The sequence below is a fragment of the Brienomyrus brachyistius genome, chromosome 5 (assembly GCF_023856365.1).
Source record: "Brienomyrus brachyistius isolate T26 chromosome 5, BBRACH_0.4, whole genome shotgun sequence".
Taxonomy (NCBI): Eukaryota; Metazoa; Chordata; class Actinopteri; order Osteoglossiformes; family Mormyridae; genus Brienomyrus; species Brienomyrus brachyistius.
In genome coordinates this window covers 6808101-6879383 of record NC_064537.1, presented here as the reverse complement: position 1 = coordinate 6879383, position 71283 = coordinate 6808101, and the positions used below count along the sequence as shown (strand labels likewise).

The 71283-nt window shown below is 44.2% G+C and overlaps 4 protein-coding genes across 4 annotated transcripts; 3 read left to right on the top strand and 1 right to left on the bottom strand.

Moving 5' to 3' along the window:
* Positions 1–5768: 5768 nt before the first annotated feature.
* Positions 5769–16573, top strand: grap2a (GRB2 related adaptor protein 2a). Its single transcript, XM_049013590.1, has 7 exons — positions 5769–5983; positions 13314–13463; positions 13712–13803; positions 14011–14130; positions 14698–14860; positions 15642–15722; positions 16036–16573. Exons 2-7 carry the CDS (start codon positions 13386–13388, stop codon positions 16210–16212), a joined length of 711 nt encoding a protein of 236 aa, XP_048869547.1. The 5' UTR covers positions 5769–5983; positions 13314–13385; the 3' UTR covers positions 16213–16573.
* Positions 16574–17896: 1323 nt separating this feature from the next.
* Positions 17897–27756, top strand: LOC125742003 (protein FAM83F-like). The gene is made up of 5 exons (XM_049013581.1): positions 17897–18709; positions 25186–25353; positions 25593–25714; positions 25850–26586; positions 26735–27756. Exons 1-5 carry the CDS (start codon positions 18263–18265, stop codon positions 26782–26784), a joined length of 1524 nt encoding a protein of 507 aa, XP_048869538.1. The 5' UTR covers positions 17897–18262; the 3' UTR covers positions 26785–27756.
* Positions 27757–32273: 4517 nt separating this feature from the next.
* LOC125742005 (cytohesin-3-like) lies at positions 32274–50131 on the bottom strand. Its single transcript, XM_049013584.1, has 13 exons — positions 49432–50131; positions 45068–45150; positions 44801–44865; positions 44223–44289; positions 41392–41510; positions 41218–41298; positions 41023–41135; positions 39877–40025; positions 39009–39120; positions 35175–35251; positions 34507–34578; positions 34250–34404; positions 32274–33868 (listed from the first exon to the last, which is right to left on the bottom strand). The coding sequence occupies exons 1-13, from the start codon at positions 49451–49453 to the stop codon at positions 33787–33789; spliced, it is 1197 nt and encodes a 398-aa protein (XP_048869541.1). The 5' UTR covers positions 49454–50131; the 3' UTR covers positions 32274–33786.
* A 203-nt stretch (positions 50132–50334) lies between these two features.
* LOC125742013 (ras-related C3 botulinum toxin substrate 2-like) lies at positions 50335–70560 on the top strand. Its single transcript, XM_049013593.1, has 7 exons — positions 50335–50517; positions 59814–59885; positions 60864–60981; positions 61285–61347; positions 66631–66790; positions 68567–68699; positions 69622–70560. The coding sequence occupies exons 1-6, from the start codon at positions 50483–50485 to the stop codon at positions 68695–68697; spliced, it is 579 nt and encodes a 192-aa protein (XP_048869550.1). The 5' UTR covers positions 50335–50482; the 3' UTR covers positions 68698–68699; positions 69622–70560.
* The last annotated feature ends 723 nt before the right edge of the window (positions 70561–71283 follow it).

The window sequence follows — 71283 nt, the reverse complement described above, 5'->3', positions numbered from 1 at the left end:
AGAGTGTGCTGAAACATCCTTCCTAGTCATTTCAGCAATCAGCATGCAGCTTTGCACTCAAACGCTGCACTGGGAGATCAGATAGAGGGAGAGTTAATCGTATATTAATGTTGTCGGAGTGGAAAGGAAATATCAAAATTTGCCATTATAACCATTTTACTATCAGTCACGAGTCTCCTGCTGGTGTGGCGACACAGACCATAGCACTGTGACCTCCCATTAAGGAGGGGGGTGTTCAAATGCCTACACACTCCAAAAAGTGCTTCAAATTGCTCCCAAACTTCCCAGTAGCTGGACCATGGTGAGTCTAGAGCCAATCCCAGGAATGACGTGGCTCTTGGCACCCTGGGCTGAATCGCCGGTGCATTACAGACCCAGGACATGAAGAAAATTATAAGAGGGAAGTTTTATAGTCTAAAGGAAATGTATTAATTTATAATTAGGTAAGGGATTTAAAAACGCAGAACTCGGCAACTGCTACGATGCTGCTGGTGAAGGATGACATCAGCGAGGGAGCAGGAGCCTCGAATCCTTCATGCCTTCTGTCACCTTCCTTGTCTCTACTGCAACGAAACAAAAAAAGCAGGAAGTACGTAGTTGCAGCACGTGACCACTAGATGTCAGCTGTGTCTCTCAGGCGCGGTGCTGGTATTTCAGATCCCACCTTCGCAAGGCCAAACTGTGTCCTTAGCGATGTACATAAGTCACGGGCCAGCTCTGCAACCTCAGACTGGTGCCATTAGTCACCAAGAGGTTCTGTTATAATGATTATATCACTGTTGGCACCCTAACCCTGAAAATGGTTACAGGCTGCTGGCTGATACATTCTGTGGAGCCCTAAATACCATCCATCCATCCATTTTCCAAACCGCTTATCCTACTGGGTCGCAGGGGGTCCAGAGCCTATGGCTAAACAATGGGCACGAGGCAGGGAACAACCCAGGATGGGGGGCCAGCCCATCGCAGGGCACACTCACACACCATTCACACACACATGCACTCCTAAGGGCAATTTAGCAACTCCAATTAGCCTCAGCATGTTTTTGGACTGTGGGGGGAAACCAGAGTACCCGGGGGAAACTCCACGACGACATGGGGAGAACATGCAAACTCCACACACATGTCACCAAGGCAGAGACTCGAACCCGGGTCCCAGAGGTGTGAGGCAACAGTGCTAACCACTGCACCACCATGCCGCCCCAGCGCTAAATATATTCACATTCAATTTAGCGTGACCTACAATTTCAGCCTTTTACACATATTTGCACAAATGTTCTTGCCGGGGAGAATCAGCTTTCTCGAGGTTACCGAAATCCTTAAGCACTAAGTCTTCGTGAGATTAAATGCTATTATCATGGAGATAATTAACACGACAGCAATTAAGTGATTAGCAGAATTTTAAAAATCCTACTCAACAAAGCAAGCGTCATTACACCTGTGTCTCCTGGGACAGCTGAAAGGTCCAGGCTTGACATACACCTCCATCCTCTCCATCCCGTGCCATGCTTGTGATTTCTCTTGTTTTCTGTTTCTCGGATTTTGTCTTTGCGTGCCACGTACTCTTTGTGGCTTCGCTCCAGTTTCATTGGCCAGTGACACCCCGGTCCCCTTCCGGCTCGACTCGCTCCGGAGCCTCCTGTCCAGTCAGCGGGTCCGGGTCCTGGCAGACTCCTGCTTCCTGCAGCATGCTGTCTAAAGGACTCCGGACTCCAGCACCTTTGGACGGAAACCCTGGTGCTGTTGTTGGGTTAGGGTTCCTTTGTGGATAGTCATATGCCTGCTTTTTTTTCCAATCTTACAACAAAAACAATCCATTTTAACTCCTTGAAGCCAGTTTGGACAATTATGTAGTGCTTATTTATTGATAATTCTACACAATACATAGTTTGCAATGAATAAAACATCTGAGTAAAAGTAACTAGTGGCAGGAATGACAGCGCTAGTGAGTCACACCAAGGCCAATGTTCTCTCCAAGCATGATATCAGCATCTGATTAAGTCCTTTGAATTAGAGGGTTTGTGTCTTTAACTCAAAGAGCAAATGTTAGCATTGGGAGTTCTTAGTAAAGTACTGCACAAGTACTGCCTCGGGAATGAATGTTCACAGGTCAATCCAAACCCCATGTGTTTGTACGGTGACCCCTGCTGCTGTTGTAATTCATGCTTGAGGCCAAACTTATAAAACAAATCATTGTGGGGTCTCCATCAATACTGAATTCAGTGTGATTAATTTTTATAAAGCATCCCTCCCAGCAACAGGACATAATGTGCAAACAGAAAAAACAGATCTATTAGGTATTACATTGTTTTTGGAACTATTTTATAATACCAGTTAACAGCCTGTGAAAATTTGGCAATGTAATGTAAATAGGGAGTTTGCAGGCTGTTAACTGCTGTTTAAATAGTGTGATAAATTACATTAGACACAAATCAATGAAATAATGGAGCTGTTTTCTGCTTATACTGTTAACATGACACATCTATCATCCTAACCCTGACCAGGATAAGCAGTTACAAGATGGGTGGCTGAATCTATGCTTTAACCATTATCTTTGAGTTTCTGATAAAACTAGTCACAATACAACCTTCTTCCAGTCAACCCTGGTGAGAAGAGTTAAGAGTGACTTACACCATGTACCATGAAAACCATTCATAACAGAATTATTGTAGTTTCACGTCTTCAGGGAGAAAACAAATGTAAATGTTTTCATAGCACTCCATTAGTGCTGCAGTCTAACCCTATCAAACCTTCCTCGGGTCAGTGTTGGGTGGAGGATGACGGAAAGCATTGGCCGTCAGCCAGCTTAGCTTTCCAGCTATCAGAAGGCAGTGGCTGGCTTTGTAAATTTAATCCTAGTACTCAACCTCCCTAGTACACACCCTCAGCGATGCTGAAGAATAACTGGCATCAGAAAGACATCGGCACCATCAGGACTGCTCGGCCACTCAAAGTAAATGAATGATGAACTTAAGTGCCGCACTTTCCGTAATAACCACAGGTGACACACAGAGGGCGGTAGAGTGCCGTGTAGGTAATGCACTGTGCTGGGCGCAGTTGCTCTGCCCTGCAGTTCCTGGTACTGTGTGATGTGCGGTTTCCTCGTTGCTGTGTACACGCGGGCTCGATAAACAAAAAAAATATATACAGGTCACTTGAGCTAAGAGGATATGTCTCATCATTTATATCCGGCTGTGCAAATGGGTGAAAAGTAGTACCGCTCTCCACCCCCTCCTTCCACTTGTAGGAAGTGATTTGAAGTAAAAAAAAAATAAAAACTGCCACCCCCCTCCGCTGCACCAGCGCAGGCAGAGCGGTTGCAACCGGACGGAAGCCGGCAGGGTTGCGTCTGCGCCTGCAGCTCCTGCGCTGAGGTTAGGCTGAGAGCCGCTTGTCGGGACGGAGCAGACTGGGGTACAAGGCGGAAAAAAGAGTCTCTTGAGCGGTTTGCCTCGCAAACAAAGGGACAGGTGTTTTGTCTCGCAAGTGCGGTTTTAACCGAAATGTCACCGGATCGCTTGCAACTCCAATGCATGTAACATATATGTATACAAAACACCAAATAATGTGCCATGCCCATGATATATACAGCAACCTTTTGAGCTCGGCAAGATTTGCGGTACTCTATTTTTTTTAAACAAGCTCGTATCTCCATCGAAGCCACGACAATACAGCCTCACATAGTTTCAGTCCCAACCAGGAGAATTTTAAAGATCTATTGAAAAATCAGGGGCTCCGTCGGGTTTTCCTGGGACTTGAGGTTTTTTTTCTTTCATTTATTTTATTAGTATTTTTTTTTGCATCAGGGCTAAAATATTTGTGGCTATAGCTCAGAGTAATCGGACCTACCGACTCCCATGATCCGAACCCATCTACACTACTGGCTCCACCGTGCCCTTTTATTTAAGCTCATACCAACACATACTTTTTAATTGAATAATTGTTGTTTTCAGTGTTTGCTAATGTTACCGTAATCCCTGCTCGTTCATCGTAATTACAGGATGACATTTCAAATATTCGCATTCAGTATTAAAATGCAAACGCCTGCACGAGGGAGTCGAATTTCTTGATTCCTCTCAAAATTTTATTTCTCTCAAACGAAATGTTTGGTGCAAAGAGACGTGGAGCTCTGGAAATAATAATAAGAATAATAAGAAGTGCACATTTTTGTTGACTTAAATAAAGCGGTCTGAAAATTAACCAAATGTCCATCCAAAACGTATCCTGCAACTTAATTCTACCCCATTTCAGCGTCTTGAGCCAATGGTCTGCACACGGGAAGTTTTCGTGAATTAAAGGGGCATAAAAGTTATCGAGAAAAGCAAAACGTTTTGCCGTTTTTTTTTATTATAATATAGTAGCATCAGACTAATATGGTGCAAGCCAATAATTATAAATGACATACAAATATATGAATATTTTTAACAGCTTTGGGGCAACACGGAACTTCTCATGGGTACATTTTTTTACTGTTAAAATTAAGTGGTAAACCGCAGGCTTAAAAAGAAAGGCACTGTAGAATAGAATAGAATGATAGCGTCCAACATGATGTTATGCAGTTTGCTTTACGTCACCGTTCGTGCTACAGAATGCCGTCGCCTGCTTTCAATTTAGAATTTAAATAAATTCGCAACATACTGTTTGCATATATTGGGAAATGTGCAGGTCTCCAATGTGGTTGGTGTAATAGCAGAAGAAACTGAAAGTGTTACCTGCCTTTGCACCTTGAACAGAACGTTGGTAAACTGCACTGCTGTTTAAGGGGATATGTAGGTTTCCTGGCGGCTTAGTTGCTAAGTAACTGAATAAAAATGGGTCGTTGAAGTCAGATGTCCCTGCTGTTGTGTAGCTGTTCCCCTGGGGGCCTGGCACAGCCCTGCAGGAGCTGCTGTTTGTGGTTGTGGTCCCCCCAGGACGTGGTGCAGTGATGGGGGGAGGGTTTCCAGAGCTGCGGCCAAAGTGTAGTACCTGTGGACCAATGTGGCCACAGCCGTGACCTTTCCTAAGCGAATCCAGGGATCTCCTTTGCTAACCGGAGTTTTACTCATCTGAGGCATCTGATCCGGTGTGAATTCAGATGCAGCTTAATCCAGACTGAGATTCAGATTGACTTTAGCAAAGTAAATATTAAACTGAGATGTCCACCATCCTGGGGGCTATCTTGGCTTCTTGTATTGCATAAATCATTAGCGACACAAAATGGGAGTCGGTAAATTCCTATATATATTTTTTTTTTTAAAAATGGAAAATGGATCCTTCTATACATAAATCAAAGTACTCTTCATAAGTACGTAACTTACTTCAGTAAGTAGTCATATGCATTTTAGTGATTTTCTAAAAAAAAAACAAATGGGCCTTTTAACTGCATGCTGAAGTTTATACCCCGATTTGCTCACCGATTATTCGGTAAATTTATTGCAAATGGCAATAAAAGCGTTACAAAATCGGTTGCATAATAATTATATATAGCAAGTCAGAAAATTCGCTGGAAACTTAAGTTTAATGCGCCAAATTATGCAGGCTTAGAACAATGGCACTCATGAAACAAATATATATTGCAGTTAGTAACTATACAATTTTAACAAAGACAAAACTAAAAGAAAGCTGTTAATATTGTTGACACAAAGCACCCTGTATTTTTTACTTAACGGTGGCGTGAAGCAAGCTTGTGTTTAGATATTGCGGCGGTACCCGAGGGGCGGGGGGCGGCGGGGTGACGGGAGGCAGCCGGGGGAGGAGGAGGGTAACTCAGATACTCATTCTGCTTTTTCCCCTTTCTGCCTAGAGCAGGGCGATGATGTCGCGACGGAGGCAGCTGCTTCTGCGCGTTTAGATTACATTTTATTCGTGAGAGTTTCTGTTTGACTCAAACATTGTTTTCAACCTGCGACTTATTTCCGAATGAGGATATATTTTTTTTTATAATTTTACAGGAACGGGTGTAATACGCTTCGGACGTAATACGCCCTTTATGTGGTTCTTTTAAGTAAGTATGCATTTTACTTCGTGATTTATGTGTATATGTGTATCGGTTTATATGTTCGAATGGTTTTCCCTTTATATTTTTATGTGATATTCTCGTTTGTCTCACTATACTTTTTATTAATATCTTAAGTTAGATATTAGTAAGTCTTTATTAACATTTTCAGTTTATATAGCAATACACTTATTGTTACTGATGATGGCTGAAAACGGATAAACATAAAATACGACACAAAGTTACGTGTTATCACCTGCTGCTGAATATTATATACTCTATACAAAACTGACCGATGCCGATATACTTAAATATAGGCTACCTACTAATGATGCGCGAGATTGAAATTCATGTGATGGTTGTCTGACAGATTTAATACCCCATCAATTGTTCTACTGACATTTATAGACAATAAGAGTAACTTTGGAAACCGTGAAAGAATGACAGCGAATCGATGGCAATAACCGAGATGAGCACATGTCCGTTTTCCATATGCTACTTTTGCGTTTTAAATTCTATTTATTTTATGGTATATTTGATGACATGCAGAAAGCATTATTAGTTAGCCAAACCACGTGGTGATCGTAAACAAGATACAGTATCTGAAAACTTTTTTTTCCTTCGTGCGGATGTATTAGCGCATTTGTGTTTTGTCATCCATTAATTGAGAGATTATTTTTGCCTGAAAGGGACAAAGGTCAGTACTTAACAGAGTGTTTAAACAGAGAGAGGAATTCAGTCACATATTTGGATCTAAAATGCGAACAGTAGGATCTGGGTAGAGTTGTAGATACGCTTGTTTTAAACTCTGGTTTAAACACCATTTCCCCAACACCTTCTAGATTCTGTATGCTTTCAGTTAAGCCTGAGGTGCTGAAGGCCTTATCAGACTGCAATTAGCCATTTATGGATATGCTGACGTGTTTTCACGTGTTCTGTCCACTTCTGGCAAAGCGTGAAATGATAAAAAAAATTGTGTGAAAAACTTTCTGCACCAGAATTTTGTGACCCTGAAATGCATGCTTGATCAAACCTTGCATGTTTTGCAGGAAAACAATTCAGTTACTAGATTATGTTAGTTATCTTTAATAGAAGGGTTTTTTAAAAAAAGAACTGCGTGCCTAATGAAGTAATATTATTGAATTATTTGACCTTTATGTTTTATTACATGAACCTGAATTTACTTTAAGCAAATGATGTTTCAAACAAGGGACGGCTGTTCACTCGGTAGGAGTGCCGAGCTTTTGGCGGACCACGTTAGTGACGGTCCCCCTCATCATGTGGAGTTCCGGACGGTTCCCAGGAAGGGCATCCGGTCCGGTCGGCCTCAGGTGAATCCTGGGTCACTAGAGGGAACCTGTCCTGCCTTAGCATTGATGTAAGTCCGAAAATGACACAACAAGATGACATTACAAATGGGGAATCATTGTGTTCATATAAAAACTCAGAAGAATTTCGAGTGTATCAGTCCTGGGACAGAAAGTAGCCTTGGTGATAAATTGCTTTAAAACTTCTGACATGATTTCACTTATCAGTAATAGCATAACATGATCACTTATTTCAACTGCCCGCTCTTAAACCGTCACTCTGAAAAGTTAGAATTACTCTGCAGGAATAAAATAATATCTGTGGTTATTTCAGGACGATGCAGTTTATGATGCTCTGTCCTGAAGAACAATCACTCATCAAGACAACGATCTGGGTTTAAATGCCAAATAAGTACATATGTTTGGCATTTTAAAACATATGGGAACGCGACTGATGATAAATGGGTCAGAGTTGTGTTTTTGAATATTCTCACCGTGAATTCAATAAAAAAATGCGGGTCACATTCTTATTGTATATTTATATCACATAAATGTGATCAGAGGAATGTTTTCATCTTTTCTCTGAATCAGTTTAGCAAACGTTTTCCAGATTTGTTTTACATTGTGTCTGGATCTTCATACCTGGACGGCGCGAATGTGCCCTTACTAGTTTGCTACAGGATCAGATATTTTAAGGAATATTTTGATTGTTATCGTGAATGTTAATGATTAATCAATTAGTAGTATTAGTAGCAGTGGCGTCAAATTAGTTGCGAGTGAAGCCTAATCGATAATACAAGTTAGCCATTCTCTCCATTGTCCAATATGCGACATCATATGCATATTTCAAGCAAATTATTTGGCCAGCTATTTATACCAGCAGACAGTTGGCTGACAGTAAGCAAAACTTTCCAGGTAACAATCAACCTCCTGTCAAACGGAAATGTGCCCTGTCCTCACTGATATACCCATGTGTCTCAGCTAGGGTGGGGGGCACGGCTGTGTGCAGCACGTGGCGCCGATTCCTGATGTGGCACTCTCTGGGCACTGCCGCGTCTTATATTTAGGGTTTATCTCAGAATTCAGGACTGCCAATTAGTGCATTTTTTTAAAATATTTGACTTTATGTAGGCGCTGAGTACCCTGTAGTCATGGGTTGGCCAAAAAAGGAAGTTGACATAATTCAGATGCAGATTTCATTACTCATTTATAAAATATAAAATACAGTAACAGTTCAACAAAACAGCGATGGGCTGGCCCCCCATCCTGGGTTGTTCCCTGCCTCGTGCCCATTGCTTCTGGGATAGGCTCCGGACCCCCCACGACCCAGTAGGATAAACGGTTTGGAAAATGGATGGATGGATGGATATATATATATGTATGTATAATTTTATTTTTTTGCACTGCGTATGTTAGCAAGGTCGCTACGATTGTTTATTATTTTTGGACTGAACGAGCACCTCTCATTGAAACGCTCAGCTCCTCAGATGTCCTCCCTGGTACCTGGACCATCATGCCACAGCGCTTTCCGGAAGCACCGTGACAGTGTTGTAGCTTCTCCTGATGCTCAGGGTGACCTCCGCCTGTTTAATCTGTCTTGTCTGGGTCAGTTAAGAAGCGTCTTATTTACCGCAGCTTGACAAGCCCCCAGCACCTTTGGTCATTGCCCTGAGGCCGAAAACCAAACGTTAATGACATCTGTTTTCCAAAATTGTGCTACATAAGTATTTTTTTTTTTACAAGGTTACTTCCTTGTTTGGCTAAACAAAGATCCTCTTCATGACAACTGATTCAGAGACAAAAAGCCACTGTGACGATCCACAGAAAAGGGGAAATTGTACGGAGGAATAAAAAAGGAAAAAAAATAGCTCATAGCCGTAACATTTTGTTGCAGTGTCATCAGAGAGGAGCAGGGGTGACGAGGCGAGAGAGATTCAGGATTGTGACATGACTCTCCTTTCTTACCAAGGGAATAAAATAGAAAATTAAACCTCGGCAAGAAAATGCAGTTTTAAGGTTTCTAACAGCCTCAGCCTCCAAAGCTGGCAGAATGTTCCAAATTTATCGCGTGAGATGGTGCAGAGAAGCCTTGAAACTGAGTGAAGAGCAGATCCCTGAATCCATGCGATTTATTCCCGGATGGAGCACTTGCTGTTGTACTTAATCTGAAACTTGTCGTGAGAACATCATGCTGTTAATGTAGATAAGGAGGGTATGGGCCAAGCAACTGTGGTGGTATAATTCTCGTTGGAATATCAGTAACTATTCAGGAAAGTACAGTGTTGGAAATGATATGGATGGCACGGCTATGTTTCCACCGATCGAGGGTGATTTTTTTTCACGAAACGGACTCTGAGCGAGTGTGACACCGGCAATGTGAAATGGAACATCCAGTCAGCACTGCGTCGAATCCTCACTGCCACCGTCGAAGCTCTCGTCCAGCACGGCCACCTGGCACAGGGAGTCGGAGGATTTCTTCCTTCTGCTCTTTGCACTGCAGTCGCCACGCCAGTGAGGTCTTGCCTTACAGGGTGAGACGTGTGAATGATAGACGTGCAGATGTACGGGGCCGCAGTGGAGGTGTTTGCGTGGATGCTGATGCACGTGGGGCCGAGATATGCTCCCCAAGAACAGGTGTATGAGTTCACACCATTTTGTACAGAACCAACAGCACCCAAGGTTTAAGTTATATGCGGGTCGCGATTATGGTTTAAAAGTGAGCCAAAAATTCATTGAATGACATTTAATATGCATACTTCTATTGTCTGAGGAACAAAACTGCATATACGCGTAGGTGTATCAATAATGATCAGATAAACGGTTCATCCAGTGAGGTCAAATGGACAATCCGTGGCCTTAGTTTACTTTGACAGCTCCTCATGTGCGAGTGTGAACCTGTGACCGTTTCTAATGAAGCACAAAAGTGCGTCAGAGGTTTGGTTTTCACACAGGGGGAGGAGGAGCTTCAGTCAGCATCCAATGGTTCAGCAAACGAAAATGAACAACAAAAAGCACAGAATATGAGAAGCAGGGAAAAAACCTGCTGTTTTTTTAAAAGAGCTCGGTAGCTTGGAAAATAGTTTTTTTCTTTTTTTTTTAATAGCAATTGTCATAATTGTCACTTTTTTATTGATCTTAAGAATTCAGGAAAATATGAATCAGTTTTCTGAAGTTGAGTTAAATGCATTTTGTAAGAATACACTTTCAGTCTTTTTTCTCAGAACCAACAGGAAATGGGAGGAAATGACATAAAAGGGGCAGTGAGAAGAGATGCTTTTGTTTTGGGGCCCTACATTGTGGCCCTGCATTGGGGCCCTACATTGTGGCCCTGCATTGGGGCCCTGCATTGGGTTCCAGCACTGGGGCCCTGCATTGGGATCCTGCATTGTGGCCCTACATTGTGGCCCTGCATTGGGTTCCAGGACTGGGGCCCTGCATTGGGGTCGTGCATTGGGATCCTGCATTGTGGCCCTGCATTGGGGTCCTGCACTGGGGCCCTGCATTGGGTTCCAGCACTGGGGTCCTGCATTGTGGCCCTGCATTGGAGCCCTGCATCACTGACTTATGCATATACACCAAATGATACTGATTGACAGGCATGACAGCCTGCTTGAGAAGGCATGACAGCCAAGTTTGTATTTTTGCTGCTGTTGTCATTTGCTTAACTGTCATCACTGCATTTAAAGAAACACTGCTCTCTCATAGTTGCTCAAATCATATATGGAGAATAATTTCCTCAAGAGTCTGACCAGGATTACCAGTTAGACAATGAAATGATGCTTTGTTAGGCGTGATTCTTGTACATGCTGTGTTTGATGTATCCATTAGTTAGAGATCAACATAGAATTAAAGGTTCAGGGACAAAAGCAGCTGTTGGATTCTGATCTGCCTGAATAATTTTTGGAAATGGTCCCAGAATACCTCTAATTGTGATTGTCTGATCAGGATGATTATTGATCGTTACCGACAAGACTGAATGCAAATTCCAGTGTGTCCCCCTTTTTAAGAAACACACATTCAACACTTAGGATACCTAAGTCTTAGATGGTTTGTCAGTGAACAATACAGTGGCTTGTTTAGGAACAAAACAGTGAAGATTATTTTTTTTTATATTTTTTTTGAAATATAGGTATATGCTTTTAATTGTGTTAAATTTATGCGAATAAGAATTAATGCTTTTGTCATCCCGAAAGAAACTGCTCGTGATTACAGACTGCGAGGACACAACTGCCAAAATGCAATACAAAAATAGGCCCAACAGATAAAACAATTTCTGTATAAAATAATTAGAACACAGAGTTGTTAATAAATAAGTTAGTGACTATTACGATAAGTAGCCTGCAGTAAATACTGCAAGGAAGATGAATAGATGCTGATAGAATACAGGTAATGAGTGATTCACCTGATGTGCAGCCTAGTTACCATCAAAGGGAATGATTATCTGAGAAGTTTAGGAAGGGCATATAATGTTGAAAAATCATATTCCCTCAGAGCTGAATGAGATTGATTGTGTGATACAAATTTTATAAGGATTGTCAGACAAGGCGTGAGCTAATGTGTCATATTCTTAAATCTCTTAATGTTTTTAATATAGAAAATGAGTCTTAATGAAACAAGGTAGGCTGGATCTGTGGCGGAAGACCGTAAGGGATTTAACTTCTCACGATTTCCGAAGGGGACACTTCCTTGTCCAGCAACATTCAAAAATAAACACCAGTATAATGACATGCCACCACCCCCCCTCCCCCCAAAGAAAATAAAGGAGTAAATAATGTGAAAATGCATGATAGGTGGTATAAGGTGGAACAGGTAGCATAAACATGCCTAGGCCATCTCCGCTTTTCTGTAGAAAACAGGGCTACGCAGATTCTCTCTGGGTTGATCTACGAGCCGAAATCTTACAGTAAACAACACATCTTTGCACTGGAAGAAGATGCTGTTTTTTACATGCAAGTTAGTCCTTTATCAGCTGTGTTCCTGTGTGGAAGGTCTAGAAGACAAAGAGCAGGCAATACTACAGGCCACAATGTAAATGATGTTTACAAAGTACTGTAACATTTGACGAATATTCCTTCCATCAAGTCAAAGCAGTAGAAATGAAAAGACTAAATATTCTACAAAAAAGTGTTAGAGGTTTATGTGATGGATGGCAATCAGTGCATAATGAATAGTTATATTACTGTGGTATTTTGAAGTGAAACCTTAAAACGAGGATAATTTAAAAACATTTGCATTGGAAATGATGAAGACATCTGGTTACGTGGTTTAGCATGGACAGCGTTTAGCATAAACAGTTTTTAGCATGAACAGCGTTTAGCATGGACAGTGTTTAGCATAGACAGTGTTTAGCATAAACAGCGTTTACCATGAACAGCGTTTAGCATAAACAGCATTTAGCATGAACAGCGTTTAGCATGGACAGCGTTTAGCATGGACAGCGTTTAGCATGGACAGCGTTTAGCATAGACAGTGTTTAGCATGAACAGTGTTTAGCATGAACAGCGTTTAGCATGGACAGCGTTTAGCATAGACAGCGTTTAGCATAGACAGCGTTTAGCATAAACAGTGTTTAGCATGAACAGCGTTTACCATGAACAGCGTTTAGCATAAACAGCATTTAGCATGGACAGCGTTTAGCATGGACAGCGTTTAGCATGGACAGTGTTTAGCATAGACAGTGTTTAGCATAAACAGTGTTTAGCATGAACAGCGTTTAGCATGAACAGCATTTAGCATGAACAGCGTTTAGCATGAACAGCGTTTAGCATGGACAACAACCACACACCATTTGGCACTCTGTTGCTAAATACAGCTTGGAATCGCATGCACCCTCTTCAGCTATGTGAACCCCACCCTTCCACCATTGCTCTTCTTGTCCCAGCCCATAACATGCTGAGTTCGGGGCACACACACACACACACACACACACACACACAGACTGGCACTGAGTATCACACTCTCGTTTCAAAGAGGTCCATTTCCTACACCGGCCTCTCGCGGCCGCTCACTTACTCTGCTTTTCCTCCTCAAAGGTGCCCTCTCTCCACGACACCCCCCACCCCCTCACCCATCCCGAGACTCCCCTCCCTTCCCCCAGCTTCGCCATGGAAGCCACCGGAAAGTTTGACTTCAGCGCCACCGCCGAGGACGAGCTCAGCTTCCGCAAAGGAGAGGTTCTCAAGGTAAGTGGGGTGTGAGAGAACGCAAGGCGTGTTCATTTGCCAGGAGAGTAACGGCTCACACCGAGCAGGGAACCGGGGAGTAACAGGAGAAGGTCAGTGCATCCATGCACGAGAAACCAGTATGACTGAAAACACTGCATGCCGATATGTGACCCTTTCAGCTGGGCTACACACTTTTTCTTCCCCGTACACTTGGATCCCTCTGCATTCGGCCGGCCGGTATCAGTGAGACCTGTCCTTTCCCTCAGATCTTAGGCACCAATGATGACTGGTACAAAGCAGAGATGAATGGCAGAGAAGGGTTTGTGCCAAGAAATTACATCGAGCTCCGGATCCCCAGGTAGAAACTGTAGTGCTGTCATTTCCCTGGCTGGGGGGGGGAGGGGGGGGGTGCATAATTTCACATGTAGTGACAGGAGGAGACTTTTTCAAAATGCGTAGCAGTGAAATAAAAAGTCCGGATCACGCTAGAGCTGACGAGGGATGGGAGTGTTTGTGGATGACGCGTCTCCTACGCTGATTTTGCATTCCGGATCTGGCCGTCCAGCTGGTACCAGGAGAATGCCACGCGACACTCGGCGGAGGAGACGCTCATATCTCGGGAGGTGGGGGCCTTTCTGATCCGCGGCAGCCAGAGTTCCCCGGGGGATTTTTCCATCTCTGTCAGGTGCGTACCAGAATGTCCCAGGACCTAAAACATCAGCTTCCAATCTGCGTGCTACATACATATTACACAAAATGTGTAGTATGACCTGTCCTCAACAATGGAAACATTATCACCATCCAGCTCCTGTACTTGTACCTCTGTCCTTTCTTCTAGCGTAAGTTGCTCTGGATAAAGCTCTCAGTTAAAAATAGACGTTATTCACGTCGAATATGTGGGGTGACTGCAGCTGCGTCTTGCATCTATCGCACAGGCTAGTATGAGCAGATAGTTTGAGAGAAACCTCAAGCAGATGGACGCATGCGACTGCACAGCTGCAGCTTTCGGGGAGGTTTCACCTGCTGCAGCTTGCGTAAGGCATGGTCCCAGGATGCATCCATCTGCGCGAGCCGTTCGATAATGTCAGCCATAAACAGGGGGGGGGGGTTTCTCCTATTGTTCAATGCACTTCCAAGTGTCTGAGCAGAACACTGCAGGAACGCAGCTCAGATCGCGTGACCGTCAAACTGAAGCTTGGCCGGTCTGTGCAGGTGACTGGCGGCTCAACCTCTGCGATCTGATCTCCCGCAGGCATGAGACCGACGTCCAACATTTCAAAGTGATGAAGGACAACAAGGGGAACTACTTCCTGTGGGCAGAGAAGTTCACCTCCCTCAACAAGCTGATGGAGTTCTACAAGACGACCTCCATCACAAAGCATGGGTGTATCTACCTGAGCGAAGGTGGCCAGCAGGTGTGTCTGACGTTGGAAGAGGGTCCACAGAGCCTGTTGTATCTGCAGGGTTATGTGGTATTATCTTAGCCTTTGAAATCCTGCTAAGAATTCACACACCGAGGGCAACTTTTATCTTTTCTGCAGCTATTAAAGGCCTTGAAAGTTGCTCTCCGAGATGAATGATGAATTGGCCTGATGAAAATGTTTAAGCATAAGAAACAGCCAGTCAATCACTCCTCCTTTATAACTTAGGCAACCACTCTTAATTGCAACCTAATCATAATAGATACTTTTTAACAGGATTGAGATAAAAGAAGGGAAACTATTCTTTTAGGTTGTATTTCTCTATTAATGGGCACAGTTTTAGAGCTTTGGCCTTATAAGCCATTTTGCTAAAATATTCTTATTACCAGCTGAGTAGAAAATGTACATCGCTTACGTTTATCTCTTACAGGACACCCCTTGTTTTCTATTTAGGTCTGTATCTTCTCAAATCTCTTGTATTGTCGATTTTCTTTGAATTCTCAAACTGCTTTCTAATGCCCTCTGTTGTGGTGTGTGTGTAGCACGGACTCCCAAACGGAGAAGTAAAACCAAACATCACAAAACAAACAGCTTTCATTTTCTTGTTTTTTCGTTAGTTCTCACATTTGCCTTTTTCTCTGGATAACATCGACAGCCAGGCTTCTTGTTTGTAACATTGGGATCACGATGTCACCATGCTGTGCTTGGTGGGGTTTTTTTTTTGTGTTTTTCTGTTCCAACTTGAATTTCCTTATCTGTTGTTTGGGGGGTGCAGCCAAGAAACCAAAGCAGAAGTGCAGAATCGCTGAGAGAGCCAGCTCCCCGTCACCAGTCAGACGCCATCGCACACACACCGGTAAAGCGAAACAAAAACATACCACCTACTCTGATCACTCTATTAAATAGTTTCAACAGACATAACCAAAGTAGGTTAACTGCAAAAACAAGAATAGGTACTAAGTAAATAAACTCTCAAAGTCTTTTTGGAAACTTGAGCAAGACCCTCGCTTGCTCCAGGGACTGACCCTGTTTTCTCAGTCGTATGTCGATTTTGATAACAGCGCCTACTTTATGAATGTACGTACGCTAATTCAGTGTGAATTCAGCCTACACTCATACCTCACGTGCCATTTCCGCTGCTCTGTGTGTGTGTGTGTGTGTCCGCTCAGAACCAGACTTTACAGGTGCGAGCTCTGTATGACTTCAAAGCAGAGGAAGAAGACGAGCTTGGTTTCCATGCTGGGGACCTCATCGAAGTTCTGAACCGCTCTGACGCCTCCTGGTGGAAGGGGAAACTGCGCGGGAAAGTTGGCCTCTTTCCCACCAACTATGTCGAACCCCTCTGAGACCGGTACAGCATCACCCCTAGCGGTGCCACGACCTCCTGCATCTTCAGCGGCTCTCACGGTGACCTTTCTCCAGTCCTCCACAGCACTCTTTGATGTGGTTTTTGTTTCTAAAGTTTTATTTTACGAGAAGCTGACAGGTATTATGACATTGTGGTTTATTTTATGTCGTTATTGTTTGCAATGTCATTATATGGAAACTTGAAATATTTGTCAATAGTTGTAGTACCTTGTTCTGTCTTGTTTCTGAACATTTATCACACAGCAATTATTTCAGTTTAAATAATGGAAGCAAGACTTAATGCAACTTTGCTGAGAAACATGAAAAATAAAGAACAGTGTGAAAAGCAAATTTTCAGTACTGGAGGAGTAAAGAAGTGTGGATTCATTTTGTTTGCTGGTGTTGATACTGGAGTAATAGCCTGAGATTCTCAGGACCACAGCTCCCACAACAGGCCTCCCATCCCAGGCTTAGCCCAGCCTTGTGCACTGTGCTCCCTGGGTGAGGCTCCAGGTCCCCCTTTGCTCTGACCTGCGGCCTGTATCATGATGCTGGATTTTTTTTTTTGTTTGGGGTAACTTGTCAGAATTAAGGTAGTCTGGGCTAAATGTCAATGAACAAGGAAAAAGTCCATTTAGACTGGGTGCTACCTTAAATCCGACAAATTAGCCAGCAAAGCAGGAAATCCGGCTTTGTGATGCAGGCCCCAGGATAAACACTTAGACGGATGCGTAAGTGACTCAAAAAGAAGTTTTTTGTCAACGTGCGACCAATCTAATGGTGTCCAAACATAAGCTATCGCTCCTTCTTCACGGTCGTTTCCATGGTTACCATCAGAGCCTCACGCCTTTAGAGATGGGGGTTCCGATCCCACCCGTGTGCCCAAATACATGCTGACAGGATCATTTGCGTTGATTACCTGGAAGTATGTGGAAAGATGAGTGCAATTTATTGCCTAAAAGTAGACGGTAAACTGTCGAAGAACTGAATGAGAATCTAATATTACAGTTCTAACTTAAAACAACATTTGCCCAGAGTTTGTAAATTTCGCAAAATTATCTTTTTTATTATTATTACTTTCAGACACAATTAAAATATAAAGTAAATGATCTGGATAGTTATTTTTGTCAGAGATTTTAATGGTTACAGCACTGTACAATCTAAATAATAATACATACATACATACATACATACAAACAATGTAAAATTCATATTTAATGATACGTTAAACTGATTCTTCTTAGATGGAGTACATGTATTTCTTTTAAATTGGAAAAGCCAGTGACAAAAGAAGGCTAGGGAAACTGACTTGGTTTAGATTCAATCCACCGTGTGCTAGAAATCTATATTCTTAATTAAACAAAATCGAATCGAACCAGGAATCGAAGCAAGAATCTAGCCGACTCTGCTGTGTCTTCCCCTTATGATTAATTCGATTGTATTTGTTTTAACTATGAAAGTCAATAAAGAGAGATATCTTTTCTGTCAGGATTGTGTCTAATTACGTCAAATTACAGAAATACATATCAAAATTAAAAGCAAAACACTACATATAAATAACTAGATATTTCCGTTAATATTCTATTACCACTAAAATAATGCTGATCATACAGACCTACCACATAATCGGCTTTTTAAAAAGAGTACGGAGGAAGTAATGATTTGTCACGTGTTATTGAAAGCGATCCTGCCGCACCTGTGGCTGCCGGCCTGTAATCCGAAGTCAGGTTCGGTAAAACGACACTTAAGATTCGAAATCCAAAAATGTTGTATAATTGTTATAAATCAGCCTGTAACACTGGTTACTGAAGGATCGGGGTGTATTAACCTCTGCTGAAATAGCCCGGTTCTGTCCCGGGATGTTGGAGACGTGCGCACCAGCCGCGTTGCTGTGTGTCATTTCTTGCTGACGTTTTTCCAACCCCACCTTTAAAAAAAAGCGAAAGAAAAAGGAGGCTCCGTTTCTCATTTACACTTGTAGATACTTTTTTTCCCAGCAAGACAGGACAGCGGCAGCGTGAACTTGCCGGGACATAAGGGGCAGCCGCGATGGCCGAATCCCAGCTACTTTGCATGGACGATAATACAGTGAATGAAAATATAACAGAGAACAAGCCGCAGTTTTATTATAGCGAGGGTCAGCGGGCGGCACTAGAGAAACTCCTGCAGGACGGGGACGGCGCCTTCAAGGACCGGCTCCAGGATGACGGCGTGAAGGACTTTCTGTGCGCCCGGGAGATCAAACTGATCCGGGAAACTTTCCGGGAGTATGAAGAGGATCGGACGGAGAAGCGGGAGCGGGCTGGGTCTAAAGCAGAGCGGTCCACCTACTGGCCCGAGCTTTCGGACACCGCGGTGCCGCCCCTAGACATCGGGTGGTCGGACGGCGGCAAGTATAAAGGCATGACTCGAGTCAATGTCTACACTCATCCCCCGAAGGAGAGGGAGCCTTTTATCAAGGAGGTGGTCCGCAAACTGATCCAGGAGTCCCGAAAGGTAATAATACATTTATATTTAGAATCCGAATTCCATTCGCCGTCTAAGGAGAAGTACAAGGAATTTACTTTTGGTGCAGGTGGTGTCATGACATGAGCACATAAATGTAAAAATCTAAATAATAATAATAATAATCTAAGAGCCTTTTTTATTTAAAGGAAGGTAATTCATCATCATTCCTCAAAATATCTCTTGTCTGTCATATATACAGGTTGTCAGAAGTGTTAAACTGGACGAACTTTTGACATGTGGCGTTTTGGGAACTATGCTATATGACTGCATCTGTTATCACGGTGTGTGATCGTTGTCACAGGCCTATGTACTGTTGTCCGAATAGGGCAGGATTAATAAAAACCGACTGCGGGGCATCGTACATACTTCATGAAGTGACCGAAAACCGTCACACTCATGAGACCTAAAACACGATTTTAAAATAGATTGCTGTCAAGGAAGCGGCAGGTACTCAAGCCTCCGGTTTGTTTGTATAGAAGAATGTGTTTGCTGTAATGCCTAATGACACATTTGATTTATTACGAACAGGAAATGAGTCTCCACCTTGGACAGTAACGATTCACGTTAATTTCACAGGCGAGCATGAGCTCTGAAACTCGGATGTATGATTACGTTTCACAAAAATAACAATATGGTTAGTTTTCTAAGGGGAAAAACAAAATGGTAAATGCTGACTATATTTACATTTTATCTGTTTAGCAGAAACCTTTATCCAAAGTGACACATTTTTGAGAGGGAGCAGTTAAGGGCCTTGCTCAGGGGGCCAGCAGTGACATCACTTTGCTGATGCTGGGATATGAACCGACAACCTCCTGATTACAGCCACACACTGCCTTTTTACTAAAATCACCAATTGAATGATTTGCCGCAGGCACAATCACTACAAGACTAGACAGAAATCGCAAACGAAATTTGTTAATGTATACTGTCATTTTGTTTTGTTATATAATAAAGACATGTAATATAACTGAGCGAAAAACTCCATCATGATATTAGGGTACATCTTTAACTGCGCACACCCAGAATGTGTTCGCTGCCGCTTTTGTAGTCCCTCTTTGAGTACTTTTCTTGACTTCAACAGGTTTGTGCCGGTCGGCGTAACAAGGAAACTTGCCTTTAGCTACCTAGAATTCTGACTCACGTTCATCCTGATCACCGGCCCTCTGTCGCACTTCCAGTGACGGACGCACGCACGCACACATCCACCAGAGTGCCTCTGGCTATGAAACGCAATGAGTAATCAGCCTAAACTATGGGGTGTAAACTGAGAAGTTTGACCACCTAGAACTTCCCCCCTGGGAAAGTTTATATAATGTAGTCTGATCTGTGACCTGGACCACTGGGTGAACGACCAGTGACACGTCTGCCTCTCTTGGTATTGCTGGAATGATTTGGTTAGATAACAGAGGTCTGGGTCTCCTTTGTTAGTGTGACTGCTTGGAATGAAGGTATCCTACTACAGTAACAAGCTCATTGTATAGTTATCGGGGGGGGTTCACTTGTAACGACGCAACACGTATGTACACATTTCCCAAGAAGGAAATTCTGGTTTAGCCGAAACCGGTTGTTGTTGTTTTTGTATGAAATGTTTTGTCACCTCTTTCGTTTGATTGGACTCATATACGTAATTACTTCATTTATTTTTGGCCTGTGGGCCAAGCTCCAGGCCAGATTTGCTTTCATAAAGCTTTCTGCTGCAGAGGCAGTGAGTCAGCGAGGCAGACCCACAGCATGATGGGATTCGCAGTGCAGCCTGAGCATTAGTCATTGTTTCTGTCTGCCGGAAGATGCTGGGGGCCACCGACGGCCTCTGGGGCTCCTCTCTTGCGTAGGCGGCTGGAGTTTCCTCCCTAGAAATGATGATACTGTGTTTTCTTTTCTTTTTTCTTCATTGGTAGTCAACGAGGCGTAATTGGGAGTATAACAATTAAGGACTGTTAACCTTATGCTGAATAAAGTCTCAGGTGGGGCCTGGGAGCCGTAATGCCAAAAAGATATTAAATATGACGTGCGCTGGGAAAATCCAGCTTTATATACCAGGAAGGAACTGCAAGCAGCTTTTTTAATGTAATGCAGTGACACTTCCTGGATCCATGCATGCATTTTCAGGTGCTGCCCTGGTACAGTAGGTGTGTCAAGCTCTGAACTTTGAACATTCGTGAGATGTTTCAGAGATTAGCTCTGCTGGCAGCGTAAGTGGTTTTCATAGATCTGTGTGTAAGTTTCCCCTGTATGTTCTGTGATTCAAGTGGAGGTTCACACTTATCGTACTTGTCGATTATTACAAAATTCTGCACGCAAATAATTTTAAAATAATCTGGCTCAAGGATGAAGCTATCTAGGACTCTCTGTGTGCCCAGGAGGTCATGGCAGCTCTGTGAAATTTAAAAAAATATATTATTTTAATAATTTTACGTAGGAACGATTCTTCATCAGTAAGACCATAGTGTTCAGGATTTGACCCCACAATCTTCTGATTACAATCCAGTTAGATCTTTTGACACTTTTCAGTTATAACAAGCAGTGGTCATTGCTCCAGAAGGACTGGAACTGATCTCCCTTACTGACTTGCGCTTAATTCACGATGTCATGGGCATTGCTGAGTTGTCCTTGACGTCTAGTCTGCTGAAAATGCTGGATTCTTAGGCTGGTATTAAACCCTCGTCCCAGGAAACCAGAAGCTGTCATGACCTGCTCTCGGCTCCTCCTGTGTGCCACGCTCCCTGCTTACCCACGTGTGTTTCCCGGATTGTACCCAGCTGTGTCTGATTATTTTCAATCAGTCCTGTGTATTTCAGTCCGTGTCTTACCTGAGTCCTTTGTCCGTCATTGATGTCAGTCAGCGTGAGATGTTCCCCAGTCCGCGTTCTTCAAATAAATCCCCGTTTTCCCATCTCCTGCCTGCCTGCCTGTTTCCTGTTCGCTCGCCTGCCCAACGATCGCCCGCTCCCTCACCCAGTGATCAAGGCGATCGTGACAGAAGCGCCCTACGGCATCCATTGATGTTCACGCCAAGGTCTGATTCATCAGACAAGCTCCTGGGTGAGGGTTAGTCCTAAATACCATGGTAGATCACTTTCATTTACCACACTGAGTTTGTTACAGACATAGGCACACGACTGGTAGGCAGCGTGTGGCTCAGTGGGTTAAGCCTCTGTGTCTGTGATCAGATGGCGGCCGGTTGTAGCCCGTCCTCGGCACGTCTGTGGGCCCTTGAGCAAGGCCCTCAACCCCCAACTGCCTGGGTGCCGCGGCTGGCTGCCCTTCGCCGCCAAGCACGCTTTCATCTCCAGGGACGAAGATGGCAAAATGGGAAGCAATAAGAGAATTTCCCCATAGGGCTCAATAAAACGTACAATCATTTTTATCATTACTCTATAATGTACAGCATATCTACTGATCTTATCAAGAGAAACGCCATTTCTTTTTTGAAATTAATTAATCATCAAAATCCAAGCCTCTCCTTTCATGATGCTTCCAGACTTGTCGGGATACCCAGCTGACTCTTTCCTGTTTCCTATTGTCACATGAACAGCACATTTCACTTCCTCCCCTCCACAGGAAACACCTGGGTGGTGGGCGGAGTCTGAGCACAGTGGCCAGCAGTAGGGTACAATGTTGCGTTCTGACCCGGATGTTTGGCCTGGGCCATTGCAACACGTCAGCGGCGTCATTTTTTTGTTCTTTTGAAGGTGAAACAAGTGGCAACATGTTTCTATTTTCCATTGCTATCGCGAGGAGCTCATATGCCACGCCCACCAAACAAGTCTGCACAAGACATTGGAAACCACCTTGACCCACTTGATCGTAGTTCCTCCCTGTGCCTCCTGACTCGAGGTGGACGCCACTTTGTCAGCCATGTCCAGAGCTCTGAGAATTACAGTAACTTCTCCTTGACGTCCGAGTCTTATAGCAGATGGACGGGACGTATTCAATTGCAGCAAAGAAGTTCCTCTAGAAAACCTCTCCAAAGACGAGCTGGATAGCTTGCCCTGAATACTCTTGTTCTTTCCTTTGGAAGTTGTTGTACCCTTTTCCTGTGAAGACAAACCACGTGACAAGACCTCCCTGACAGGCTTTGCAGCTGCATTCCTGGTTGTCAGTCGACTCTGTCTTGGCGCTAAAAAATAGCACAGCAGGTATTTCACTTTCACTTATCAGTCCTAGTGTGCTACTGTCACACGCACCAACCAGTTTTTCAGGGATCCTTGTGAACTCACTCTTGCCAGCACAGATTTAAATTCGACGGAAAAATCTGTTTAGTTTCCTGCTTCGTTCTGACTAATTCGCACGTTTTGGTCACTGCCTGTTGGCCACTCTACCCCTGTTGTTTACTCCACCTTCTAGTCCAGTTACTATTTCAGTCGTTATTTACTGTAAACTGTAGCACAAGGATCAACATTTAGCATAGCAACCCAATAATACAATGCATTGTAATACAATGTAATTTTATGAGCATTTAAACGTAGCATGGTCCCCTTATGTGGTATATTGGTGGTTACTTGTGGCTACTGTGCATCCGAGTGTACAGAGAGATAAGTTTGTCTTGCGTCAGTCAAGCGTCTAACTATTGGTGAACCATCCATCAGCACGCAGTTGGCCAAGAAAGCAGCTCTTCTAAGTAAACAGGGTTTCCGTAAACTGTATTTATACTGTGAATGTGGCGGTTAAGGTTAGGTCAATGTATTTGTGGCTTAAAAAAAATGCATCAATCATATTTCCAAACAGATTATATGTATTTAGTTTCTAAATATTTATTGTGGATGGGTGTTCAAGCCCTCCAGAGAAAACAAAAAGGATGATGCAGGAATTTAGGAGGAGGATGACACTTAATACAGGAATGTGCCCGTTACCCCTCAGGTGTAGAAGTCAGAGAGCAACCTGAGCTGTTCGATGTCTTACTCTGCTAATCTGCTAATGCCTCTTATTCATGCTGACTACTGGAACATTTACAGTTTACTTATCAACTATATATATAAATTCTACCCAGATACACTCAAATTCATGCTGCTGCAATTGAGTATTAAACGACTTGTCTGGATTCCAGTTGTGTGTGTTTCTGCAAACAACCTATAAGCTTAACCAACACTATTTTAACTGAGGAACTATTCAGTTTCCTGTACGCCAAATTTGAAGGAATTAGTAACCAGGTTAGGGAAGCATTTTGACTTATTTGACCGACACGAACATTCTTTGTTTTGAGTTGACAGTCTTCAGTCTGATGCAGGGCTCTTCAAATCTGGCTCTTAATTCTGAATCCGGACCGTGTTTTCAGTTCTCCCAGGTAGTTAGTTTAATAATTACCAATTCTGATTGGCCAGAGGCTTCACACCTGGCTTACAGGTAAAGGAAAGCTGGAAAATCAGCAGGGCTCGGACCTCGAGGACCGTCGTCTGTGGGTGAAGATGGTGGCGCAGGAGGTAGTGCTATTGTTCGGCAACCGGAGGGTTGCAGGTTCGAGCCCTGGTTCCTCCTGACCCCATCAAAGTGTCCTTGAGCAAGACACTGAACCCCAAATTGAATGTGAGGCATGAAATGTGAAGCGCTTTGAGTACTCGTAGGAGTAGAAAAGCACTATATAAATGCAGTCCATTTACCAAGAGTCTATTATAATAGGCTAATGCATGTTTTGAAAAGGTTATCTCAGGCCTGCATCCCAAGCCGAGTTATGAGGCTCACCTGCCTATATCTGCCTGTAAATGTCTCTCCGACTCGTCGCCAGTGTCGTACACAGGCTTTCCGAGGCGACGGCTTCCTTGCCCGGCATTGTTCTCTCTTACTCCTCCAAACCTATTGTGTTATTGTTCTACACAGCTCGTGTTCCTTTGGTCTTTGAACTCCGGGCTCTGATCTGCCAAACTGAACGCTGCCGTTTGTGTTGGATGACACTGTGACCGTTTCATTGTTTTAAGGGCTGCCGTTAGGCTGCTGGAGCCGCCTACCTTGTGGTCTTTGAGGTGACCACGAGCCGAGCCGCTTAACGTCAGAGGGTTTGTACCTGCATGGCTTCACTGTGGCTGTGGTGGCTTAATGGTTATGGAAGCAGACTTGTGATTGAAAGATTGCAGGTTCGAATCCCCGACCTGCACGGCACTGCTGAGGCACCCTGAGCGAGGTACCGCCCCCCCAAGCACTGCCCCCTGGGCTCTGAATTAGCTGCCCCCTGCTATGTCACGATGTCACATATGGGTTAAATGCAGAGGACACATTTCACTGTTGCGCACTGTGTGGTCTGGTCAACAATGACCACTGATCACCAAGTTCTAAATAAAATCGGGGACCTCCATCCCAGCATACCCCCCACCCCCGGGAAAATTCTATCGCCACCACCCTTGGCAAATTTTGTTATCGACCCGCTGCCCCTCGGCAAAATGAATCCGCCTTACTGCCCCCGAAAGAGTCGGGCTGGCCCCGTGTACCTGTAACGCTTTGAACCCTCTTCCGTTTGCCTTGCTGCCTTTCAGCTGTTGGCAGTGGTCATGGACCTTCTCACGGACCTGCACATCCTGCAGGACCTGCTGGACGCAGCATCCAAGCGCAGGGTCTCGGTTTACATCGTGCTGGATGCCAGGGGGGTGCCACACTTCCTGGATATGTGCACCCGGCTGCAGATCAGCGCTATGCACCTACAGGTAAAGAACTATGACTGAATGTATCTAGACATTATCTCTGCCCTTAGCAATGGAGCTAAAATGTAAGCAAGCTTGTTGACTCATGTTTAGGAAAATTTCATCTGTTAGGGGTCTTAGAATGCAGCAACTGTACCTGAGGACCGTTGAATATCTTGCTGAGTTATTGCACCATGAGATGCAGAGCATGATTGGGTTTGGCTCCAGTCACCCCCTGGCTGATGTGCATGTGGCTGTTTCAGAACCTCCGTGTGCGGACGTTGGAAGGCTTTGGGATGGCCTTGACCCAGGGGAAGCTCCCCGGCTCTCTGTGCAATAAGTACATGCTGGTGGACGGGGACAAGGTCATGTTCGGATCCTACAGGTCTGCATTGTTTTTCTCCGTGTGTTGTCAGCTACTGGCATGCAGCTTGCTTAAGAATCAAGTTCATGATTTCACATTCAGGACCCGTCCGGTCGCATGTCGTGCTGCCTTCCTGAAATCATCTCCCTGTTTCAGCTTCACTTGGAGCTCGTCGCGGCTGAACCGGACCATGATCACGCTGATGACGGGACAGGTGGTGGACTTCTATGACCAGGATTTCCGGGAGCTGTACGCCGTCTCTGAGGAATTGGACCTTTACCGGGAGTTCCATATCTCCAAGCCCTCCATGTCCATGTCCAACCGCTCCACTCTGAATCGCAGGCCCCCATCTGTGATGTCCACTACCCGCTTCCAGGTGAGCCTCGGGGATCCCCGGCAGATCAATCCCCGGGTTCCTGCTCACAAGTACCACAATCCCAAGTACTTGCTTGCGGTGGGGGGTTCTCTGAGCCATTTGGGGCACACCAACGACGCCATTAAAGGAGAGGAGCAGCCTGAAATCAAAGGCTCCGAGTTGGTCCTTCAGAAATTCCTACAGTCCAACGAAGAGCCAGAAGATCTCACCCCACCCCCCGATGAAACCCCCACACCTCTGCCAGAGCTTAAAAAGGCTTCCAGGAAGACCGAGGAGTCCTTTACCAAAAAGCACCGCACCTCCTTAAAGTTCAGCCTCAAAAAAGGTCGTCAAAACTCTGTAGCCAACAACGTGAACTCACCCTCGGGGTCCTCCTCAGCCGTAGAGGGCGCCATAACAATGGAGAAGAGACCTGGTCCACAGGGGCCCGAGCAGAAACTGCCGTCCAAGGGCAAAGCCCGGAAACTGAGCCAAAACAGCACATCTCTGCAGGCAGCTACCTCTACCGAAGATGACGGTGAGGGTTGGCATGATCTCCTCAAATCTCCTGGTGCTGTGCGTGTCTGTAAACATAATCACCTTGTATGCCTTTGGTCACCCTGTTTTGAATCCGTGTACCTAGCTAGGTATCCGTGGTCAGTTACGTATCCATCGTTTCTTTTTAGGGTCGAAGGAACAGAAGCAGTCCTCAAAGAGGCAGTGTGCAGTGTCCTGAAATGACGGATGTGTGGGCAGATACTCGCTGGCATCTTCTTTGCAGAAACAAGAATTTGAAATGAGAAACTTGAACGGGTATCAGAGCTACTTATGGTACAATAATGCAATATATTTTACTTTAATTTGTGGACAGCCAGGCTGGTTGGTAAGTTTACATCGTCATGTGCTGGTACATGATCCTCAACGCTTCAGTCGTGAAAACGGCATGGAGTCACAGAAATGTTATGGTTCAAAACCTGATTGGTTTTGTGCCAAAGACCTTAAAAAAGGAGAATCGTGGTGCGTAAAATAGTATTTCTCTGTTTACTCGGTGGACATACATCGGTGAATAAAGGTAGCTATTTTTGGCCAGTCTTACCATAACCTGCCTGCAGAGGGCAGCCTCCATCGCCAAGGGGACAAAGCCCCTTCGCAAGGCGATAGTGTTAAAAATAATTGGATTGGGTATAAGGTTTGGTTTGACTTTTCCACACTGAACAGTGAAACAGGCATTCCCTTGGGTTAACCTAGTCAACAGTCAACTTCAACTGTTTGAAAAAGTGTCTGTCAAACAGGAAAAAAACGATCTTGGAAACGATTGTTCAGGTCAAATGCTGAAAAAGCTTTGAAATGAAGTTAAGCCATATGTGTAAAATGTTTTAACCGCTAAGACGTTAAGTCGGAGGTAGCTGCCATCTCGGTGATCGGTTAATGATATTCTTGGTGAGATGTTTCTTTTTCATTTTTCACTGAACGGCTGGATTGTGAGGATGTAAAGCAGCTCAGGGTGTGAAGTGCCCCAACAGGAAGGGGCCCTGTCAGGGGAAGTTTGCATCACAACTTCATGCTGTATAATTTAACAACATGCCATCTTCTCTGTACTCATAATGCATTCGTATTATGTTTCAGCTTTTACTAGAGAGAATGTTGACAATTTCATCCTGAATCCTAAGGGTTTTATTTAATAAATTAGACCAATGTTTTGATACTACCATCGGGAAACTGTGTAATTCGTTTCTACTGCACTTTTGGCGCTTCCTTGTCAATTCGCCTGTAATCCTAAAGGTGGCCACCAGAGGGCGCATGACACTCAGACGGGTATGACACTGCTAGGGCGGCGTTCGCTTCCTCATGTAATTCGACTCATGAATGCAAGAAGTGAGATTTAAAATTAAAACGCTGCATTCTTCACTGGTTTACTGAATGATCATTAACGCATATGCCTACAATGCATGACGAGACATCTCAATATTAATGCTTATCGGACTCTTCCATCTGTCTGCTACAGACAAACGAGGCATTTGATAGGGTAGTTTGCTAATAAAGGGGGTGAATTGAGAAAAGATAAGCCGGAGCATTTCCTCTTCTAACGGAAATGCAAAACTCCGACTATAAACAAGACTTACGCTCTATCAAGAAGCCCATCTTAGATAGAGAAGTCATGTTTCTTAGTTGTGTTTGAGATAATGACTTAAACAAGGAGTTTTTTGTTACGCTCAACATCTGATTTACATGGTATTTCATTTCCCAGTAGCCGTAACTTCACCCAGAGTACCGCAACGACAGATTAATCCTCAAACATATGGGTACAAAAACTAATCAGTTCACCTTATTTGCTGAGGAGTTTGACAGCAAATATGTTTTTGTGAACCACTGTTAAATCTTTGCACCATCATATGCCAGTAAATCTCAAAATGCAACGCATTGATGCATCTGAACGAACGAGGTTTAACACTAGAACTGCCAAATCTACGCAAATTTGCGTAAATTCCCTGGGCCTAACACCTACTAGCATCCCTGCTGAGAGTTTCTTGGGCCATTGTCCTCCTGCTTTTGTTGTGCAAACACACCCATTACCTGTGAGGCCTGGCACATTTGCATTTTTTTACTCAGAGCAGCTAAAATCCAAGGCAGGCTAAACCTCTGTGTGTGACATGGAAACCTTCACAAAAGTCTGCCATATCTATACCAAATATCCCACATGCTGACTGACCTGCAAATATGAAAGACACACATTCACAAAATATATGGAAGCACAAGTCTGTTTTATTTATAAAAAAAATTTAGTGTTTCAAACTTTGCAGTGTTTGCAGACCCAGTGACCATCATCCCTGCATTTGGCGCAAGTGAATTTGTAACACTTTGCACTGGTAAACCTGCTGCGGTTTCTGTTGCAGTTCTCCTGTACCTGACACTGAGTTGTCCATACAAGTCCTGGCACAGCAGCAGCCTTCCTCTGTCCCCATAGCCTTTTGTGGCATAAATTGGCAATGGAGTTCCTTGGCTAGATGACTCAAAAATAATCTTCTTTTGCCTTCCCACCCTGTACATGCCTTGTACAGAACGTAGGAATTTGCCACCACCAGGTCCAGCATGTTGTAAAATACAGCTACTGGCCACCTGCATGTTGCTGCTCTTACGGAATACATGCGCGCCATTTGGTCCAACACATTTACACCACACTATAACAGCAGAGAGAGAGAGAGTCATGAGTGTATTTGCTATTTTTCTACCTTCTTTCTATATAGGCCTGTATAGTACATATCAGAAAACATTGTAGCACTGATGTAAAATTATACACACATTCACATACCTTCATGTGGTTATAGTCTGTTATCGTGTTGGGTTTCCTCTTTCTGCCTTCACAGATCGCCACATCTTGGTCCAAGGAACTCAGAACACACACAATCTTGTTTTTTTAGGTGCATAAATTGTCAAGGAGACACTGCCACTTCTAAGCACTGACGCGGAGAATTCCTCTTGCTGTGCAGTGTCCTTTGAAATTGGAGGAAGTTCATACCAAACTTTATTCCCTGTGCTCAGTAGTGTTGTTTTGCGCTGAAGCAGTCTGTGTGACAGTGCCAGTGAGGTGAAGAAATTGTCCATTGTGACATTTCTCCCGTCATCCAGAAATGGCTCCATCAGACTCATGACCATGTTCTCTGCCAGCCTCCCCCTTTTCTGGTGACTGGGGTCCTTTCCCAAGTTAGGGGACACGTTGCAGACGTATTTGGTCTCCAAATCCGTGGCCATCCAGAACTTGATCCCAAATTTGTCCGGCTTGGATGCGATATACCAAGTGACATGGAATGGATCCACATCTACTCCACGTTGTCTTTCCACCGGTGTCCCTCAGGGCTCGGTTCTTGGCCCTCTCCTATTCTCCCTCTACACTAAATCTCTTGGCGAAGTTATATCCTCACATGGCTTCTCCTACCACTGCTATGCCGATGACACTCAACTCATCCTCTCCTTCCCTCCCTCAGACACTCATGTCTCCACTAAGATCTCTACATGCTTGGCAGACATCTCATCTTGGATGACCACTCACCAGCTAAAACTCAAAACTAGTAAAACTGAGTTGCTTTACATCCCGGCTGACTCATCCCCCCTCCAGGACCTTGCGATCTCCTTTGACAACTCCCTGATCCGTCCTTCGGTTTCTGCTAGAAACCTTGGAGTTACCATAGATGATCGGTTGTCATTTTCCTCACATATCGCCAGTCTTTCTCGCTCTTGTCGGTTTCTCCTCTTTAACATCAGGAGGATACGTCCATTTCTTTCCACCCAGGCTACCCAGATACTCGTCCAGTCCCTCGTCATCTCACGCCTTGACTACTGCAACTCGCTTCTAGCGGGTTTACCACTGAGCGCCATCCGTCCCCTCCAACTGATTCAGAATGCAGCTGCTCGTCTTGTTTTCATCCTTCCCAAGTTCTCCCACACCACTCCTTTGCTGCGCTCCCTCCACTGGCTTCCTGTAGCTGCACGCATCAGATTCAAAACACTGATGCTCGCATACAAAGCCAAAAATTCTCTGGCACCATCCTACCTAAAGGACCTCATCACACCCCGCTCTGCACCACGATCTCTCCGATCCTCCAGCACTGCTCGACTGGTCCCACCTCCCCTCAAGGCACAAGGAAGACACGCATCTCGGCTCTTCTCTGTCCTGGCACCTAATTGATGGAATGAACTCCCCCTAGATGTCCGAACAGCTGAATCCTTGAATGTCTTCAAGCGACGACTCAAAACTTTTCTTTTTCAGAAATACCTGACGTAGAACTTCTATATTCTTACTCGACTCTTTTTCTGGTGTGTGTTTTAAAAAAATTAAATAAAATAAAAATTCTGCACTACTCAATGGCGTTCTCAGAGATAGTATTCGTAGCTGGGGTCCTTATTGAGCTAGCATCGGAAATTCATTTGAGTCTCAAAGCACTTATGTAAGTCGCTCTGGCTAAGGGCGTCTGCCAAATCCTGTAAATGTAAATGTAAATATACTGCATGGACAATGAACCTTGGTCGAGAACAGCTGTACATCTATGTTCATGTGTTCTCCTGGAGTGAAACTTTCAGCACAGTTCTTGGTGAAGGCTGGCAGAGAACGTGGTCATGAGTCTGATGGAGTCATTTCTGGATGACGGGAGAAATGTCACAACGGACAATTTCTTCACCTCACTGTCACTGTCACACAGACTGCTTCACTTTACTGGGCATGGTGAATAACGTTTGCCGTGAACTTCCTCCATTGGCAAAGGACACTGCACAGGGAGAGGAATTCTCCACGTCAGTGTTTAGAATGGCGCGCATGTATTCAGTACGAGCAGCAACAAGCAAGTGGCCAGTAGCTGTGTTTTACAACATGCTGGACTTGGTGGCGGTGAATGCCTACGTTCTGTACAAAGCATCTACAGGGTGGAAAGGAAAAAGAAGATTGTTTCCGATTCTTCTAGCCAAGGAACTCCATTGCCAAATACAGGGATGATGGTCACTGGGTTTTCAAACGCTGCAAACACAGACTTTGAAAGATAGACAGACTGTGTGGGACAGTAACCACTGAGACAAAAGGCAGAAAGATGACGAAGAGATGAACCTGGAACTGAGGCACGGATACATCAATTTTTACATGAACAGCCAAACATGCAAAGCTGGAGAGATCACACAAAAACAAAATTCACTTTTGGTGTTATAATTCAGTGATGGCCAATGAAAATGAAATGACATTTTATTCTGTATGTGTATGAGCATGTCAAAAACCATGGACCATGACTTCACTCAGCTTATGACATTTATATACAAACATGCATTGGAGACTGAAGTGTTAGCATGTTTTCATTTTATTCATTTCATTCTATTAGCAACTTTTCATTCTATTTTCACTCAATTTGTTTTATAAATAACACAGACTTGTGTTTCCATATATTTTGTGAATGTGCGTCTTTCATATTTGCAGGTCAGTCAGCGTGTGGGATATTTGGTATAGATATGGCAGACTTTTGTGAAGGTTTCCATGTCACACACAGAGGTTTAGCCTGCCTTGGATTTGAGCTACTCTGAGTAAAAAATGCAAATGCGCCAGGCCTCACAGGTAATGGGTGTGTTTGCACAACAAAAGCAGGAGGAGGATGGGGCTGAAGACCTGCGAAAATCACAGCAGGGGTGACAAACACCTTGGGACTCTCAGCAGAGAATAAAAACTCGGTAAATCTAGTGTTAAATCTGGTATTCAACATAGTGCAATAGACCACTTTATTTAATAAATAGTTTCTGTATTTACATGGAGGTATTTAACCTCGAAAGTGAAAATAATGGAAGAACCTTTACATAATTAATGTAAAATAATAATAAAACTACATAAGTAAAAATAGTGACATATACAAAACTGCCGAAGCCAACAGTAGGATGTGAATACATTAAGCGTTTACAGTTTTTTTTAAATCCAAAATAAATATAGGCCTGAACGTCAAACACAAGTCATTCTACAGACAAAATATTACAGGGTTTGTGTATGTGTGCATGCTTAGAACTCACATTTTTAAAGAGCAAACCACTTTAAAAATGTAGAATTCTTACAGTGTAGAATCATCTCAGTGTGAATACTTCCACATTTGAAATTTTTTGCCCAGCACTGTGTAGCTGGTCTCACATAAGCGCGCCAGTTTATTTATTGTTTAGAAACAAAAACAAACATTACGTTCCTTTTTCACAAAGTTACGTAGTTTACCCTCAGGGATTTAAATCCCACCAGCTCTTCCTTCCATCCGGCAGGCGGCGTTTGTGTGGCTTTTTGGGCTGCATCTGCCGGGGGTGCAGATGGCTGATGGAGACACGAGACCCACACCCTCTGTCTCGGTCACACATCAGTAGGCCAAGGTGGCGCACACGCCTTTACAACTGATGGGAACCCCACTCACTACAAACGGTTTGATGCTAAATATACCGCGAGTTGGCGGAAGTGAAAATGGCTCGCTTAAAAACAAGTTGTTTTTTCCTGACATTCTTTCGTCTTCCTGACGATCGCTTCTCTATTTCGTTCTTTCTTCTATCTTACACTAAAAAGGTTCCTGGTTTTTATTTTCGTTAACTGTTGGCTTGCATGAATTCACAGGTAATGACGTGAAACGCTTCCTTGTGCATTTTCATGAGCCGTATGAGGAGGAGGTTTTGTGGCTCTCACGTGCTGGGGTATAAATGGAAATAGAAATGATCGCCGTTATATTGGTACAGTGGTTTTTCTTTCGTATGAAATAGCTTTTTTAAAGCCAGCATGTTTGTCGAGATGAAGTGGGCGCCGTGGGTTTTCACGCCGTTTGTTTGAGCAACGGCCTGGCTGCAGCTTGTCAGTTAACTCCATTATAATACTGGAAGTTTTCATTCTTCATAATGGTCTTTCATATCAACACCTGCCCACCTGATCATGGAAGGTTATTTCAAAAGTCTCCGTCCTCTGATCTCCTTACTGGTCCTTGCGGGGCGGCAGTAGTAATGTGAAATGGTTTCTGGTATTAGAACCTCATCCGCATCTCCTTCATTTACTAGCTACCTACGAAGATATTTTTTTTTTCCTCTCACAAGCCACTGCACGGAGGCTCTCGTCTTCATCTTCTGACTGCCAATCCAGTTGTTCATTAATGCGTCCAACTCTCCAAGCGTCAGTATTGCAGTCAGGCAAATCTAAGGACCTCCCTGGTCCTCAGCCAGGTGTACGTTCCTTAACAATCCCAGGTGGCAGTTCTCCTCACTCCTGAGCCACATTGTTGATGATCTTCCTCTTGCGAACGGTCACCAGGTCATAGAAAGGGTCCTTGGTTATACTTGCTCTGTTGACACAAACAAGATTCATGATTTTATTTCCCCCCTGAATAAAGGGATGTGATCATTCCTAGTAACTCTGTTAGATCTTCTGTTTCATGACACACACAAAGAATCTGAATAGTTTATTTAACAGTAAGAACTTTGAAAGTTGGGGGATTTTACTTTAGGGTGTCATGCAATACAAACATACACAATCAAGACAATAAACATAATAAACAATAATTGATACTCATAAAATCGCGTGCTTAGTGCAGAAGTAAACGGTCCCCACAACATCAAAATAACAGGTTTTTATCACATTATGGTGACATTTGGCCCCACAATGTAATATATACATAACTTTCACAGACATACACACAGATCAGTCCTGACAATCTCGTTCCGACCTGATGGACTCGATCCAGTCATCGCGTTCCTCGGCTGTAGCTGCCGAGATCATGTATGACTGATGCTTGCCCTCCACGACCCGTCCGTCCGTTTCAGTCTTGCACGCCTTGATTTTCTGCCCCCGACTGTTGGGATTGTACAGCTCCAGGCAGTACTGTGAGGGCATCCCCGTGTGCGAGGTGAGAGCAAAGGATTATGGTTAATTATGGCATTTGGTGGTGAAGGGGAAGTTGATGTCCCCGATGCACCAACGTACCGGTTTGCGTGGATACGCCACTTCTCTGACGCACAGGTTTTCTAGTGGAATTATACCCCTGGGTTCCTTGTCCTGTGGACACAGACCTTGTATGAGGCATACAGGACTATTTGAAATCTTGACCTCACCATGCAGAGATCTTTCCTCCCATTTGTCCAAGGTGAGTCTTTTTTATGGCTCCCCAGTGAGCGATGCACTAGAATGCAGCTCAGAACCAGCAGGTTTTAGAGCTCAGGTGTCACTGCACTGCACGAGTAACTGCTGTCCTCAGGAGAGGGTTTGGGTGGAGGATGTGAACCTATCTCCATGTGAGGCTCAGCAGATTAGGCTGCCGTGCTCGTGATCGGAAGGTCAACGGTGTCAAATCCCACAACGCTGAGACTGGTTTCCCGAGCTCTCTTAAATTTTATGATGGAAGCATCTGTGAAGTAAATTTTAGTAAATCTTCTCAGCCAGTTTTCAAGGGTGGGGTATGGCTCACCCAGAGATCAGAAGGTTACCGGTTCAAATCCCATGGTCTGGCATAGTGATGTCACAGTAGGCCTCACGAGCAAGGCCCTTAACCCCCAAGGGCCCCAGGGACTGTCTGACCCTACATTCTCAGTTATACGTCACTTTGGATAAAAGCAGCTAATAAATAAAAATGCAAAAGCAAAAAATGTACATACCGTGGTGTACTCAAAGTAGTAGAGACAGTTATCAGTAAGAATGAACCACCTCCTTTTCCAGGTCTTCACACGGCCACCTTCACAACAAGAGGAAGCATTACTCTGACTGACTTGCTAGCGCCGCCCTTCAGGGCAACCAAAGGTTCACCACGAGGGCAGCTACATTATGCAGAAGTGATGCTCGCTTAGCACTATGCTGTATATTGGGATGCGATGTCAGTAAACTCCAGGGAAATGTGCAGCAATGCGGAAGTCTGCGGTTTAGTGTTGTGTATTTGCATTTCTAAGAAAAATATGGAGGCTGTTTTGCATAAATTAAAGTTTTACTGAAATCCAGGCTGGTAAAACCTTGACTGTACCAAGCACAAGCTTCAGCTTACAGATAATAGATATAATAAATCCATAATATCCACGTATCCTGCACAGGCACAACAACTGGACGTCTCCCAGCTACGTGCCCGTCTCCCAGCTACGTCCCCGTCTCCCAGCTACGTCCCCGTCTCTCTGCTACGTCCCCGTCTCCCAGCTACGTCCCCGTCTCTCAGCTACGTGCCCGTCTCTCTGCTACGTGCCCGTCTCCCAGCTACGTCCCCGTCTCTCTGCTACGTCCCCGTCTCCCAGCTACGTGCCCGTCTCCCAGCTACGTGCCCGTCTCCCAGCTACGTCCCCGTCTCTCTGCTACGTGCCCGTCTCCCAGCTACGTCCCCGTCTCTCTGCTACGTCCCCGTCTCCCAGCTACGTCCCCGTCTCTCTGCTACGTCCCCGTCTCTCTGCTACGTCCCCGTCTCCCAGCTACGTCCCCGTCTCCCAGCTACGTCCCCGTCTCTCTGCTACGTCCCCGTCTCCCAGCTACGTCCCCGTCTCTCAGCTACGTGCCCGTCTCCCAGCTACGTCCCCGTCTCTCTGCTACGTCCCCGTCTCCCAGCTACGTCCCCGTCTCTCTGCTACGTGCCCGTCTCCCAGCTACGTGCCCGTCTCTCAGCTACGTCCCCGTCTCCCAGCTACGTGCCCGTCTCTCTGCTACGTCCCCGTCTCTCTGCTACGTGCCCGTCTCCCAGCTACGTCCCCGTCTCTCAGCTACGTGCCCGTCTCTCAGCTACGTGCCCGTCTCCCAGCTACGTGCCCGTCTCTCTGCTACGTCCCCGTCTCTCTGCTACGTGCCCGTCTCCCAGCTACGTCCCCGTCTCTCAGCTACGTGCCCGTCTCTCAGCTACGTGCCCGTCTCCCAGCTACGTCCCCGTCTCTCAGCTACGTGCCCGTCTCTCTGCTACGTCCCCGTCTCTCTGCTACGTGCCCGTCTCCCAGCTACGTCCCCGTCTCTCTGCTACGTCCCCGTCTCCCAGCTACGTCCCCGTCTCTCTGCTACGTGCCCGTCTCTCTGCTACGTCCCCGTCTCCCAGCTACGTCCCCGTCTCTCTGCTACGTGCCCGTCTCCCAGCTACGTCCCCGTCTCCCAGCTACGTCCCCGTCTCTCTGCTACGTGCCCGTCTCCCAGCTACGTCCCCGTCTCTCTGCTACGTCCCCGTCTCCCAGCTACGTCCCCGTCTCTCTGCTACGTCCCCGTCTCTCTGCTACGTCCCCGTCTCTCAGCTACGTGCCCGTCTCTCAGCTACGTGCCCGTCTCTCAGCTACGTGCCCGTCTCCCAGCTACGTGCCCGTCTCCCAGCTACGTCCCCGTCTCCCAGCTACGTCCCCGTCTCTCAGCTACGTGCCCGTCTCCCAGCTACGTCCCCGTCTCTCTGCTACGTCCCCGTCTCCCAGCTACGTCCCCGTCTCTCTGCTACGTCCCCGTCTCTCTGCTACGTCCCCGTCTCCCAGCTACGTCCCCGTCTCCCAGCTACGTCCCCGTCTCTCAGCTACGTGCCCGTCTCTCAGCTACGTGCCCGTCTCTCTGCTACGTGCCCGTCTCCCAGCTACGTGCCCGTCTCTCTGTTACGTGCCCGTCTCTCTGCTACGTCCCCGTCTCCCAGCTACGTCCCCGTCTCCCAGCTACGTCCCCGTCTCCCAGCTACGTCCCCGTCTCTCTGCTACGTGCCCGTCTCCCAGCTACGTCCCGGTCTCCCAGCTACGTGCCCGTCTCCCAGCTACGTCCCGGTCTCCCAGCTACGTGCCCGTCTCTCTGCTACAGGCCCGTCTCTCAGCTACGTGCCCGTCTCCCAGCTACGTCCCGGTCTCCCAGCTACGTCCCCGTCTCCCAGCTACGTGCCCGTCTCCCAGCTACGTGCCCGTCTCCCAGCTACGTCCCCGTCTCTCTGCTACGTCCCCGTCTCCCAGCTACGTCCCCTTCTCCCAGCTACGTCCCCGTCTCTCTGCTACGTCCCGGTCTCCCAGCTACGTCCCGGTCTCCCAGCTACGTCCCCGTCTCCCAGCTACGTGCCCGTCTCCCAGCTACGTGCCCGTCTCCCAGCTACGTCCCCGTCTCTCTGCTACGTCCCGGTCTCCCAGCTACGTCCCCGTCTCCCAGCTACGTGCCCGTCTCCCAGCTACGTGCCCGTCTCCCAGCTACGTCCCCGTCTCTCTGCTACGTGCCCGTCTCCCAGCTACGTCCCGGTCTCCCAGCTACGTGCCCGTCTCCCAGCTACGTCCCCGTCTCCCAGCTACGTCCCGGTCTCCCAGCTACGTCCCCGTCTCCCAGCTACGTCCCCGTCTCCCAGCTACGTCCCGGTCTCCCAGCTACGTCCCGGTCTCCCAGCTACGTCCCGGTCTCCCAGCTACGTCCCCGTCTCTCTGCTACGTCCCCGTCTCCCAGCTACGTCCCGGTCTCCCAGCTACGTCCCGGTCTCCCAGCTACGTCCCCGTCTCTCTGCTACGTCCCCGTCTCCCAGCTACGTCCCCGTCTCCCAGCTACGTCCCCGTCTCCCAGCTACGTCCCCGTCTCTCAGCTACGTCCCCGTCTCTCAGCTACGTGCCCGTCTCCCAGCTACGTGCCCGTCTCCCAGCTACGTGCCCGTCTCTCTGCTACAGGCCCGTCTCTCAGCTACGTCCCCGTCTCTCAGCTACGTCCCGGTCTCCCAGCTACGTCCCCGTCTCTCTGCTACGTGCCCGTCTCCCAGCTACGTGCCCGTCTCTCAGCTACGTGCCCGTCTCTCAGCTACGTGCCCGTCTCTCTGCTACAGGCCCGTCTCTCTGCTACAGGCCCGTCTCTCAGGCCACGCATCGTCACATGCATGGACACCCATTCATCTAACTGCATTTTTTGAACATCAGGAGGAAACCAGGAAACTCACAGCAGAGGGACATAATAAGCCAATGCTGCCTTAGAATACTCATACAAATTTTAAGCATTATAGTTGTGATGGCTCTAAATAATACACTTTGACAGTCACGCTGTATTGAGGACAGGTCACAGAGTGCTTTACTTGTTTTGATATACAACCCTGTTTGTAATGGAATATCTGTCTCTTCTATAATCCAAATTCATCTCCGGGCAATTTGAACTTATGTATAACAGCAAATGATACAATTACAGCTGAAACTTACCATAGTAATTTACCAACTGAACACGTTCAAATGTTATGTAACCACTTGAATCGGGATTGGCTTAATTAAATCTTTAAAGCCTTCGAAACCCAGCCAAATGACATAATTTTAGCGTCATCCTAAATGCCTCGAGCCACTGGCGTACTTATGCACAGGAAACCTGTCGTCTTCCTAACCCAGATAGTTTTAGTTTGTTATGGACGACTGTGACTTTAGGCAGGAAAAAAATAAGCAGCAATTGCTGCTAAATAAAAACCCTTTCAGGATTTCAGTCGCTGTTCAGTTTTAAGTACGCAGAAATACTTAAAACGTTCAACGTACAGGGGCCAAAGAAAGCACGTTCAGCCATCTCACCTAGCTTTAGAAGCCAACCTTCTCGGTCGGGGTTGAAGAAGGTGTGAGTGAGATCATTCCCATCATCCTCTGGGATTTTGAAAGGTTCGCTCCGGATGCTCTCGTAGAGTTTCTGCATAATATGGAGAGTAATAAGAGCAAAATGTGAGATCATTAATTGGGTTCCTAACGCTGTATCATAAGCCCACGTATTTTGTTGCTACTTATTACACACTGGGACACTTCATCCATCTTAAACAAAAAAAACAATAACTATTTCCCCCTGGGATCAATAAAGTCCATCTTAATCTTGCCAAGCAGGGGCTAGGAGGTGAGGGAATTTGATTCTCACCATCATGAAAGTTTGGAAGAAGTGATAAATGGGGAGTGCATTGGGAGAAACCCCCAAAATGTGACTCTTGGCAGGTACATGGACGTAAATTATGGGGTGGGGTTTTAACCAGCCAATACATCCCCCTGAACCCCCTTTAAATGTGCGGAGACCTCAACCCCCCCCCAGTGCTCAACCCAAAGTCATCCCCATGGGTAGGTATGATTACCAAATAAAACCAAACGAGTGAAATCATCACAGAAGGCGGTGATGTCTGTTGATGTCAAAAACGTCTTAATGCACTGACTCACTACAAAACTCATTCCGAACAACTGACTTCAAAATGCCTTTCCTCAGTAATACGTCTTGTTAGAAATGAAAGACTCATTTGCAATTGATATTGCAGGTATCCAGACGACAGTGACTGTAAACAATAGCATAACAACCTCAGGTTGCTGATATTGCAGACTCTGTGCAGCAATGTCTATGGACTTCCCTTGTTAGCAGGATGGACTGTCATACGTCAGTCGACACCCCACATGCACACCCCATGCTCACCATCAGCAACTCGTCCGGAAGGTTCCCGCCGTTGTTGATACCACGATTCATATTGATGAAACGCTCCAGCGTGGTCTTATCCTTGACATTGGGGTTGTGCAGGCTGGTGTTCAGCATGATGATTGCGAAAGACAGGATGTAGCAGGTGTCTGCCGGAAGCCCGGGGGGAAGATGACAGGGTCAACTGTATGCATGCAATGCAGTGTGCGAAAGTCCCGGGGGGAAGACGACAGGGTCAACTGTATGCATGCAATGCAGTGTGCGAAAGCCCCGGGGGGAAGACGACAGGGTCAACTGTATGCATGCAATGCAGTGTGCGAAAGACCCGGGGGGAAGACGACAAGGTCAACTGTATGCATGCAATGCAGTGTGCAATACGTGTAATAGAAAAAAAGATCTGCCTTCACTGGGCGCTGCATGCTTAGCCTAACTTCTGCTAATCCTTACATGAACAGACATTGAAAAAAAGTTATATTTATTCACGTGGGAACATAGCATTTCACAGAACATTTGGACTATGTGTCATTATTATTATTATATTTTTGTAAAAATACCTATTTCCAGGGTTACAATAATGTACAGTATGCTGTGTTGTGATTTAACATTGTAAAAATAGAGTCTCCTAAGAATGTCTTAGGTTGATGCAATAATAATGATTACATCATTGCTTTTCAGCGTAAATAGTGTTAAAAGTTATTCATGGAAATGTCACAAGCCGAAGCGGCTGAAGGAATCTAAGCATACAGAAAGATATAGCAGGCTAAGTGGAAGAACACTAAGGTACCTAAAGCCCTTTAAATGTTAGTTTCGGGTATGCTGGAGAGTGCTGTCGCTAACGTGACGTCTAACTGAGGCTAAACTGAAACAGCATCCATCCTGAATAATATCTATGTTCCACATTTGTCTTAGACCACAAAATGTTTCACTTTGATGGAAACCCTCCAAAATAAAATTCATCGGGGCAGATTAAATACCCATGTCTGCCACTGGCCAAACTGTAAACCTAAAATACACAATTTTCACATCATTAATGGACCTAATTTCAATATTTCAGTTTTCTCACAATGGTCATTGTCCCTGAGCCCGTGTGCTGCTGAAGATCAGCTGAAGATCAGCTTCTTAGTGATGCGGCAGAGGCTGCTTCACCTGTGGACTGAAACATGTCGGGGTTGCAGTCGCAGTAACGAATGGCAAACGCCTCCATCATGCGATCGATCTTCTGCGCTTCTCCGGGGAGACGGAAACTCCAGAGGAATTGCCTGAGCCGAGGACGCAGGCGTCAGTCCGACGTGGAACATGGGATTAAGGAATTCTGTCATCAGAGCATAAGCAGCTTCTCACCTCAACGCTTGAACCAAGTTCAGGTCAGAGAACCCATGCAGTTCCAGGAAGGCTTTCAGGATTTGAATATTCATATCATCTCTATGGAAAAGGACAGAAGGAAATGACATCACGGATAAGAACTTTGGGCCGGGCAAACAGTGCAGTGCAGGCATGCGGCAGTCTTGCTCTCACCTCTCTCCCAGGAAGTCACCTATAGCGGTCTTGTTCAGACCTTCCTCTTTGTACAGAAACTCCGCCACTGCCAGGGGCCTCCACTCCATGATCTTATTGTCCACCAGGTACTGAATACCCTGGATGGAAAACGCGATAGATAGAGAAAGAGCAATGGGAACAGTGTTAGACTGCATTTAAAATGAATGGGCCCTGGACTTCAGCTGGCAGGGGTCCGGCCCAAATACGAAGCCACGCTAATATTTGCCGATGAGGGTGTCCTACGGAAATGCTCGGCTGGCCCACCAAGCCCTTCCGGGGTCTGATGAGCAAGGAAACGTTGCTTGATGTACGGCAGAAACGCAACCCTTACAGGAAAGGAGAAGAGAAATAGGAGTGAAAATAAACGAGGTTATCGGGAAGTTAAGAGCTCGGCGTTTGGTCTAGCAGGTGTTACCCATTTGCTACAGTAGAAATTGACTGATTAACAACCAAAAATGACAAAATATGTACATTGCTACTCGTAAGGCCAAGAAAATACTAATTATCCGTATGATATCAGTCTGATGAGATGGTTTCTAGATCCTTTCTTGTGTTTACGAATAACAAAATAAGTTGCTTAAGAATATCGCTTCAGTATGTGTATTTGAAGTCCTCCTTCTGCTTAACCTAATTTATTCACAGTGAGAAAGCTGTGGCTTGCTTTAGTTTTTTTAGCTGCAACTTCTTCTTCGTGAAAGGAAGTCCAACAAAGGTTTTTTTTTCCGTCTCTGGTGTGTCAGTAAGGTATGTTGAAAGGGTTACAGGCAGCAGAAGGGGGTCTGGAACCCCGCAAACCAACAGCAGCAGCCGCTTATCTCACTTATCTTCTTCTCCCACACAAAAAAAAATAGCATCGGTGAGAGACGGCATTCACCTACGCTAAAAACACTGCAGGACTCAGCATGCAAATCCGGAGCGCAGCCCATGCAGTGGGCTGTTCCCGGAGCTCCTCGTCACCCTTCGAAACCAGACACAGGCCCAATGCATAGTGAAAGTTACTTTCTGAGCTTCCCCCAAGTGCTGCAATATCTGCTGCTTTTCGCTGAGCACAGACCAAAGTATCGAGACCGAGAATGTGTGGACTGAGACTGCAACCAAGACCTATCCCTTAACACACACATCCTACATAAAATGGCCAGTCTCAACGGGACTAAGATAGACACTAAGAGCATATTTCCAATGACTAAGCCCCTCATGTGTACAATCTGTTAATTGATAGTTATTTATCTATATGTAGACTGTTGCACATCCTTGCTGCAGTACATCTATTTTTCTTGGGTTTTGCATAATGTTTTGTATATGTGCACTTTATGTTAATTTTCTGCTATATGCAAATGAGTTCCGTCTATCATCTATCTATCAAAAAGCGCCGTAAGAACCTTAAAGTTCCCATGAGAAATATTGAACTCAAAGGCTTCCCATTTGGTGATTATTCTGACAGATGTCAAAGGTCTCCATTCTTTCATTTGACAGCCACAAAAGTTAATCAGAATTTGGGAGGTTGAACTCCTGTCAACAAAAGAAAGGTCTTAACCCCATCAACAGGGTTAGGCCTGTATACTATATACTTCGGCTGACATCAGTTAAGGCAGGACACAGTCCGCCGCGGAGCATGCTCAGTGTGCCAGAGATTCCATGGATGTTGCTGCTTCTTTGAAATGACATCCTGAGAAAACCGCAGATCCTGGCACTTGTTGGATCGATCTACCTCACTGTGCGCTAAGAAAACACCTAACAAATAATAAATCTAGGATAAGATGAAAGCAAGGCCACCATTCCACTTCTAGAGTTATGTCCCACATTTGTACGCCTTTGGAGAAAATCCTAACCAGGGCAAAGAAAAAATCGAACGACAGGATGTAGTATGTGCATGATATCAGAGAATTTTAACTAGAGGTTGCCAGTCCGCAGCGTGGTGGTTAAGTACATGAACACACTGCTGAAAATTGCCAGCTTAAATCCGAGGAGGCACATCAGACAACGTACCGAGATAAAACCATTTTTCATAAGCTGTTTCACGCAATATGCCAGGTCCTGCCAGATCTCAGTTTTGTAGAAAATGGACAGGTACAGATATCAATAAATATTGTTCAGTTTTACATATCTTATGTGTCCGAAATAAAAGACACGTTACAATGCAAACTTGAGGTTTCGTGCCCAGACCCACGCCTGAATATATCTTTGTGGAAGGAAAAGAGAGCTGAACCGTATCGGAAGAATGCAATCTGGCATTAGCTTCAGTTTATTGTCGCCGCAAATATCGTTCAGTGATGTTTATACAAGATAAAAACTACTTATTCTCACCCACTGATCATATGTCACAATGTATTATAAGTACTTATCCCACAGCTTGGATTATGTCTGTGAATGTAATCTACGTCTTACAGTGTTCACTTCCGGGTTAAGAATATCAAAATAATCTGGACTAAAGTTCCATACACAAGGGAGGTTGAGAAATAATTGAAAATTTCTTGTTTAGAAAAGGCGTTACTTTGTCTGGATCATATAACCATGGTGGAGGTACTAAAAGACATTTTAGAAATGCAAAAAAATCCAAGACGTAACACAAAAACTCATCAATGTGTTTCATTGATGTTTTTGCTTTTTCTTAATTTGTTCCATTTTGCTCTTCAGGGTCTCTAACTACGACCAAGCAGACCTGCTGCTGATACGCATGACAGGCGGCTTTAAACCCTGCCGGCCGTTGTGTGATTATAGGTCTAAATGGCGGGAAAGTGACACAGTACGAGTGAGGACACAGATGAAAGCTGTATTGCCGTTAGTCGTAACATGGGTCGATGTAAATTCACCTTCTTGGGGTCCATGTTGAACTTCTTCTTGCCACTTGCAAACTGCTTATTCCTCTCATTGACTTTGCTGTAGATAAAGACAGCAGAAGAATGTGAGAAAAGCCACAAGCAACGTCTGATAATCCGTAATGTATGATCCTACAACGATGATCCGATGCACCTTAAGGGATAAGCAGAATCACGCATATTGGTACGACTGAATTTCCCACCTACGTATAAGACACGAGACGGATCAAAGTTTTTCCTCTAGAACTCACAGATCGTAAAAATGAAAAAACAAAGTATAGAATTAGGTGATCAGTGTTGACACACCACAGCACGCAACAACGAAATGTGTCCTCTGCATTTAACCCATATGTGACATCGTGACATAGCAGGGGGCAGCTAATTCAGCGCCCAGGGAGCAGTACGTTGCTCGGGTACCTCAGTGGTGTCTTGGTGGGTGGGGATTCGAACCTGCAACCCTTCGTGCTTCCCTAAACCATTAAGCCACCACTGCCAATTCGGAGTTAGGGTTAGCTGCCATTTTTTTTTTTCTAACATGAAGCAAATTTCCGCATCGCCTTAGGAGTACTCACTTCTCCTCAGACTCCTCAAAATTTTGTATGTCTGCCATGACGCTTTCGATCTCTGACTTCAGCTTCTGCAAAAGGAGAAGCAGCGGACAGTCGTTCAGTGGATGAGAATGACGCCACCATCTCCCATAAATGAAAAGTGCTCTATGAATTGACCTTCAGCTGCAATTATATCATCGTCTTTCAGCGAAAGGTTCATCCTGCAGCACAGGACGACGCTGACCCCCACTTATCCGACCCTTTAGCGGCAAAGACGTCTGCCAATAATACCTGTATGTCAAGTAAAAGGTCATTTTTGTGCATTCTGAGGTTTTCAATCTCCCGTCTCTCCACGGGACTGAAGTCTTCTGAAGCTGTTGAAGAAAAAGCACAAGAATGTAGATTTTAAACAGCCATAATTGGCGGCACGATTATGTGGTGCTGGCTGAATTTGTCTGCATGAGTTTGACAGCACGGTAACGATCTTAAACGTTATATTTCAGAACCGTGGTTATATGCGAGAAATGGTGCATTTCCAGCCATACGTGAAACATGTAAGTGTGCAGTTAGCACACGCTCAGTGCTACCAATGAAGGCTTTAACCATCCTGATCATCACAATATTTGCTAGCGCTTTATACTAACTGAACCTTCAAAATGCCTTTATGATGCATTCATAGAACATTCATAAGCAGCATGTAAGTATGTATTAACATTCTAACATAATTTAGTACACACCAGCAACAAAAATTATATGATAAACATAATAATCATATATATAAACATATAATGTTTGTTATTAATGTATTTTAAAGCTAGTAAGGCATGTTAGGATGTTACAATATACTTACATTCTGCTTATGAATGGCCTGTGAATGTTCTATGAATGCATTATGAAGGGGCAGTAAATGTAAAGCGTTATCCAATATATAGGTCACGTCAGACCCTGTTACTCTGATGGCAGCTGTGGGTGATTTCCCATGCCTTTCGCCTGAAGTTAACTTCGGCCGTTTGTAAAGAAACCGTGTCCAACAATGCATACATTTTCTTGCAGAAAGAAACACCGAATACATTAGATGATTTCTCAGATCAGTGTATTTATTTGCGAACTTCTGCTTTTATTTTGGGTTTTCGAATTACTGAGAAGCTAGTTTGTGAAGCTTATAATCGTGCATCGTGTAGGAAATAACAGCTCGATTTTACCACCAAGTAACAAGGGTGATTTTTTTTTTAAGGGAAATCACACAATCGCTGAAGATATAATTAGCGAAGAATATAGCTGGAGCGACTCACAAATTAGCAGCTGACACTTTAAGGCAAGTACTGCACATGCTCAGACATGGATTAGTCACCAAAGTTTGATACCGATATTCTTTCCAAATGACCTCAGGTTCAGTCATACCGAAAAAGCATGTGACCAAACCTAAACACATCCTCCATGACTGTCTGTGCCAGTCATTCTGAAACCTTGTATTTAGGTGACTGCAGAAAAAAATAAATACATTTTAAAATGCCTGGCAGAGATCAATCGAAGAGGCTTAGGGTTTCTTTGAAGAGGTTGCCTGGATTTCAAAATTCAGTTTTGTGATTTGCCCCACCTATATCAACATCTGGCGCTCACACCAAACTTTACACAACTCTAGCACTGTGGAAAAACATCACATTTTGTTGAATGTGACCGTATCACAGATCAAGTGACCTGCACAGATAAACATAACAGAGTGAGGAACTTACGGAGATCCCCTTTTCACGCTAATTAAGGACTCTAGTCTGCATTGTATCTCAGCAAGCTTGAAATACTTCTTTCGTACATTTGGCTACACCTCTCTCTGACACTCTATCTCTCCCCATCATTTGATACGCAACATTATCCTACTGAGACGATTCCATATAAAATTTACAGGCGTGCAATTTAGTACCAAAAGATGAAGCTAAAATGAAGTATCTTGGTAGGAGTTGGACCATCATGGGACTCCAGAAAGCTCCAGAGTGTTGGAGGTTTATGATACTACTGTTTGGTAAAAACCCATAAATCAGTACATTCTTCATGGTAATGGAATACGGCTGCAGTATGGATGAGATTGAGAGGTATTCCACAAAGCAGAATTTAACAGCTGGCAGGATGACTTCAACCAAATGTGAAAACTGTCTAATAGCAAGAGAGATGTGTGACATTCCTATTGGACGACCCTTACATTTGGCGCAAGTTATATGGCTAATGAAGACATCCTACTCTATGGAATACGGCCCAGGTCCTTGCAAAGTCTCTGAAACATTGATTCCATGCACGGCAAACCATTCAAACATCCTCTTGACTTGCAATTCGGTGGGGCAAAGTCTCCCTGGATAATCATATCAGGATGGAAATGCTAAACCACAGGGTGAACGGGAGAATTGAGAATAGCTTTGAAGCACATTATTATTATCACCTTGCTGCCTAAAGGGTTGAGTGGAGCTCAGTCATACTAATGTTACAGCAGAACTGGCCCAACCAATACAAAACTGGCCCATCCGTCCGTCGATCAGCCCTAAAATAAGTGCAGGCCATAAGTGCACAGATCAGCGTGCAGGCTCTGATCCAGCGTTCCTCATCAGCATCTCCTCATTTCGTCCCAACTGATCATATCTTTTCCTCAGGCTTCCATGGTAATTTCACTGTAGCCACTGTCTGCAGTGAAGCACCAGCAAGCTGACAGCTAATACAATAGGCAACTATCCTACCTAAAATCCCATAGCCCTCCTGACCACACTGGAAGGAATTCTGCAGTAGGCACAGCTCAAATGAAGACTTCTAACCACTTCTGCGCTGAATGGTGACATTCAACCACATCGCAAACCGCATGAAGGCATGGAACGTACGCACAGGGCACGTCATTCTCCGTTATAGTCTTGCTCGCCATCATTAACTGTAAATGAAATATATTGGTTTGGATTCTCTGCGTAATTATACCCTTTAAAATATTTCACATTTCCAGCGTAACACGTTTGACATTCGCGTTCCTGTTAAAATTAAAAAAGATTTTTTTTAACTGCATTAACAATGAGTCAAGGTTGTGGTGAATAAACACCTCAAAAATGAAGTTTTATTAATCGGAGTAAAATACTGTGTCGTGATTACTGTATAAAGGTGGGTATATACAAGGGCGTAACTTTGGCTGGAACATTGGGGGGCTTGAGATCTTATTGGGGGGGGGGGGGGGTTGTATTAGCTGGTTTTGATTTATTGTGGGGGGGCTACAACCCTCCCGTCCCCCCGGTAATTTACGCCCATGGGTATATATGTAAAGCTGTGAGATACTTAAGTGATGCTTGCCTTGTCAGTTATAATAAAATTCTCCACGATAATAATGAAAATAAACCTTCAGAATATAATGTCGTAACATAAATTTTAAGCCCATCCATACTCGTCTCCCGTATGTTAAACCGCAGCCTTATGATAATAATCGATAATATACCACCAAATGAGATTCTCAGCAAAAAGGTTTAAAACGAAGCCTTACGCAAAATCAGGTTCCTGTTGATCCATTCAGCTAAAATTGCGGGAATTAAAAATGAGGCTAATTCACAAACAAGCTTTGGCTTTGCAAACACACCGACAGAACAGGCTGTGTGTGACAGCGAGCAGCCTTTGTATCAGAGGAGATGGAGTTAAAACTCTCTATCTCTTCGTGTCCCCATAATTAAGAGAAAGTGCTCGGGCAATGATTTCACAATTATCTGCATCATAAATTATGTCAGACTGCGGTAAAACGAAATGTCAACAGCTTTGAGCAACGGTGCTTCAGAATTTATACTCTGAGCCACAATGAATCGGCATTGGGCCGTGAATAAACAGTAAGGTTAAATGTAACTTAAACAGCAAGTTTGCTGTGTACAAACTCGGCATGACCCAGCATTGCTCATAACACCCAGCAACACCCAGTAACACCCAGCACCCAGTAACCGCTGCGATCGCCTCCCATTCCATCATACAGCTGAATTAATTAATAAAATTAGGCCTAAATTAAATGACACGACTGCTACGTTACAATAATGCTTAAACTCTCAGGTGACAGGTCCATATATTATGTAAAGGACACCAGCCAAAAATTACATATGCATTTATGACTTCTCGTATAGACTCGACAGAGCACTGAATGGCTTTATTTTGTTTGCAATATTACATATTATACTTATTTGCCAATTTCAAGTGATGACACGTTATTAAATTGGCAAGCTTTTCAGTATTGTAAGATGCGAACTATCGGAGGCGTAACATATCAAATGTCATTATTATTATTAAAAACACCTTTTCAGTTAACTCCGAAATCCCCTAAACCTGCTCAAGTGTTGTGCGTGTATTGGTGAAACTACTGCGCTATTGTTTACAATTAACCTACGCATCAGTAATAAGGTTAAACTTTTTTTCCTGCCATTATCCGACTGATTAGTTTTTGTATTAATCGATGATGCACATTTTAAATATTTAACAATTGTGTAATCCACGCACCCCAAAAAAACATCTATTTTGGAGATTTTCGGTTCTTATTCTACAATCTATATTCACAAGGACACAATATATCGTCGAAGAAGAAGTAAATTGCTCAAACCATTATATGTAAAACCCACTGACAGCCGGCTGAAATGACGAAAAGACAGAATAATGCACACACTCACCCTGTTGGACGTAGTCTGTCATTGATGCTCAGTGCTTGATATAAAGTGTCACAATGCTAACGTTGTTTTTCATTAAATTACTGAGATAAACGATGATTATTTAAAGGACGGGACTTCCCTTTCCAGGCTGCGCTGCTGCGGCACAAAGGTCCGATTTCAGAAATAGTCTGTCATCCTCTACAGGGCTGCATGGACACCGGCTTCCGCAAACGAAGCGCAAGGGCCAGCAAAAGCCGTGTAGTCCGTTTTCCTTCTTCTTTTACAATGTCCTGTGGTTTTTGGCCACACAAGTGTCGCGGATTATTCAGTCATTTAATCATTTACCAGTCATCAATATTGCCAGACGTCGATCGATCAGCGTGACGGGAAGTTTGAATAGAAAATATTCTAACAAGACTGTATAGATAAATGTTGCTATTCATAATAATAGCATATTTAAGGGAAAAGCGTTTTTCCTACATGCTTAAGCATCTGAATCGCATTTCATAGCCATAGTTTAAGTGCGTAATTATTTTAAGTATTTATTCGTATTTATAGCTTCAGGATAAGCGTACAGATGTGAAATTTCGTGGTATAATTATAATGCAAACACAACAACTCTATAGTCCTAAAACAAGTCGTAATTATAATAATAAATAGCATACGTAATTAATAATAATGATAGTAATATGCGTTTACAAGCAACGCGATTGTTCTCGTCGATAGAAGATTCGTGGTTGAAAGAAGTTCTTTCAAACTGTCACAGGGTGAATCATTTCATTATTTTATAGTCTGGCGCCATCTTGTGGCGATACACGTGCATTACATCTGTATCAAAGGGATAATTATATGAACTCACCGGCCCAATGTGATCTGCTTAAATGTTTGTGCGGGAAGTACAAGCGCAGGTATTTTAGGAAACGGAACATACCTGGGCGCGTTTGGCAACCCGTTTGAGGCAGACGTGAAAACAGAAAAAAAACGGGGGTGAGGCACAGAAAACGCGTTTCCTCCACGGCGGGATCGCGGTTCTGTTTTCCTTCAGTCCAACGCAGCTGCTGAATACGAGAAGATGCAAGCTATTAAATGTGTAGTGGTGGGTGATGGGTAAGTCTCCTAAGATTATCTGCTTAATCGTTTATTTGGGAAAACTTTACTTGAAGGGACTCGAATAACTTGGTAGCTCAGTTTCTACTCAAGTATAAATCATAAACAGACACTGTAAGTAAATGAAATACATAAACCGTTATGACTGATTAAAGAGTAATGGGATTAGCACGTAACTAATACTTAGCTTTTGTAATACTTTAGTTTTTAGCTAATTAATGCATTGAGAGTGTACTACTGCATTTGTGTGAAGTGTTACCATTTATTTGAGTTCAGCTAAATGTGTACTTGATGTATCAACCCTTTCCTGAAAATGTACAAAAGTTTTGTTGCGTGTTTTTTTTTAATTGTTGGAATAATTGATAAATTATTTGCAACACAAGTTTCAATTTGAATTGAAGTGCTAGTATTTTGTTTTCTTTTCATTTATTTGCTTAAATGCATGCTTTAAGGCAGGGGTACCCAATCATGTTCGCAAAGGGCCGGTGTGTGTGCGGGTGTTTGGGGTAACCTGTAGGTCAGCTGTTCAAACCCAGGTGTGAGGATTCTTCAGCCAATCAGTAATAATCTAATTTGGGATTTGCAGCGAAAACCTGCACACACAGCGGCCCTTTCTGGATAAGATTGACCACCCCTGCTTTATAATATTAATCCCTAGTGGATTCTTCAGTTGGAACCATAAGACGTAGCATTTGGTTTGAACAACTTGCTGATCTGCATAGGCCACCAGTCACTCTGCTATTTCTAACTTAAGCCAGATCTACTTTTGATCTGCCGAAATGTGCTACAACAGACTCATAAGAACAGTTTGAAGTACAGTTTAATAACATGGCTACAGTTCTGATGGGCGAAACGGCAGTTTTATTTGAGGAAATTTTGTCCATGACTTATGGATGGAAGAATCTTTGTGCAGGCAAAATATTTCTATAGAAGAGAAAGAATCTAGATTTGCAGTTGACGTTTCAGGCAATGTGTGTGATCTTGCCGATTTTTCCCACCGACACTATACCTGGGTGTCTTGGGGGCCCTTTCCTAGACCTCATCTGACATCACGTGTGACTTGCAGGGACTGTTTTAAACTTCCGTGTAAATCTGGAGTAGGATTCTTCTCTTCATTCAGTCAGATCATCCTTCCGTGTCAACATTCTGTCCATCATATCTCCCATTTCAGTAGCTCAGCTCGACCAGAAGATGATCCATGTTACCATGTAACCTTTTTCTTAAAATTGTAGAGCAGGGGTGGCCAATCTTATCCGCAAAGGGCCGGTGTGTGTGCGGGTTTTAGCTGCCACTCCCTAATTAGATTAGAAGACTGATTGGCTGAAGGATCCTCACACTTGGGTTTGACCAGCTGACCTAAAGGTTATCCTACAAAGCCGCATAAACACCGGCCCTTTACGGATAAGACGGCTACCCCTGCTGTAGGGTATCTTTTTACTGGTGGCTTCCATCAGGTACTCTGTTACACGGATGACATTTTGTATCTAATTAATGTTGCCTCAGTGTTTTCCCAGTGTGGGTAAGCGATATAAAGTATGTTTTGGTGGATGAGTTTATTAGAAATCAGTCAGCTTGAACATAATAGCTTAGCCGGATTTCAGTGAGTGAGTAAATAATTTACTAATTATTTGCTATTTCTTATCAGCATACAAAACGTGCTTCGTTAAACGCCTGGCCTCTATATTCTGTCTTCCCAAATTTCCCTTGAAAAGACAGTTGGGCCCCCTTAAATTTCACAAGGGGGGGGGGGGGGCATTTATAGCCATATATTGTGTATATATAATACCAGTCAAAAGTTTGGCCGCAACTACCTATAGAACGGTTTAGGTTATTCTCTACATTTTAGAATACTTTCAAAGATGTCAAAAGTATAAAATATCATGGAATTATGCACTGATTAAAATATTAAATGAAAAAAATTGTTGGGGCAGCAGCTCTGTTGGTTGCTTGTTCAAATCCCTGGGCTGGGAGAATGATGCAACCCTTGGGCCCTTGAGCAAGGCCCCTAACCCCACTTTCTCCAGGGGCTGGCTGACCCTCCTGTGATGGAGTGGCGTGGAGAAGGGTGCAAAAAGGTGACGATCCACTGGCGCTGTCCTGGCAAAACGGAACGCACTGCGAAAGACACAAAATAAAAGGACCGCGAGGGGTCAAAAGGCCGACAGGGAAAACAGAAACTAACTACATAACTATAAAGTAACCAAACAAAGAAACTATGATAGCGAGGACTAACAAAAGGCTGGTGTGGATAAAAAAACAACCAACCGACATGGGTGAGACAACTGACACCGATGAATACAGAACTAAGGAACTTACAAGACCTGAAACTAAGTAAACACAGCAGGAGAAAAGTCAAGAAGCAAGTAAATAAGTACATTGGCAAAGCAGGGGCAGAGAACCATAAACAATATTAAACTAAAGATAAATCAAAATTGGGAAGCAAAGGACTGAACACTAGGACTAGACAGAAAACCAATAAACAACAGGTGTGGCTGGCCTCAAACCCACAACTGCAGAGTTACAGACTCTGTGGCACACACTAAGCCCATTGAGCTCAGTGGTGTTCTAAGGAGTAGTGGAAACACACAGGGGTCTGGTACAAAGACAGGCGAGAACAGGATGGCCAGCACCACCTGCTGGCCAAACAAGGAAGAGACATGAAAGCCAGGGAAGGACGGGTGCTGAACCTGACCTCCTACTGGCTCCTTTACGCCAGTTGCATGAGGATGTTCTCTTAAGGTATCCTGAAGGGGTTTCCAGGGGTGGCTGCTTTCCCTTCACTGTCCGGTTAAACTCCTCCAAAACTATCACTGCTGAGGTCAGGTGGCCACCTGTATATATATACACACACACACATACGTACACAAATTTTCCATATCAGTCAACAACTGCTGTATATTACTGCATAATTCGAGTCTTTTTTTTTTTTACTTTCTGGCTCCACTTTTTCTTAAGATTCCCCTTAAACAGACTCAGAATGTGAAATAAAGAAATTGAACAATCTAAATTTAATGTCATGCAAGAATTTACTTTTTATTCGTATGGCATAACGTTGTTAATCTCATTGACAAAGTTTCAAAATTGATCGAGTTCATATAAAGCCATTTTAGAATTAGTGCAATGTCATTACCACAGTTAAATCTGTCGTTAAAGGCCATCTGTTTAACACCATTACAGCGTCAATATTCCCTTCAAGAAGCCTGTAGAGAGGTCAGAGGAAGACCAGCTTGTGTGTATACAGTACATAGAAAATTAAGTGAAAATTTTAAAGAAGTGCAGTCTCCCATTTTCAGCCAGGATGAGATGCGATTTGTCCCATATTCCTTCAGCTTGAAAGCGGAAACCCTAATTACTGCTGTTTGTAACTGTAGGCACTTGCATTCTGTATGTTCAAGCGGTGAAATAAGTTTGCTGTGGTCCCGGTTCAGTTTGGACACGTTTTTTTTCCACAGAAACCAGCACCGCCGCAATGCAGACGTCGTCTTACCATGTTTTATCTGGCATCGCATATTTCTTCCGTGATGAACAGTAGCATGCAGCACTCGTAGGTCATGAAAAACTGCCAACTGATTGGTTAGAATTGCATTAGTTTCCGTGATGCGATAGGCTGAAATGTTCCTTATTGTAAGTTTATCAGTTTCTCATTTTTTTTATTTTGTCGATTAAATTTTACGTGATGATAAGTCGACATATGGGTTATATCGCCCAGCCCGGAACATTCTGTAAATAGTACTGACTGGGGAATTTTTGGTCTGGGCAGCAATCGATTAGACGAACATGTGATGGGCAAATTATGGACAGAACTGCCTTTCGCTGCCACAGTTCAGGGGCCCAGTTTCTGCAACTGTTACAGTGCCTATTGTTATGTCACTGGAAATCTTAGCCATACTGCAAATGAGAAATAAATAAATTTTAGGTATATATATTATATACATTGACATTAAGAAATAGCTACCGCCTAATTGGTGGGGGGAAATTGTGCAATTTGGCATGCAAGTCGAATGTGCAATAACAATATACTGATCCCGGTGGAGAAATTCCCTTTTTTTACTACCCCATCTTGTGCTCTAAGACACACAGGCACACATCTAGGTGAGACCAAGCTTGGCAGTGAGGGGCAGCCCCCTTCAATGGTGCCCATGGAGCTGGGGGTTAAGGGTAGGGATGCACCGATGGATCGGCCAGCGAATGTAATGGGCCGATCTTCAGCCTTATTGGCCTGATCGGTGATCAGCCAATCAGTGTCACCGATCTTGCGCATGTGCAAAAAATATGCGCAGTCGCACGCACTTTCAGACACGCAAAAATGTCCGCAATTTGGAAATTCTTCAGCGCGAGCCAGGCGGATACAAAATTTACTATCTGCAGCAAGTGCAACGAGTAGATACACTGTGGGGGAACCAGTACAAAGACATTCACCACAACAACTTTAATTAGACATTTAAAAACGCATCGCCCTAGTGAACACGCTCAGTTTGAAGAAGCTACAAAAGTGAAAGCTGCTAGCAAAGCGTGTTCGAAGCCGTCTACGAGCCAGCAGCCTGTCCTGTCTTTCGTTGGTATAAGCAGTGAAAAGAGCAGAGGAATTACGAGGAGAATTATGGAATTCGTGGTACTGGATGACCAGCTGCTTTCTGTAGTTGAGGACAGAGGCTTCAGAAATCTGATAAATTACCTCAGCCCAAAAGAGAGAAAATCAAGCAGGTGTTACTTTTCAGATGTCGAGCTATCGGAGTTGTTTAATCTAGTGTCAGGTCACATACATTTACTTGCTGCACCTATTATTATTTTAAAGAATATATTAATGTTTAGCAATAGTTGCGGGTTTATTTACTTGTTTTAGTTGAATTTATTTGAATTTGTAAAGTTTAATAAGAGTTTGTTATGAAAGTAAAGAGGTGAAGAAAATGTGATTTTTGTATGTATTTGCTGTTCTCAGGGCAAAAATCGGTATCACAAAAATCGGGATCGGCCAAGAAAATTGCAAACGGTGCATCCCTGGTTAAGGGCCTTGCTCAAGGGGTACAGGACATGACTATTTTGCCTCAGGCCAGACTTGAACTTACGACAATAAAAGGGGAGTATGAATTAGTAGCCATCCGCTGAGCCCATCAAACCACACGGCAGCTATGGGAACAGGAAAGTACACTAAGGACCAAAGACACTGAGATGACCGGCAACATCTGCTGGCCACTAGGGGAACTGACATGACAAAGGGGCCGGTCAGGGGCCGGTCAGGGGCCGATCCTGGTCGACACTCTTTTTCAAATCCTTGTTTTGAAATGTGAAGTTATGGTCCATTTTTTTTTGTCTCTCTCTCTCTCTCCCCCCCCCCCCCACCTCCATTCTTGTTTATTTACTGTTGCATTTCATTGAAAAACTTGCCTTTAAATGTATGTGACGGCAAGCCATGTACACAATCTATGGTGCTGTGCAAAATGGGATGTTGCATATAAGGAAATGAGAAAACGTGGAACAAAACGTGGAACAAAGTGACAGAAAACTTAGGCAAAGCCACCGCCAGTGTCGCTATTAATGTGTTATTTCTGGAGCTGATACAGCTTCATTTACATCGGTGTTTAATTTTTTACCAGAAGCTAACCTGAAAAACGTGTCGCATTCCATTTAGAACAGTGGCCGTTTATTAAAAATGGGAAGTGATTGTGACCTTCCTCCTTGAATATAATGACATGTAGAGTAATTATGTGCACGAAACAACACAAAGGTAATACTCACAGAGAAGGATGTGGGTTTGGTTTCAACACTGATAGAAACCAAATCAGCCCTGAAGCCCCCTAAACACACACCGTACTCCAACAGTATTAATACGGACATGTCCCTACCATCCATCCCCAAATGTACGCCCTTGTTGAGAGCAAGGAAAATATTCAAGGGCAGTAGGTATTAATTCGTCAGATGTAGACTGGTACACTTGACGGCATGAAGAACAGCTGTGCGCGTTTCATTTCCAAATGGTTTGTTCCAAATTTTTATTCTTGGTGTTCAAACAAGTTAGTTCCTCCTTTTGATGATCTTGACATTCGGGAGGAGATAACAAAGTTCCCCTTTTGCTTCTGACGCCGGTCGGCCTGCCTGGAAGCCGCGGCGTGAACCGTGGATGTACTGTGCGTCACGAGTTATAGATTTGGGGAGAATCTGTAATCTGAGGGCAGCCCTAGACACGCTTATTGGGCAATAATCACACCCTAATCACTATGCAATATTTATGCAAACTTGACCTGTAACCATACTGTAATTTCGCAACCTGACCCAATTCAATCCTGGACATGTTTGTGCTGGTTCCCAACTAGGCCATGAGTACAACTCATACCACAGTAGCATAGCTTTATCCCATGGTAAACAGATGGACAGATGGTATCCTGTTCTGTTGAGGTCATGTTGATTAAGTGGGTGTGTCATTACCATTCACGCGTTTGGTTTTTTTGTAAGCCTTGAGGCTCATACTGATGTATTACTGCATGTTTTCAGTTGGAACGGGACTATAGTTGCCTTAAGAGGCAACTTTTGACTAGTTCGCTATTTCCATCCATTTTCCAAACCGCTTATCCTACTGGGTCGCGGGGGGTCTGGAGCCTATCCTGGAAGCAATAGGCACGAGGCAGGGAACAACCCAGGATGGGTGGCCAGCCCATTGCAGGGCACACTCACACACGATTCACTCACACAGACACACCTATGGGCAATTTGCAAGTCTAATTAGCCTCAGCATGTTTTTGGACTGTGGGGGGAAACCGGAGTACCCGGAGGAAACCCCACGACGACATGGGGAGAACATGCAAACTCCACACACATGTAACCCAGGCGGAGACTCGAACCCGGGTCCCAGAGGTGTGAGGTGACAGTGCTAACCACTGTACCACCATGCCACCCCTAGTTCGCTATTTCAAATTTCAAAAGTTTGCTATATCGAATTTCAAATACGTGAAATTAAAAAAATACGCATGTACTGCATTAGGATCAGAGGGAAGCTCTCCAAGGTTAACGTTATATTCAGTTTTCAAGGATCCCAGACCGTGACATGATACTGTTTTCAAAGATATGAGCGCAGTATTTATTGCGTGCTACACCAGAGATGGTGCTGTGGTGTTTAGGCTCAGCTGGGTGGGATATAATTGTTTGTTTGAGGAAATTCCATCAAAGAGTGAATATTTCCACGGAAGATGTTTTTTTTATATATATATTTTCTTCAGTCAGGTGTAGGAATTCGCCTAAATCTGGGATCATGTGACAGTGGTGTTCAGGGAGTGTCAGAAGGAGTTTTTCTTAGCAAACCAAAGCCTTTCTGTTCTTTTCTAACTTTTTTTGGAAAGTTGATCATCTCACTCCGACAGTCATACAAAATTTGAAAAGTTTTCTATGATGGATATTAGCCTCTTGGTCTGTGTTGCCATATCTTGTCATTGTAAAATCTGCTAACACTTTTTGTGGGGCCACAAATAATGTAGTAGTACACTGTTATTTAATGTATTAATTAACCAGAAACGATGTGTTAGTTATGTACTGATCCCCCATCATTAATCGATCATGACTTCGTGCATTTCATGCATTTAATGTATTTATTTATGATTTGTACTTCAGTAGTAACTGAGTTTCCTGTGCCTCCTGAAGTAGAGTGTTACCTAAAATCTCTCTCTGAATGTTGTAAAAAACGCTTTGGGCACCACATTCCTGTTCTCCTGTCTTGACCTGTTTTCCTCTCTGACTTAAGGAATGTTGCAACTTTTAGGTAAAGAAAAACCATGGATAGATGTTCTTGTGTTCATATACGTCAGTGTTTCTCAAACCAGTTCTCGGGGACCCCTCAGACGGTCCATGTAATTAGCAAAAACAATAGCTGTCTGGCTGGCAGCTGAGAGGGAGCAAAAATGTAGACCATCTGGGGACCGAAGACCGGGTTGAGAAACACTGATATACAGGACTAAGCGATGGTGATTTTTTTTTTCATTGATTTCTGAGGGCCATAAGTTAGCTTCCTTCATCTAGTTGTTCATAGTTGGAGGCCACGTACAAGGAGACCTTAAATCCTTGACAGCATCGAAGATCACGCCTGGTTACACAGTAATCCATCTTGAAGAAACAGAACATTCCTACCGATGTACGTAGAAGGACGTTCATATCACACAGTGTGGTTCTCAAAAATGATGCTTGTCACCTGGAAGATTTCTGTTTCAAAGCCTGCTCATCTTCCTCAGACCTCTTATCAATGCAGGGTCGCGATGAGTTCATGCCGCAGGGCGTGAGGTAGGCCAATCCCCCTGTGGGGTTCCTGGGCACTTCAACACAAAGGTCAGTTTGCGGACAATAATCCACATTTCATGGATATGGATTGTAGGAAGAAACCAGTTCTAATATGGTAGGGTGCAAATTCCGCACATCCATGCAGAGCTGTGCAGTACTTAAACTCCCAGCCCTGCAGGTGTGAGGGTGCATGATGTCCCTCCCCCACCCCCCCGAGGTATTTTTTCAGCATTTTCCTTGGCTGCCTCACCCTGAGGTCTGTTACCTTCGGCCTCCGAAGAATGTGCTTCCTTTTTTTTGCTGCCAAACTTCTCCTGTAAGAACAAATGTTCGTTCTTGTGTGATTAACTGACGCTTCCCCGGTGAAAGTCTGAGGCTGATATATGCATTAATAAATACACTGCTCTAGCTGGAAGGACGATAGGTGTGTGTTCACCAGCGTGCTGTGAATATGCATACCCTCAGGTCTGTGTGTGGTCCAGATATACCCTACCTTGTGGGGACCAATTGTCCCCACAATGTGATGAATACCCATTTTTTTAACCTGGTCCCCATAAAGGAAAACTCAATTTTCTAAGAATCCATGACTGCAATCAAAAAACGAAAACGTTCTTGTGTTTTGTTTGGCAACTTATTATTAAGGTTAGGGTTGGTTTAGGGGTTAAGATTGTCTTAGTTGGAATTAGGGTTATGCCCATGGAAATGAATGAGAGTCCCCACAAAGATATGATTACAAACGTGTGTGTGTGTGTGTGTGTATGTGTGTGTGTGTGTATGTGTGTGTGTGTGTGTGTGTATGCATGCATGCGTGATGAAGAGATCACATTGTGAGTAACAGCTAATATACAGATCATGTGGAGATGCACTTTTTCAACCTTTTCATCAGATTGTTTTCAACCAATAGAATTAAAACATCGTCATGCCTCTGAGTGTTTAGGGTCTCCATGTAGCATTAAACTGACAGTGGTGTTTGTGCACAAGTGTGTGCACCAGCATTTACACGTCTGAGCAGCCCTGGCTCTCCTGTGTGTTTTCAGTGCCGTGGGGAAGACCTGCCTACTCATCAGCTACACCACCAATGCATTCCCGGGCGAGTACATCCCCACCGTGTGAGTGAAGCCTTTTCCCCTGGCCGTCGCATTTCTGAGCAGCCGTCAGAACCGATGGCAGGAACGAGGCTTCCGAGCCTGTGATGCCCATGCTTTGTTCCTTCCCATTGGGACGCGGCAGACAGACACTCGCGGTGCACAGGAGCTGCCTCTCTGCGTCAGCGCAAAAGCACTGTGGTGGTGATTGGTTGGCACCCCATCCTAGGTTATTCTCTGCCTTGTGCCTGTAGCTTCTGGCATATACTTTCTCATAATAATATTTTATTATTTATAAATAAATAGCATTAATATATATAATAATAATAAATAAAATAAATAACATTTGGAAAGGGCCGCATGAATATGCATGATGCATTCGTCAGTGTTATGACCGGTGGCAGACGGGCGGGCAGGACGCGGGGAAGGACGAGGCAGGCAGGCGAGAACTCGGGATACGAGGCTTTATTAAAGGGCAGACGAGGGAACACAGCACACAACATCAATGACGGATCTGGGGAATACGGACTCAGACGCGGACTAAATACACAGACTGATGGAAAACGGCTGGGCACGATCGGGGGAGCACACGTGGATGATCAGGGGGCGTGGCACGCACGAGGACCGGACGCGCAGGTCGTGACACTTAGCCACCAAAGTGTTAGTTTCACTGAACATGAGTAACAATGTTCACGTTTCAATCTGATTAGGTTCTAGCTCAATGAAGGCCAATAATTAAGTGATTGTTGGGAATGAAAGGCAGCTTTCCCACGGCCGAGCGAGATCTGACATTGCCTGCGTCTGGTGTACATCTTCAGTGTGATTTCACAGATAAACAGCCTGTGCTGTATTAAAGGCAATACAGAATAGCAGGAGCTATTTGTACTTTAGGTGAGAAAGAGCTACATTGCACTCCTTCCTTCTCTGACACCTTCAGCGGTTTTGGCCGTGGATGCATCGCCTCTTTTGGGGCCTGACCTCTACCCTGTTGTCCGTTTGTAGCTTTGATAACTACTCAGCTAACGTCATGGTGGACAGTAAGCCAGTCAACCTGGGACTGTGGGACACGGCGGGACAGGAGGACTACGACAGGCTGAGGCCGCTGTCCTACCCCCAGACGGTAACAGTTTCAAAGCTTTGATGCCCCCGCTTTTCTTGATACGGCTAAATAATTAAAGTACTGAGGGGTATTAGAGAAGAGCCCCTTCTGGGACTTGAACCAATAACCTTAAGTTTTTCATGCACATATCTAGTCCTTTACTAGCCTCCTGTGTGGAAACACAAAGACTGCCCCCCCCTTTTGGTTAAGCAGTTAAACATATTTCAGTGTGAACATCACCAAAGGTTTGATGTGAAAGATCCCATCAGAGCCCAGCATGTGCCTTTGCTGTGCTAAAATCCTTTGCCTCTGCTCTTCCACCAGGACGTGTTCCTCATCTGCTTCTCTCTAGTGAGCCCGGCCTCCTTCGAGAACGTCAGAGCCAAGGTAAGCGCTTGTCGCATGGATGTCTGAGGTCGTGCATGATCAGGGTGGAGTGCATGTCTACGAGCTCTGATTTGGTCCCTATCAATATTGCAAAAAACGTTCAGCCTAGATGTGTGTCTCATTGCAACGACTCCACATGGTCATTCTGGCCGAGGGACATGAAAATCTATGATGGCGCCCTGTGCTTTACTGAAGTCGCAGCTGAATTTCAATGTATGTACAAGCAACTGCACACACACACAGCCGCAGACAAAATGAAGAGACCACTGTATGTTTTTAAACAAACCTGCAGTTTTTCATCCTGGCATTATCATGATTCAGCTGGCAGAAGGTCACGCTGAGCAGCAGAGCACGTCCAGGTTCAAAGTTTCTAAGACAGCAGTACAGAAGAATAAGGTGAAGCAGGAGACACCGGGAACGAGCAGAAACCAGCCAGGTAGAGGGAGGAAGTGACTTTCTGATACCAGGGATGACTGTCAGCTTATCCGACAGTTTCTTATGAATCGCAGGATGACATCAGGTGACCTTCAACAGGAACGGGAAACATTAAGTGCAGGTGTGAGGTGCACTGCTAGGTCAGTTCATATCAGGCTTCTAGAGGCAGGACTGAAGTCCCAGGAAGCCAGGAAGAAGCCCTTCATTAATGAGACGCAGGGAAGAGCCAGGCTGCAGTTTGCAGGAAAAAAAAAATACAATCATCCATCCATCCATTTTCCCAACCGCTTATCCTACTGGGTCGCGGGGGGTCCGGAGCCTATCCCAGAAACAATTGGCACGAGGCAGGAAACAACCCAGGATGGGGGGCCAGCCCATCGCAGGGCGCACACACACACCAGTCACTCGCACACACATTCCTACAGGCAATTTAGCAAGTCCAATTGGCCTCAGCTTGTCTTTGGACTGTGGGGGGAAACCGGAGTACCTGGAGGAAACCCCACAACGACATGGGGAGAACATGTAAACTCCGCACACATGTGACCCAGACGGAGACACGAACCTGGGTTTTTTCTATATATATATATATATATATATATATAATAGATATTATTTACAGATGCACATCCATAAATTGAGAAATGAGTGAAACAAAAAATCATGCTGTGGTCTCAATTTTTTCCATGGCTCTGTATATTGCAGAGGCAAAAACAAAAGATAAAAGCGAAAGATTTCATGGCTATCCAGTAGGTGTCACTGTGCACAAGCAAGCACAGCCCTGGTATAGTAATTACCTCCCATTGGGCTGATTCCTTGAGGGACACACACTGTAAGTAAATGCGTTCGCTGCCTAGTCTGGTGTATAACCTGACACAGACGCGGAGCTGTGCAGCATCTCGGTACTGAAATTCTTCTGAATACAACAGAAGCACATTGTTTCTTTAGGTTGGAAGTCTAGAAACTCACTGCAAATTATGCACTATATTAAAGGACAACCACCCTGGAGCTGATGACCACACCACAAGCCATGCATGCACAGTGGGAACATGGCGATCTTAATAAGATCAGTCTGCCAACAGGATGCTTCTACACCTCAGTGAGTTACTCAGTTAGCGGCCGATTCTGCAAAGCCCGTGGAAAAAATGACAGGCTTAAACTCAGCACTGACAGAGCAAAGGATTCGAGGGGACATTTTAAATTTAGTGCTAGAGCAGGCTGAGTAGGAGGATATGAAAATCGCATGGATTTTGATTACATATGAAATTGTCAGAGGAAAACAAACGATTTTATGAAATAGTCACAAGCATCCATTGCAATTAAATCAAAGTATGAATTACAGAAAAATAACTGAGACGGAGAAATAAAAATACGATCAGATAGAAATATAATCAGCTGTTAGTAAGATCCAAGTGAGCTTTAATATTCATGACTTTTGTAATGTGCAGTGGGCTTCAAAATAACTTTACATTGCAGTCACCGTTGGAAAAGGTCAGCATTAATCACCATCAGAGAGGCTTGGTGTGCCTCCGTTACAGAACGCTTACAGCCAGCCTTATTCTCCAGAAATGGTGTTTCCATGGGAGCCTTTGAAAATAAAGTTTTGAGTGTATTTTAACTTTTTACTCCGTTGAAGATCTGAAGGTTCACAGGACAGTCTGGTTCACCCAAACCCTATACACCATGAAAAAGCAATTCAATGGAAACTTGCCTTTGTAATAAAAATCATGCATGCTTCAGTCTTGGGAGCACGCCCAGTATTTCCTGAATCCACCAAGCTGACCCTATTTAAATATAACAGGGTATGTAGTTCAAAACGACCAGATGGGTCTCAGTTGCTGGGGTATATCTGCAAGTACCATGCAGCTGCCAGCACTGCACATCCAGTTGGTTTACAGTTTTAACAGTCTAAAAATGTTAAATGTAGCTGTATCATAGTATTAGTATTAATAATGGTATATGTGCCGTGTTGCATTATAAAGAAATGGTAAATGATATTGTTGTATATACCTAGGAGTCATCCAAAAATTTGATCTTGAAACAATAGTTCAAAGACTAACATGCCAGATTTTAGCAGTAAAATTGTTTCACGTGTAACAAAATTGAGCTTTAATGTGTAATAATGTTCTTGTAATACCATAGCAACAAAAACACGATTCTACAAAAAGGCATAATTGCACCTACAGTCCTTCTGGTACAAAGAGGCTGTAAACACGACACAGATGTTTGTCCAAATTGCATGCAGTTTTAGCTAATGTATAATATATTTGATCCTTAATGCGAGGGGGTGTTTTTCCCTGATGGAGTGTTTACCTCCGATGATGAGCGATCTGAGGCCATGCCTCGAAGGTCACAGTGTAATTGCATTGCTGTGAGCGAGGCCCTTGACCTCAGCCGCTCCGAGGACTGGCTGAACCTGCTCTCAGACTTTTACGTCACATTGAACTAAAGCATTTGCTAAGTTAGTGTCATGTAATGCTCATCAGCCTGTGATTGATTGACTTCAAGTGCAACTGAAGGGATGCATAAAAATAACTGTGGTATGTGACAGTAGATTGATGCCTTGTTTCCACCAACGTGGAGCTGGTTCTGGTTCTGGTGCTGGTGCCGGTGCTGGGCTGGTTCTCGCTGGTCTGTGTTTCCACCAGTTTCAAAAAAGAACAGAACAGAAATGCTATGTAAGCAGAAGTGAAGGTAAAGTAAAGGTTAATGTGTGTTTTGTTTTTTGGTATTTATTTTGATCTGTTTCCGATTTTACTTGTTATTAACCAAAAGGTTTTCTGAGTATGATTCATGGTGCCCTCTCTCCATTGCCTGGTGCTTTTAAGCATCGCGCAAGAAATGCCTGCTAAAAACTGAACTTTGCTGTCCGCCTCATGATCTCTTCACCACTTGAGAGTCACAATGTTTTATTTACTCATCCTGCGACATGTTTATAATTTCTTAAATCTTGCCAGCAGATCGGTCTTTTGCTTTTCACAGAATCAAAAAACGATGTAACATTATTCTGCTAATAAGCTGGCAGGTTGTTTAACTTCTGGCATTGGCGATATTAGACAAAACCACATTGGTTATGGACTGAATTTTCCGGGTGTGTGGAAGATTTCGACGCTATAGCCCCTCCCACTTTCACTCATGTCACAGTTCCAAATTCTGAGGCCAGCTTTTCTGACAACAGGCAGATGATGATGATGACAGCAGCTGTATGAGTAATGGGAGTACAGTATTTGCAACCAATCAGATTTCAGATTAAAACACATCACCTGGCTCTGTTTGTGCAGAGTTTGTATCTTTTCCCCATCCAAAACACATAGCTTGGTAAGTTGGCATTTCTTTGTTGCCAGTTATGTGAGTGAGGCTGGGCCCTGCAATGATCTGGCATGCCATACTGGATGTTCCCCATCTTCCCAAGGGTAGGCTCCAAGTTCGCTGTTACCTGGTCTCAGATAAAAACTTATGGGACGTCCAATTGCTTAGTCTTGCCTCCTCTAGTTGCTTGGACCCGCCTCCTCTACAATCTGATTGGTTATCTCTCTGAACCAATAATTTTTCCTTCTGCACTCAGCGCATTTTTGTGTTAGTAAAATTCCAGTGAGCTGTCGCTATTAATAACATGAGTAGTCATGCCTCGAGTTGACATTGGGAGTAAGTTGTTATGAATTTCAAATTTTCTGCACAATCTTCAGAATAGTAGCAAATCAGTGGACTAAAAGCCAATCAGCTACAGCCGACACAGCGAACAACACATAATTGTGGAAAAAAATGCCCAATTTGCTCCCTGCTGACACGGTCCCCCATTTTTTAACACCGAAACAAAATCTCAGATTGATTTCGTTTTCTCCGAAGCCTTCCCTTCTCCGTGCAGTTATTCCAACCACGTCTCCATGGTAACACAGGCTGAATTGAAATGAGGTGCCTGGAGGATTAGAAAGTTTATTGACGACCTGTGTGAGTTCAGGGAGTGCATGCGGGTTCTGCGACGGGGACCGAGGAATCCGCAAGCGGAGCTCCGCGCTGTCCGCTTTGCACGGCGACAGATTACAGTTATTATCTATGGTTTTTTGTTGAAATTCACCGTATCGACTGGAGTCCGCTTCCAGCAGCCCGCGATGTCTAGGCAGGTGTTGACAAAGCCAAATGAAATGTAGAAATCTTTGGGATTTCGTGGGGGAGGGGCGCAGAGGAGTCAATCCACACTACATGGTCTCATCCAAGTAATTTTTATTAAATGGTATGTTTAAATACGACTGCCATATGTTAGTTTATTAATGTTTTATGTATCTTTTTGGGGCTTTTTAAACCCAGAATGATTTACATAGCATTCTGCTTTATTCATTTATACAGATTGAACAATGTATTGATCAACCTGTCAGTGCACAGCTTTTCAGAAAGATGTATTCCTGATAGCGTTCAATATGCTAGCCAGTCTATTGCCTTATGGACAGTAAGGGGAATATTTAAAGACTTACGCCAGTTGTACTGCTGGGACAGAAGGTTGACTACGGTGCAAGATGTTGACGTCATGTGGGGGGAAAAATGGAGTCTCAAAACACAGGCTATTTCTCAATACCAAGAAAACAAACATCGTATCTTTTGTCTTGGCAAGAGTGGTCTTGGGGCGCAATGAATCATGGGATTGGTCTTGTTCAGCGAGGATGTAACTGATGCATCTTTGCAATCTGGGGTGAGGCAAGACGGACATCCGGGGATTTTTAACGTCCCCTGTACTTCTGTTCTTGAGTACTGAAACTGGTCTTTGGCAGTGGAAGATGTGTTCGCATGTATCGATTTTTTTATGCCAAGTATGGTCAAGTATGCATATTGAGAAATCTCTTTTTTTTTTCTCCCTAGTGGTACCCAGAGGTGCGACACCACTGCCCCAGTACACCCATCATTCTCGTGGGCACCAAGCTGGACCTCAGAGACGACAAGGAGACCACTGAGAAGCTCAAAGAGAAGAAACTCTTTCCGATCACTTTCCCACAAGCCCTAGCGCTGGCCAAGGAGATAGGTAGGACTGTCCATTTACTGCTCTGTTTGTTCAGATGATAGCAGTATAGCACAGATTTATTTCATTCAAGAAACATGTGTCTGACAATCACTAAATGAGGGCTTTGAATTTTATCATAAGTGGACACAGGAAAATGAAAAGTTATTTTCGTCAGTGAAAGAAACCCTTCTTTCAGAGCTGAAAAGTGGCAAAGCTTTAACAAAAATATTTACTACAAGCAATTAAAATATAAAGGTAAATAATTATCTGTCTTTACATTTGTTTGGACAGATGGAATTTACACTCATAACCAAAGCCATAGAATTACTTGCTTAATACAATTTCCATCCACATTAAATAAAATTCATATCATTTCATCGTGCATGCGCACAGTAATTATGAGGTTGGCAGACTTTAAAGTGTTGTGTTCCTAATCTGTTCTATATCTCCACCTTAATTAAACTGAGCTTTTATTTAAACTAGGAAGAGTTCTGATCATATCTGTTTGTGATTCAGTCGTAACTATAGCAGAACATAAAAGATACTGAACTATATAAATTATATTGAGAATATCAATTGGCTGTGGTACACTGGGAAGTATTTTTAAGATGAAATGCAACATAATTTTTTTTCTGTGGATACTTTCTGTATTAGTTGTGTTTAGATACTGTATGTCTGTTATCTTGCAAACATTCAGCAACAACGGGCAAAGTGATGTGGAGGAAAAATTGTACTGCCTACACCAGCTGCAGTAATTGCGAATGATAACATTTAAGTAGTCTTCAAAGTACCCATCATGCACTGCTGTAGTAGCAAATTCCACAAGTATTCTTTTTTCGTTAAATACATGCCCCAACAACATAGTTTGACTACAAAACATTACGAACTATTAAATTTTTTAATTGTTTTAAGTATTGTAATAATTTTTTTTTGTGCTATGACTCCCGCCATAATGAGATTTTATACATAAAAAGGGGAGATATACTGTAAAAATAGCACGTTACTACTCCGTATAATATGCATGACATCAGTGCCTTAATTCTCATCGATGTTTTGCATACAGTTGGAGGGGGGTCCCCAAGGGGGGTCCCCAAAGTCGCTGGGGTAGCCCAGGTCCTGCCTACCAGTTTGCCCCTGAGGTGCACATGAGGCATCGTGCTGGGTACCTCACACATGCTGGCAGCCTATAAAATGCCATCTAAACACATGTTGAGGGAAGTCTAGAGTGAAGATGGACACTGCGAACTTTGTCCGTAGAGAAGATGGCGTTGCCTGATATCTCGTACGGGCTATTTCAGACAGAACAGGGAACTTGGACTATTTAAAGACGCACAGTCAAAGGTCCCATTTCCGCTCTGGCTCAGATAGGGAGTTCAGGAAATCACGCTAGCCAATCAGGTGCCCCTGGTTCACTTTATAGCCTGACATCATGTGTCAGAGGGCTGGCTTGGTGGGTTACTTACACTGTCTCTGTGTGTAGAGTTTGCATGGATTTCCTCCCATATATGAGCATATGCATCCCACCCATCTCTGTCTTGTATCCTGTGCTTCCTGGATAGGCTACAAGCTCACAGTGACATAGTACAGGGTAATATTTGCTGTATGTCAGGAGTATCTTGCTGTGTATCAGCCTACATCTGTGAAAGTACTCTGGTGGTTATAGGGAGGGAGTTGCCTTCTGAACGATGCCGCGGTCTTAGGGAAGGCTGGAAGACCAACAAACCCAAAGTGGTGCCCCATGCTCCATCTCGGTGACCGTATGGCGTCTGAGTGACTTTTGCGCCCCCTGGTGGATAGAATCGGTTAAGTACCTGGAATGTTCGGCGCTGACGCAGCGAGGCCTGAAGACGGTGTTCGACGAGGCCATCCGCGCCGTGCTGTGCCCCCAGCCAACAAAGGTGAAGAGGAAGCACTGTCTGCTTCTCTGAAGGCGAGTTGGTGGAGGGGGGGGGGCTCCTTACACACTCACCGCAGCTCTTACCAAGCCCCACTTCTCCCGGAAGGCTGCCACCATTTCATGATATTAATTGATTGAATGATCGTGATGTTAGGCTTCACTGGCATTAATGTGGACAGTGAAGAGGCATAGATAAGACTTGCGTGTACAAAGAAGACGTCTTCAGTGTTGCTCAGTGAATATCATCACAGCCTCACACCTTCAGCCCCGCTGTCTGTCTACAGAGTTTGCATGTCCCTCCTGCGTTTGTGCTGGTCTCCTTCAGGTATTCCACATTCCTCCCGTGTCACAAACACACAGTTAGGTGAATTTGACACTCTAAATTGTCTGTGTTAGCAGGTAAGAAAGACGGACATATACTGTAGATTGCAAGCTTTAGGAAATGTAAACATGAAGGGGCGGGGCTGGACCTGAATCCTGATTGGCCCCTGGAGTGCCCCCTCCCGAGTCCCTCACAGATTGAAAACATATCATTGGCTAATGATGAAGTTTCTCCCTTTGTATAAATTTTAGCTCCTTTTAAACCCAGAATCGCCAAAAAAAAATTTTTTAAGTGAATTTCCAATTGGATGCTTACAACAGCTTTAAAAGGCATCTACTTCAGTACTGAACTGCACAATAAGGGAAATCATGGGTAGAGAGTAAGAAGTGAGGCATTTTTAAGGCTTGTCTTTCATCGTAAGGCCAGAGTGTCTACCAAAAAGGCCGGATATTTCACATAAATCCAACTGTAACCACAGAGCCTTGCTTGACATTTGTCTAAGCGATTAGCACATTAGTATTCCACTGGAAACATTGTAATTATTGTACCATTATGTGAAGCTAAAATTAAAAAATCTGATTTTTTTTTCACCACTTGACCTCAACCTGCTGTTGTGTGTTTTTTTTTGTCCAGGTGCAGGGAAAAGGCTGCGTTGATCACGTCGTCTCCCATTTAATGGCAAATATTGATTTCAACAAGCTTCTACTCTACATGATTGCTCCAGCTAATGACGAGTACCACTTTACGGCAACATTGCTTTTATTAAAGGTTTTTTAAAAGTCTGTTTATTTAAGCTCAGTAGTTTGCGGAGGACAAGTTTTAAACTAGTTTTAGTAGGGCTGAGGACTTTGCTGATGAAATCATTTAACAACCATTGAAAATGTAGACAATGTACAAACCCTGTATTAGCTGGTAACACTACTGATGTGTTTCTGCAATTAAGTGTCATATAAACAACAAACGCATCCTTCATTGTATCATTATTATTTAAAAATATATATTTGTCATCCATCCATCCATCCAGCTTCAAGCCACTTATCCTGTACAGGGCTGGGAGATTTCCGGGGCCCTGACCCCGGATGGCACAAGGCAAAGATACACATACATACAGCATGAGCGGGGACGGCATTGTAGAGAGGCCCGCTAGCCGAAATGCATGTCATTGACTTTAATTTTAATTTTGTACTTTTGGATTTCTGCAGTGACGGGGAGAAATTTCTTGCAGCAGTTCGGATAGGTGTCCATCGAGTTGTTTCTTAGGCAGTGTCGCTATGCAACTGCTGCAATGAAAGGATTTCTGTACAGTGTGTATCAGTTGATAACGATTCATTTGTGTATGAATACTGCAGTTCCGTACTGGATACGCAGATATGGAGGGTGGATCAATGGATTATGCGTAGAATACAAGTAACAACCCAAATATTTGTTAATATCGTCCTGCAATTTATACATTTATAAAGAATTGATTTATAAGGCTGATTTTAAATAGCAATAAAATGTTGGGACTTATTTTCTTTCATCTTCTCTGCTAATCAGAAACTGTGTAAACTGATAAATAAATATTTTAAAGGAGCCGTGTCATTCAGGGCCGACCTGATGCCATGATACCTTACTCTGGTCCAGTCCGTAAGTAAGGTGCTATCGGGGCAGGGGATGGTTCTGCTGATGCCAGGGAGCACAGTGAGGACATCTTACTCCGCTAGATAGAGAAACACCACAAATATCCACAGGTCCTTGAGCAATTCCACATTGATCCCTTTCTTCCTGTGATTCGAAGAGCCGCACTAAAGCCCTGAGGTCCGACAAAAAAAAAAAACAAAACAAACCACTTTGTTTACTCGTGCAGCGCAGAAGAGGCCCTTCAGTGTCAAAGACAAAGCAGGTTCCAAATTGCAGGCACCCAAAGGACACGGCTGTCATAGAAACCCTTCAGCACCGTTATATATTACGTGATGTTATGTAAATGTTACAACACTTATCATTAGAGTGTCAGTGAATCATTGATCCATTAACAGTTAACCAATAATAAGCATGGACCCATTGACACACCTGCTGCTCCACCAGCTGGAATGTGAGGATGTAGTGCGACGAGGGACAAATGAGGCTCGTTACTTATTAATGATTAAGGATACTTCATGCTGCTGTTATGGTTCGTTTCGCACGGCACCTGCACGCATTCGCAGCGCTGACTCAAACTGAGCGACCTTAGGTGTGAGAAAACACGTATTATAAGACCGGGCTGCTTTTGCACATTTTCTTGTGTACAAGCAGTCAGTCTGTGCGAATGTTTCACAA

Bases quoted from the DNA above. Each gene is read 5' to 3' on its own strand.
- grap2a (XM_049013590.1), top strand. From the start codon at position 13,386: ATGGAAGCCACCGGAAAGTTTGACTTCAGCGCCACCGCCGAGGACGAG. The intron at 13,804-14,010 runs GTAGAAACTGTA...CTGGCCGTCCAG, and splicing joins ATCGAGCTCCGGATCCCCAG to CTGGTACCAGGAGAATGCCA. The intron at 14,861-15,641 runs GTGTGTCTGACG...TGGGGGGTGCAG, and splicing joins TGAGCGAAGGTGGCCAGCAG to CCAAGAAACCAAAGCAGAAG.
- LOC125742003 (XM_049013581.1), top strand. From the start codon at position 18,263: ATGGCCGAATCCCAGCTACTTTGCATGGACGATAATACAGTGAATGAA. The intron at 18,710-25,185 runs GTAATAATACAT...GCTGCCTTTCAG, and splicing joins TGATCCAGGAGTCCCGAAAG to CTGTTGGCAGTGGTCATGGA. The intron at 25,354-25,592 runs GTAAAGAACTAT...TGGCTGTTTCAG, and splicing joins TCAGCGCTATGCACCTACAG to AACCTCCGTGTGCGGACGTT.
- LOC125742005 (XM_049013584.1), bottom strand. From the start codon at position 49,453: ATGACAGACTACGTCCAACAGG. The intron at 44,866-45,067 runs GTATTATTGGCA...CTCCTTTTGCAG, and splicing joins ACCTTTTACTTGACATACAG to AAGCTGAAGTCAGAGATCGA. The intron at 33,869-34,249 runs GTCGGAACGAGA...TTGTGTCAACAG, and splicing joins GACTGGATCGAGTCCATCAG to AGCAAGTATAACCAAGGACC.
- LOC125742013 (XM_049013593.1), top strand. From the start codon at position 50,483: ATGCAAGCTATTAAATGTGTAGTGGTGGGTGATGG. The intron at 59,886-60,863 runs GTGAGTGAAGCC...GTCCGTTTGTAG, and splicing joins GGCGAGTACATCCCCACCGT to CTTTGATAACTACTCAGCTA. The intron at 66,791-68,566 runs GTAGGACTGTCC...CCTGGTGGATAG, and splicing joins AGCGCTGGCCAAGGAGATAG to AATCGGTTAAGTACCTGGAA.